This window comes from Stegodyphus dumicola, chromosome 6 (assembly GCF_044657685.1).
Source record: "Stegodyphus dumicola isolate Sdum_Otavi_A_Nest chromosome 6, ASM4465768v1".
Lineage (NCBI taxonomy): Eukaryota > Metazoa > Arthropoda > Arachnida > Araneae > Eresidae > Stegodyphus > Stegodyphus dumicola.
In genome coordinates this window covers 211,024,395-211,096,483 of record NC_140773.1, presented here as the reverse complement: position 1 = coordinate 211,096,483, position 72,089 = coordinate 211,024,395, and the positions used below count along the sequence as shown (strand labels likewise).

The 72,089-nt window shown below is 32.4% G+C and overlaps 1 protein-coding gene across 1 annotated transcript; it reads right to left on the bottom strand.

Annotated features, from left to right (window-relative positions):
* Positions 1 to 22,153: 22,153 nt before the first annotated feature.
* LOC118194569 (uncharacterized) lies at positions 22,154 to 65,316 on the bottom strand. Its single transcript, XM_035365727.2, has 7 exons — positions 65,077 to 65,316; positions 41,228 to 41,315; positions 38,284 to 38,364; positions 38,137 to 38,178; positions 33,058 to 33,078; positions 29,809 to 29,868; positions 22,154 to 22,734 (listed from the first exon to the last, which is right to left on the bottom strand). The coding sequence occupies exons 1-7, from the start codon at positions 65,115 to 65,117 to the stop codon at positions 22,279 to 22,281; spliced, it is 789 nt and encodes a 262-aa protein (XP_035221618.1). The 5' UTR covers positions 65,118 to 65,316; the 3' UTR covers positions 22,154 to 22,278.
* Between the last annotated feature and the right edge of the window lie 6,773 nt (positions 65,317 to 72,089).

Sequence of the window (72,089 nt, the reverse complement as noted above, 5' to 3'; positions counted from 1 at the left end):
ATAGAAGAACATTAACTTATAATGTTCTGTAGAGTCATTACATTCAGTCAGGAGACGTGAAAAATGAACAATGTGCTCGCCGGAACTCGAACCTGGCCCTATCGAATACGCGCCGAGTGTGATAACCGTTACACCACGAACGCATGCTGGATGGAGGGTGAAAACACTCCCCCCTTTTGAAGGGCGACTGTGGGTTAGGGGATCCAATCGCCAAATCCTGGTGTTGAAAAATCATCATTCACCACTTTTTTTTAGTTCGGACTAAAGTGTAGTCCCTGTAGAGTGATTAGGGTTGACATCTAGTTTTTGAGTTATAATAACGCCAAATGTGGTTTATGCACTTTGTTAAAATCACTGCAAGTATGAACGATGATATTTTTTCCGCTCGTCTGGGATGAAAAAAAGAAAAAGAAAATAGGTTGCTATAAATTAAGAAGTTCGCCAAGTAATTTTTTTCTTGGCGAAAACTGAAAAAAATACGCCAAGATAAATTTTTGAATTTCTCCCAAAATTTCTCACAAAATTTCATGAAATTCAACATTTAGGTATAATTTGAGTCGTAGAATCGAAATAGGAAAAAAAAAAAAAAAAAAAAAAAAAAAGGTATGTTATTTTAGAAAAAGTATGATTTTGTGTTAAAATGCCTATGTTAGAATGGTGCTATATATAAATCGAATACATAATCTAAGTCGCGTTTTCAAGACACGGAAAACGTAATTTGAATTTCATCAATTGGCCCAGTAAAACGGGAGATATAGAACTGTTCCTTTTTTTTTTTTTTTTTTTTTTTTCGTAGTGTACCATTTATCATCTGCATTTTAATTTTCTGCACCGAAGTTACATTTATATAATGCAGTTTGGAAATTTGATCTACTTACTTCATTGAGCATTTGATGATGAAACAGCATTTGATGATGCATTAATGACGAAAGGTATTTGCACCACAGCATTTGATGATGAAAGGTGTCTTGAATAACAAAACTGATAAACTGTGAATTAAAAACTTTAAATAAAACTGAATTTATTGTCAATCCATTAACCAAACGGAATTTATTGTCAACCCAGCTTGTTGTCACTGAATTTGTTGGCAATCTAAGCTGAATTTTTTGCCATCCATTCGAATTAAGGCGGTTATCAACTGGCTCAAGGGCTCATTGGCTATCGTTCAGAGAAGACAGACGTTATATTTTCCTTCAATGAGAAATAGTTTAAAGACCATCCTTATAAAAATGATAGATAGCTTAAATAACTAATGGTTATTTAAGCTGTACTGCAGATATCTGTTGATTCATCATATTGTAAACTTAGAAAAAAAGGCATTTTTGTAAATCACCTTTTACGTTGTAAGAACCTCTTGTCTATCTTCTAAGGTGACAGCTGCAGTATGTGTAGAAACCAAATAGGAGAAGGTTTAAAAGTAGCCTTTATTAAACTCTTTAAGATTCACAATGCGTCGACTTCACAATGCGTCACTCGGGCGATAATTCAAATAATAAGAACTAAAGTAAAAATTCGAAGATATTATTAAGTAATAGCAATTACTCTACAAAGCTCAGATAAATTCTGTTACCTAAAACCGCGTCGAGATCTAATGGCAGCAAAGTAATAGCTGTTACACCACGTGAACCAGCAATAAATACAGAAATAGAAGCTCATGCTACAGAGGTAACGGCGCATGCCTAAAACTCTCTTAACTTTCCTAGTTCCAGTTGCCGCTGTCACCGCGTCTAGCTTGTAGTAAGTATGCGAGCTGTATACCGGCTATCGTAACATAGATGCTTCAAGGAGTGATGCAAATACAAAAATGCTTGAGTGGGTCTAGAGAACAGGATGAAAGTTGGTGAAAGTTTGTCATGTGAAGGATGTGAAAAACACATTTTACAGAATTAGACATCTTTTTCTTCTAGAACTCAGTCTTGAATAGCGTTTACTCCTCAAGGTAGAATTTGCATTACTTCACGCGTGTTACCAAATTTAAATATTCTGGCATTGACAATTAGGGAAATAAAGGCTTAATAGGAAAGAACGTAAAATTAATCTAAATTGGTTATTTAAAATAAATATAAATTCCTACAATGTGTCCTTTGACATTTTCAGATAGAGCTTCTATTCTACAAATAACGGAATTTCTGGATAATTGAACATCTTCAATAGCTAACATAATTTTATTCTTATTTTTGACTCTTGGAAATAAAATGCCCAACGCAGCAAGCATTGCTTCTTTAATTATATGATGATGGCAAACATCATTTAATTATGTTGCCATCATCCAATTGCACAGCCATCAAACGAATTCGACTTTTCCTTTTAGCACTCTACAAGACTGAGAAGAGAAAGGCGAGCAATACGAGGCACATCAAAAGTCGAGCGACACACGTGTGGTTCGCAATCTACGGATTGATCATCTTTGAAATATATTATTTCTTAATGATTATCAAAATGACAAGTGAGAACAAATGAAGCAAATGAGACTGACATATTGATAAGTGAGGCTGATGATAAATAATCTCTCAGACGACTTTCTCAAGGGCTTGCTTGTTTTGAATAAACAAAATTAATTCTGAATTTCTGATCTTCCATTCTGAGTTAGGCCAGTATTTAGACAAATTATGCATCTTGCTAGCTTATTCTTTACAGCTGATAAATAAAAATATATTTAATATAATATATGCAAGTATCTCAATATTTTCGAACTAAAGGCCTATGGGTTAATTAGTTGTAGTTAATAATTATATCAGATATTATTAACGTGAGGTTACTTTTATGTTAATGCTACAGCGTTTTGTATTTTATGTTTAGAATACAGTTTATTTTTATACATTTGTAATAATGCCCGAAAAAATTTTTAAAAAATCGTCTATTTTTCAAATTATTTACTTAAGCATTATCAAACTTTTGTAAAACCAGAAAAAGGATTGAAAACTTACTGATAAAACGAATTTAATTGCCTTTTTACTAAACTACAGGCAATTGGAAAAAAAAAAAAAAAAAAAAAAAAAAAAAAAAAATAGCTGACCATGGCTCGGTTATTACTGTGATATATGTAATAAATTCGTGCTTTCAGCAAGATGTTGCTCTTGCGCGATGTCAAATAATCAAACGTGGAACATCAAACATAAGGTGAAGAAAACTTGAGGAGGAATCCTGAAGTACGAAGATTAAATTAAGTATGTATCTTGAAAGTCTCGGGTCGGGGGAAGACACATAGGATCTTGAAAACAATAAGATGCAATAAAAAAACAATAAGAAATGAAATCAATAAGAGAGCAAACTGAAGATTAGAAAAACAGTATTTGCAAATAATAAAAGTACAAAGTGACTGACCACAAAACGTACAAAATGGGAATTAAGAGAATTATTTAGATGCTTAGGAATTACATAGGGGCGGTACAGAAGCAACAACGGATAGGGCGGAGTCCCAAGATTTCTTTGCCGAGAGACGATTGTTACAAATTCGTTCTCTCACCCGAAAATTTTCTTACATGATATCACGTTGTATAAGATAAAATATTACGTTTAAGACTGAGAACTAATAAAAACTTCAAGAGGACTCCCGAATTACGAAGATGAAACACAGAACTATACAGCTTAAACATATAAGTGGGTGGAGCAAAGAGGGATTGTAACCAGGATATTGACAATATTAAGGTACAATCAGAGAGGGAAAAATGAAAGATGAAAAATGTGTATTAAGCGACGGAAATTGTAAAAAAAAAAAGAGAACATTTCAAAACAGGCGATGAAAAACTTGCAACCTGACGTTCTAGTTACTTAGCATAAGTAGCTGAAGGGCGGAGTCTCGATATTCATTCAGGATCTTAAATTTGAAATGATTATAGAGTCAACACGTTGGTCCTGTAAGAAAAACATATTGGTGCATTTAATAAATATCTATAGATGGGTCATTTCAATGGATTTATAAAAGTCATTTGAAAGGATGAAGTTTTTAAATTCATCTGCTGGAGGGGGATATATTGATGCTTTATGTATGTGCTTATTTGCCCCTGTGGACAGTAATAAACTAATAAGTGGTCAGTCTTAATAGTGAATCAGCAGAGGTGAAAATAATAGCAAGATATAATAATAGTTCACTGAATAGTGAGACAGTAAAGGTGAAAATTTCCGGAGGGAAAAAAACTGAAAATAGATCTGTTTGTATATATTGCACATAGACAATAATTTTCCTTTATTTTCACATCTTAGTGTTTATCAATTTTCAAGCGTTTGTTTACAGCAATATTCAACTTTAAAACTTGTAATTTTCATGTTCATTTTTTCAACGTTATAAATTTAATGCTTCTTTAGATCAATTTTGTATCATCCTCCCTCTTAAAATTTATTAATCTTCAAATACTCATAGTGAATAATATTCAAGTGGCAATAAAATGTAATTTTCATGTTTGAACATTTAAATTTGTTAATGTCTACTAATTGTTCTGACATCTGAAAATAGTAGTTGGGGGCGGAGCGAATAACAGATAACTGAATATAAAAATCAATTTCAATATACGGGCAAAGATGAAGCGATTGAAGTGCCATCTTTCGCTTACCAACGAAAATGTAATCAAAATAAAAATGCTAACTTATTAGTATTTGAAAACGTTGGGACTGAACATTGAACACAAAATTTAGTAATTCAGTGGGTATTTAATTATCAAAATGATCTAACTACATTTTATATAATGTGCTCTAACGCGTTGGCAGTAGTTTGTCGAGCTAAGTAGAACACAAGGTGCGCCACTAAGACAGAAACCAGGTTATTTGGCTCCATCTGTTGTCGAGTAGAAGAGTGATTTGTCAAGTAAATTGACCGTTTGAGCAGCTAGATTAGAATTAATATCATTAACTAAAATAATTTAATTTGTAAATAAATTTAACAAATATTATTTTGGAGATCAGTATAAAAATTCCATGTTTTGGGGGACCGAAGAAGAGGGGAAAAAAAGTATTTGCTGTGATGAAAAATAAGGTTGTGAAATGTAAAAGTTGGCGAAAGTAACAATTTTTAGAATACATTTACCGAATAAGCAGAACAAAGTTTATTAAATAAATGAAACAGATGAAGAGAGTGAATTGATAGATTACTGAAATTGTGATGGATATTAATGAGAAAACCTAAGTTGCAGAAATGAATACAGAGTCAACGGCTTAGTTCCCCCCCCAAAAAAAGACATATGAGATGAAAAACAAAATTCAAATGTTGATTACATTCTAACTAATTCTAAGCACTGTGTTTATAAGGGGTAATATAGGTCAAATAATTTCCGAAAACGCAACAGGTACCGATATTTGCAGACGATAGACATTTTGAACGATAGACTCTAACAACTGCTTTATGCCGAGATTATCGAATGATCTACTCGATGTGAAGGTCATAAATAATATCTCGGATGCGTAGCAACTAATTTTTACCTGCCAGCATACACATTAGGTAAAAGGCATTGCAAGCTGTAAAAAATGGAATTGAAAGACTTCACTGGCCTAACAGAAATCCAAAATTATAGGGACACATCGTGGGTTAGTGGCGCCATCTACTGTAGGCTGATGTTACTATTGAAACTCACATTGCTACGAGAAAGCAGATTATTATGGCTTTTGCTCAACGAGAATTGCCAGTCATTATTTTTCAACTGTTTACTCAATCTTCTTGGATTGGTGAATTTTCATTAATATATGATATATACCAGCGGTCGTCAACAGGGCTTAATTTCTAAAATTAGAGTGCCGGAGCCCTATGGAAGATTGCCAGCAAAGAGGAACAAGAGTAAATAAATAAATAAAATGACTTATTAAACAATATTTTTAAAATTAAATAGTTAATTATTATCAAATTAATTAATAGCTATTTAATTCATGTTTGTTAATTGTTATTTAATCAATAACTATTATATAATTAATTATAATTTTATCGGTTATTATTAAATATAATTTAATTGATAATTATTAGATAGTTAATTAATTATTTTTATTGAAATAATTATATAATTAAAATTAAATTAAATGTAAAGGGATAAATTAAAATTTAATAAGCGATTTTTAATATAATTGTATTGCTAAAAATAAAATTTTCGAAATAAAATTTCTACTGAAATTGTTATTCAGTACAGAAAAGAAGTGCTGCAGCCTTCTTATTTAGGGCTCCGGTGCGCTCCGCCTAGAATTATGATTTATTTCTAAAACTAAGAAGCACCGGCCCAATAAACTCTGATTGTAGGAAGGGGATTTCTTTTATCATCACAAAAATTAAATGTACTTAAAGTATAGTTGATGAAAATTCACATAATGCTAAAAAACAGGGCGAAAGAGAATGAGGGCGTGAGAGTATGAGTGGGTGGAAACAAAATTGAGGGGAATCTTGATGAGAGAGAACGTTCAATTTAAGACCGCGGATTTCTGTTGATATAGCCATCAAGCGGATTTGTGTCAGAGGTAAAATGAGTCCTGAATTGGAATCCTAAGGATGAATGTTAAAGTTGCTTTTTACTTTATAGTGGCCATAGAGTCCTCTCTTTGAAAAGACGGGGTTGTCCACTTTAGTGGCCATGTCTTTTTCCCCCATTTTCAAGGCTGAAAAGTGGGGTGAATTGTCAAATTTGACGTCCCTAGAGTTTTAACCACTTATCTCTTTCAAAGATCTCCTTTTGCGACATAGATGCACCCCTCTGAAAATCCATTAAACTACACACAAGAATCTTTGTTGCAAATAGGAGGTGATTTCTTAAAGGGGGAAAGCATTCGGTTCAAGATTCCCCGACCTTTTACTGCTACCAAAGCCCCGGCCTCAAAAGGTTAACGCACATTTAAGAAAACAAATTTTTCTTCCAGCGAGGATAACTAGCTGTAACTGTCGATAACAATACACCAGATAGGATGGCACGCCAAGAAATTTACGCGTTCCTAAACAACTCCCCAAATTTATTGCCTTTCTTAAAGGGAAAGGCATATACGTGAGAAGACTTTAATTGAACGTCTCATGTTCATGTGGCCCACCAGCGGCCGAGCGGTAAAGTCGCTGAACACTGGTAGTTCGGTCCGAGGTTCGAATCCCGCGAACGGGCTGGCTGCATGGGCGTTTTTGTGGTTTTCCCCATGTGTAACGTGTATACGAGCCAGTTTTCCTTAGAAAGTCCTCCACGAAGGCATCTCTCCCTTTAGGCAGATAGCCCTCGTGTGCTTTGCCATAATTAAATACACCACACCACCATGTTCATGAGTTTGTATTTCTAGGGAAATAGAGTATAGCAAGATCTGCTTATTGCTAAACTAAAACGTTAGGAATTCTAATTTTTTTCCCCTTGAAATTGTGGATCAGTTTTATAAATAGACGTACCGGAGCTCATTTTATTCAGGGCTCCGGTGCCCTCCGGCTGGAATTGTAATTTATCTTAAAAATTGAGAAGTACCGGAGCCGGGCTCCGGTGGGCTCCGGCGCAATTTAAGCACAGGTCGTCAACCGTTAGAACTTCAAGGACCACTACATATATAATTTTATAGTTGGCGGATGACTAATAAGAATTTAAAAAAAGGTAAATACATTTATACAATAATAATCAGAAACTACACATACTTCGTTCACATTGTAAAATTACATAAAAAGTACAAAAATCTTACCTTCTTGTACAGAAAGCTTCACATTTCCATATCACTGAAAAGGAACCTTACGAAAAGCAAGAACAAACCGGCAAATGCAAAGCAATATCGATAAATTGATAGTGTTATGCCGATCAACAGTTAGACAAAACAAAAACGGAAACTTCTAGTGATGCAATTATAAACAAGAATGCAGGTGATTCTGATAAAAATCCATCAAGTTACCTATTGATAGGGAGAAAAATTGTGTCATTAACGACTACAATAGCATATGGTTTGTAATTCAAAAGGAGGACTCCAGTTCGCGCTATTATTGATAAAAGCAGCATATCCATGGATGCAAACTCTCACTTTCAAATGCCACTAGATACACTTGCAAAAGTAGTTAAAAAGTCCCTAAATTTCAAAAGGAATTTCGATAAAAGTAGTAGCGGATTAAAAAAAAAAAAATATTGTATAATCCATATTAAATAATAGGTGTTGTCACTCGTCATTTTTTAAACTGAACCTTCATAAAAATAAATTATGTCCTAATTTTTTCTGCGGACCATCAAAAAATCTTCACGGACCACTGGTTGGCGACCACTGTTTTAAACTGAATCTTCATAAAAATATAAATATTGTCCCAAATTTTCTGCAGACCAGGAAAAAGTTACCGCTGATTAAAATAATATTAATGACTTTAATTTCATTAAACGGTTTTGAAGCAGTTTTCTGTATTTAATTAAAATGTTTCTTTCATATGGAGTCAAAGGCAAAACATTTTGCATAAAAATAATTCCTGTTTTAAGTGAATTTAAAGAAAAATATCCACAAAACCTTTTTGGAATTCTGCAGTTTAATCTACGTAAATTTGCGTTTCATTTTTATAACTCCAAAGTTTGTTTTTGAAGAATGAATTTCATAGGAAAATGAAAAAGAAAATGAACACATCAGAATTCTTTTTAAGCCTGTATAGAGTAATTTTTGTTGATTTGCACAAAGCTGTTTCGAAGATTACATTGCTTGTGATAAAAAATGAAAATTCCCAAAGAATGCTTTGAAGATTTTCAGAATAAAATATCTGTCCGAATAAATACTTTTATTTCTAGAGATTCACAACTTATCTCTTTAAATAATATGGACGAATAAAGTAAATTTAAAACATATCCCTTTTCAAATACGATAAGAGAATGTAAGGATCCTTTTGCGATGTTTGCGAGCTCTAATTTAAAAATTTTAAGAGCAGTTATTTAATATAAATAGGTTTTAAAAAGCTATGCATTTATTATTGATTACAAAGCTTGTTAGAGAGCGGTACTGAATTTAATAAAAGAATTCTGCTTTTATTATGAAAACTTTGTTTTAAAATTTGACCAACAGTTAAAATTAATTTTATGCATATTTGTGGGAAGTTAAATGAGAATTTTTGATAGCAGTTTTAAGATATCCTATAGATAAAATTTATAAAGGTATTTCAGCTTAATGTTAACGACTAAATAGAAACTTTGAAAAGGAGAAGGACACACTCTATTCATGATTTATTAACTATAAGCTTCTTTTTAGTCTGTGATGGTTACAAAATAAGCACAAAAAATTAACCCAGGCATACAAAAGAGAATATTACCCTCCATATTTAAATGACGCTGAGAATAAATTTATTAAAATTTCAATAGAAAGTTTTTATTTTATAATTTTTAGCATTAATATTTTTTTCTTTACGAAAGCCGTATTAATCATTGTAATGGAAACGGTCATATTGTAGCTGACATATTCTTTGAAAATTTCAAAATAAATGTGATAGAAAAACTTTTTGCTAATTGGTTTTAAGAGGAAAGCGTGGGAGATCCATTACATAATCGAAATAGAAATTTCACATTTTTTTGGTTAACTTTTGGAGAACCAGTATCATACATACTGATTTGCCAAATCGATAATCTATTTACGACTGAAATGGTTCATGTAAAGGAAAATTTGAAAAAGGATTTGCGGCAGTTTTACAGCTTGTAAACAAAAATATAACTTCTGTTCTAAAAATGTTTGCCGATTTACCTATAAAACTTAATGCAATTATTTAATTATGATTATATATCTCCTGAAAAATGGAAATTCATTTGTATAATAAGTACATGAAAAGCAGAAAAATTTTGAATAAAATATGTAATTAAATAGATAAGTGTTTTGTATTTGGTCAGCATTTTGAAACATTACAAAAAATTAGGTAATCTTTGGGTTTTTATTCGTCTATAATTGTCTCCAAGGTTTTCATTTCTTCTGCCCTTTGTTTAAGTAGTGTAAAGTTAATAGCGCAAAACTTTTTGTGACTCACACAAAATAGTTCATGGTTGCTTTAAAACAGTTAATTAATATAAAATTTAAAACTTTTGTACTTGCGAGCACACACACACACATAAGAAATAAAATAAAATAAATATATATATAAAAGGTAAAAATCTGAAAGGTTTCAGATTTTAAATTACGTCTAAAGGGGCGGTTTTTTTTAACATTTTGTCTATTACCTTTAGTTATTAAATATCACTTTCTTCGCACTTAACCATAAAATTCAGTTCAAGAGAAGTATAGCAAAATAATTTTAAATTGAGCGTATCCTTTAGAATTTACGATACGCAGTTTCATGCGCTTGAGATGCAAGTTTTTTTTTCTGTGCAACGTTGCCATTGCTCGCTTTGAAATCCTTACAAAATATGAAGAATAAAACAAATTCCAAATTTCGAATTTGGGCTTCCACATTCGCTGTAGGATTACGTCATTCAAAATTTGATGGCTTTATGTACCGTTGTTTTATCACAATGCGAGAAATATGCATACATTTATGTAGATTTTTCATTATTTAATTTCTTCAAATACAATGCAGGGCTCTAACATTTGGTGGCAACAGTTTGAAAAGTGAAACGGACATTTATAGTAATTCAACGTAAAATCGCAAAACGAAAACAATAGTCCTTCAGGGACAAAGCTCCTTTAGAATAATAAAATAAAATAAAGTAAAATAAACATAAAAAATAAAACATAAATAAAGAATAAATAAAAATTAAAAAAAGTGAAAAAAAATCCAAAAGCTTTTCTATGTTATATCACGCTCAAAGAGGCATTCTTTGAAGTGCAGTAAAATATGCGTATAATTTAATAGGCCGTAAAAGGAAGTCATGTTGGTGTCCATCAGATTTGTTATTAAATAAGTACACAAGTTTTCATATAGCGTTCATTTCTGACGAAGCAGTATCGTGTAAATTATTTTCCATGCCTTTACCGTTTTGAACAGATTTGACACTTTAAACGACTTTGCGATTTTGAACAGCTCAGAGATGTTTTACATTCTATATAACATTAACACCCGAGAGGGGAGAATTAATGGGTAAACTAATAAATTTACCTTAACAATTTATTAGTTAAGGTAAACTAATAAATTTACCTTAACAATTTAGCTTAAAACCAAATTCTTATACGAGTATTAGTTGGAAAATTCATTAAAATTTTTTGATTTATATACGCTTAATTCTTTTAATGTTTTTATTTTGACATTTTAAAACTTTGATGATAAACTCTTCGAGGTTTTAGACAGCGAATAATCTGAAACTGTCAGTTGGCGCATATTCGTTTTTTTATTATTATGCAGTATAGATTAAAGACGATTTAATGCCATTTGATTAATTTAACTGATATAATAAACCAAGATATTCGTTAAACAGCTTCAGTTATGCTTAAACCGCGTATGTTGTTTGTTTACTTGGTTATGCTCCGCTTTTCGGAAGATCGCATTGCATTGGTTACATTTTAAGATATACCCTTTTTTTTTGACACGTCAAAGAAATTCGAACATAATTTTGCGTTTACGAAATAAAATAAAAAATATTGTTTAGCTTTTGTTTCACGCCATGAAGAAATATATGATTTAGTTTTTCAAAGAAGGTATATGTGAATGTCTTGATTGCGAATTGAAGAATTCTTGACAGGTTATAAAGGACAGAATCAGTCAGTTTAAAAACAGCTAAACACATTGTCTTAATTCTTGTCAATCAGAACATAGGGTGAATCTTGTGATCTGAGACCGAAAAACAGAGAGATTATAAATTTAGTTATTGGACGACTACAAACAATGATGTGGTAATAGATTGCCTTCGTCCGTTCTCTTTGTATCCCTCATCTCCAATTATCAAATATATGAGGACTCATTTTACTTAATTACGTATTTAGAAGATTTAGAACTCTCTTCATGGAGGCATTTCTAACAGAAGCTGGCTCATATTCAAATTACACATGAGGAAAGGTCACATGATTAGAGAATGTGTCTTTCTTCAACATGATGTAACAAGCCATGCCGTAGTCTGTTGTTCTATCTAGTCCCCTTATTATCGCTACGCGTTATTTCTGAAGGTAAATTTAATAATTTTATTTTTAGTGTTGCCAGTTTGCAAATAGCAAGTATCTGTTTTCTTTAATTTAATTTGTCAATGTAAGTGGGTAAATAAAATTTGATCGCTTGATTTTAAGAATTATATACTTATAAATTCTGATTAGAACTTGTAAAAATATATACTTATAAAAAATTCTTATATATATTTATAAAAAATTCAGATTTTGAATTGGGCTTAAATTGTGCTGAAAGTCTCAATTCGAATAAGATCTAGAAGCCGGATAAGAACTTTTAATTCAACATAATTGAAAACATCATAAATTTTAGTTACAGATTCATTCAAGTAATGAACGCAGGCCGGCTGTTGCTAACTGGAAAAAAAAATAATAATAACTCAACAGATTGCTTAGAAATGATTTTATTCTATTGAACGACTGAATATTTTCTATCTTTTAAATAAGGTGATGGTTTGCCGTCCAACCGGGATAGTGGTTAACGACTCTGATTGCCGTAGCTAACGGCCAGGTCCGAATCCGGAGAAGGTATGGATGTTTGTAAATGTATAGTGTCTGTGCAGCATGGGGTCACTGTAAATTTGAGGCGAGCCTAAAGTCTTCCTGAGGGGGTGTTGGTACGGGAAGAAGGGGAAACCATGGAACCAAAACCCTGGGCTGCTGTACCTCAAAACTGGGGCGGAACTTATCTAAAGTCAAGTTGTCACCCATAGGGTGCTCAAAGTTCATGCCAACGACAGGCGTATTGAATTCCTGTCCTACACTGAAAAAAACAGAATTTTTCATTATTAAATATTTATTACAAATATTGAAATAATTATAATGTCGCTGTTCAGTTATCTAGTTCAGTATCTTAAAGTCTTGATAAGCAGATAGACACTAGGGGAGTACATTTTATTTGATGGGTGCATAACCACTCATGTACTGCAGCTCACATATTGACCTGGAACTACATTTTACACAGATATGTACCAGTTCTCATTTCCAGTTATTTATTGCAGAAATACTTGATTGTTACCTTCGCATGGATGGAGAAGATCTTCATAAGCGTAGACACATCTCTCTTCTCTCTTTCATTTCAGTTGTCAAGCTCTTGCATACCTAACTGGCGCTCAGTTTTCTGAATTTCAGGTTGTTATGAAGGGTGCATTTTTTCTTTAATATCTACATTAATATCTATTAATAATAACACCTTTTTAACTTAGATATGTCGGTTTGCCATTATAAAATTCTCTGCAGCTGGTCTGTTATCTTCATCGATGCGGGCTTTAAGAGAATCATTTTCATCAACGATATCGATGGCTATTCGTCCTTAATCTACTCAGGCTATTCGTCCATTTATGTACCCACATATCTGTCACCGAACAGAATTCTGATCCGATTTTGATCGATAAACTTGTTTAGGTTTCGCTGTTCCATTCAAATAAAGTCACACGCTAACTAAGTACTGCGTTGTTCTTGCTTGGTCCATTGTCTCATGAACAACGCCATCTTGTGGAACACCTGTAACACGCATTGGTGGATATGCCTTATTATAACAATGATGTCATTAGTATACGCAATTTTAATACAACGTTTTCCGTTTCTTACTGAACAGCCTAATATTAGGTACCTTTTTTTTAATAAATACTGTTGCATTCAGTAATATTAAGTTTTAAAATGCTTTTATGCATAGGTGGCGCTGTCCCCGCACCATATTTCTTTCGTGTATGAATTTTTAATTTTGTTTTCGTTTTTGTGGCAACGAGTGTAAAAAACCAAACGACACAGGGATTCAGTATTCCATGAAAATGTCAACACGTAAAAAATTCTACTAGTGGGATATGAAAGTCTAAATCTTATTTATTTTGTGTCCTTACTTGTTTGTGTCAAAGTCAAGTGTTTCCAGGTCGCTATTAATCGATAATTCAGTCTGTATTCAAGGTAAGTCCTTTATTAATTACTTCCTTGTACAAAGTAAAGGAAGTACTGTAATCAACGAAAATATAAATTTTTATCGATATCGAATGCAAGTTAACGATGTTTTTGCTTGACATCTGTATGTAAGGATAGAATAAAAGACTCTTTTTCCCCAAATGAATTATAAAAATGTTTTAAAATGTATTCAGAAGAGACTTTTTCGTGGCGTCTATACGTACATACGTACGTGCGTATGTATCTATGTATCTAGCATATCTCATAAATGAATAGCCTCAGAAATTTCAAAGTTAGTACGTGGGACTGCTGTAAAATGTAGGCGTGCACATCTCTTTTTGTTTGCAATCGGCCGCACCAAAAGTATATAAATATATGTGTATACTATTTATATATCCACTCTGTTACTCGACTCAGTAAGCTCACTTTCTTTATTCTTATATGTTTGCAGATTGTGCATTTTTGCTCTAAAAATTATTGAATTATGTTGTTCTTATATTCCGGTTATGCCTTTAGTTAATCTGCATGCAATAGTTGCAGAATTATTAACAATTTAAAGGTTGCTGAAATGCGGCTAAGCATAATTTAACCAGAGAAGCCATATTTGTTTACATTTAAAATTTAGCAGGATAGTGGATTTGTTGCCAATCTAGGGAAACTAAGCTTCGCAAAAACAAAGTAACGTCTTCTTTTATTATTGCGAATTAAATTACGCTTAATCCATTCTGGAATTATAATTTAAGTTATTAAATTATTCCATATATTGACTTAGCATAGCGTCCACAACAAAATAAATCGGTTTCTACTTCTTCAGTGCCTTTTTGTCGATTGAGACCGAAAGTAAACTTTCAGTTTTGTGCACCGAAAAATATGTCTTCTTGCCCGTTGGACGAATTGCTTGTTTTTGCTTGGAAACTGTAATTTTAATTGTAAAAATTGTTTTTAAAAATTCTACTTAGTGTTTCATGTTTTTCTATATCTTTAAATTTTTAATGAAGATATTTTGTGTTTTTATTATTTTTGGCCTTGCCGCGAAGTGAGAATTGAATTAATTGAATGAGAAAAACATCTCTAATGATATTCGCGGAAATAAATGTTTCAAATTATTTAAGTGTTAATAAATGAATAGGAAAGAATAATAAAATAAGTGTTTCATATTATTACATTTAATTTCATTTAATCATTGAACTTACCATCAAACAAGTGGTACAAAAATGAAATAAAAAAATTTGGTGTGTACACGACATGACTTCCTTGCACGGAATATTAAATTATACGCATTTTTTTCTGCATTTCATTTAAACTTATTTTCTCTCGATTTTCATTAGAGATATAGTTCTTATTCAATCAATTCATTTCTAATTTCGTGGCAAGGCAAAAATGCATAAAGCCTCAAAATATTTTTACCAAAAATTGAAAAATATAGAAAAATATAAAGCAAGGAATGCGGGCAGCGGGCAAGAAGGCAGATTTTCCAGTGCACAAAACTGAAAGTTTACTTTTGGTCCGACTCAACAAAAAGACGCTGAAGTTTCAGAAGCTGACTGAATTCACTACTTGGCTACAAGTAAGTCAAGTTTCAAATGTAAACAAATATGGCAGCTGTGGTAAAAACAATTAGGATTAGCCGCACTTAAGCAACTTTTAAATTGTTGATAGTTTTACAACTATTGCATGTATATTAACTATAAGCACAAAAACTTTAGCCAGAAGATAAGACCAACATAAGTCAATCATTTTTAAAGCAAAAAATGCACAATTTACCAATACAGAAGAATAAAAATAAGGATCTCTGGAGCCGAGTAGAGTGGGTATATACCCGGAGTAAAAACTGAATGGAATTCGACGTTAATGAAGAGTTAACAGCCTCTTAAAACTTCGATTTGAAAAACTGAGTAAACGTTAAGCCAAGCAGTATAGTTTTAGAAATTCGAATTCGAGTAATTGTAATAATATCATTCATAAAATAGATATTTAATTTGTTTTCGAGCTGCATGCTTTGTAGTTAGTTGTCTGATTTAATCTGTCAGATATAATGTACGAGAAAATTTTCCTAATTTCATAAATGTGAAAATCAAATAAAAAATAAGATAAATACTTATTCGACTAATTTAGAAAACAAAATTTTAAATCTGCTTTCACCCTTAATTGCATGACCTGCGTAACAGAACTGCTTATATCCACAGAGGATATAAAAAATGCAAAAACTCCCAAATCGTACTTTGTTAAGTTAACTATATTAGTAAAATGTTTTGGTATATTAAAGAAAGTAACACTCAGGTTTTATTTATTAAGGAACTTTGCCCTTGGAATAGTATTTGCTTGCAAGGTTAATTATATTTTCACTCCTGGGAAATTAAAATACTGTGCGAGTAGCTTGAAGTAGAGAAAAATGAAGTACTTGAGACTCTTTTAATTTAGAAGCGTATTGTACAAATGTAATTTCAAACCTCCATAAAAAAATGTTGAACATCCAATGACAGAGTTTTCAAAAGGTTTATAATGTCCTTTTGCGATCAATATGTTTTTTCATACCAAGAGAACTAATTTTAAATTATTTTATTTAAGAAATTGCAAGCATATACTTCTTTAGAGTGACAGTACTTTTTACTGTACTACGACTTCAAATATGCTGCCGGAAAAAATAAACATTTCGAAACAGATTTCCTTTGAGATGTTTAAAAATGCATATTAGTAAATTAATAAATACAGTCAAATCTTGTTATTGAGGTCCCATATTATTTCGAAATCAAATTCGTAAGTCATCGAATCTTGTTAGCTAGTTCTTGTTTCAGTTATTCGCACCGCTTACAGGCGAATATATCGCGGCAAAAACATTGTAGACAAAAACATCGCCGAGAAAACAACGTAAGACGAAAATATCGTCGTAAAAAATATCGTGGAAGAAAAGAAAACATCACAAATCTAAAATATCGTCGTCGAAAATAAAGCGGTTGAAAAACATCGCAGTTTTAAAGCCTCAATTTAGAAAATATCGTGGGAAAAAATAAAGCACCCACAAATCATCGCTGGACGATAACATCGCAGCCATGTGAGTTTTAGGCTTGAAAAGTTGTAAATGTATTTTTGCATAATCATATATGCGAGTTGGAAGGAATGAGGAATATTTTTATCTCTATATTTCATATTTTTATATTTTTGAATTACCTGTAGAGATATTAGGTTAATTGGAAAACTCAGAGACATGAAAAATGAGCAAACGTCTTCGCCGGGAATCGAACCACGGACCTCTGGAATACTAGCCCAGCGTGCAGAACCACTACACCAAGAAGGCAGGCTAGGAAGGTGGGAGAAATACCTTATATACCTAATAAATATTTGCTAGAAAAACAAGAAAGGAACTTAAGCATTCAAAAATTGAAAATGAATAGAAAATTAATCCTACGCACTACAGTTAATAAAAAGAATTTCAGACTTCGGTAGTCAACTCTTAAAGGCCATTATTTAATTAATCTCTTTTATAAAGTTGCATTGGAGTATTTTATGGAAAATTTAGTCTAAAAAAGAATATCAGTGAAAGAAAATTATTTTACATTTCCATAAATAATTAAACAATTCTAATATAGGTAACTTCAGGTAGTTACTCATCGTCCCTTTTCTAATCCTTTTTTTAGACTACATTTTTTATGAAAAACTATCAGTACAGTTTTAAAAAGCGATTAATTGTATATGAGTTTTAATATTTAACTACATACGTGTAAAAATCCTTTAACTGTTAAGCGTAGCATTAATTTTCTGTTCATTTTCAGTTTTTGAATCCTTAAGCTGCCTTCTTCCATTTTTATCAAAAATTTGTTTTTCAAAAAATATAAAACGTATAGGCAAAGATTTTTTTCACTCCTTCCAACTTTCACAAATCATTATGCGAATATACATTTACAACTTTTGAAACTGTTTACGATGTTATCATCATGCGATGATTTGCAGATACTGTATTTTTACCACGATATTTTTTACGGGGATTTTTGAAACTGCGATATTTTTGAAGATATTTTATATCAAGCTGTTTTAGAGCTGCAATGTTTTTTCTTTGCTTTCTTTTCTCCCACATTTTTTTCCTACGACGTTTTCGCCTTGCGTTGTTTTCTAACGATGTTTTCGTTTGTGATATTTTTGCCTGTTTAAACCTGAAGACACATGTCTGCAACGCGATGATTTGCAGATGTTTTATTTTTTTACCACGATATTTTCAGCAACGATGTTTTGAAATTGGGATATTTTTGAAGGTATTTTATACCACCATATTTTAGAGCTGCCATGTTTTTTCTTTGCTTTCTTTTTATCGACGATGTTTTTGTATGTCAATGATTTCGCCTTGCGTTGTTTTCTCTGCGATGTTTTTGCCGCAATGCTTCCGACGGACACCATTCGCATCTGCTGAGCTGGCGGGTTGCATGGAACTTGCTTAGCTCTCTTTATATGTAACTTCACTGCCAGCTAGTTTTCTTCGTGAATTCCTCTTGAAAGCATGCTCATGAATTCAGATAGCGCTTGAACACTTTGCTGTTATAAATTTTAATAATCTAGCTTTGGTTTCTTCTTACTTCCTGAATTTCTTCATTTTCCTGCAGTATGAAGTACCATAAAAATAGAAATTGATTTTTTTATTTTTCTGGCAAAGTACCTGAGTATTATTCTTCTAGGAGGGACTGGGCTTTCGCAGAAAACATTTTAAAGGAGCTGATTTGTATTCACGCTGCATATAAAAAACTACGAAAACAATCATGGAGCATTCAACTACCAGTGTCTAGTGCTCTTATTCACTTAAATAAACCGTTTTTTGTAAGGAAAAATAATTACTTGCGCATACACATGATACTCAAACTTGCTAATAGGAGTTGTAAGGATTACTAATTTTATGAGCTAATTGCTGAAACTGTAATTGACATGAAATCACTCTTAACAAAAGAGTTCGCTTATGACTTGAAACATTTCGAAATATTGCCTGCTTTTGAAAATTTTAAATGACAATAAAATCCGCTTTTCGCAGTTAAAAAGAAACCCTTATGGCCATTTTAAGGCATATTCATGTCTCATGTATATTTGTTGAACTTACCCTGTTAAAACTGCCTCCATCAATCTTCTTAAGAGAATGAAATTCTTTTTCTTGCATTCTTTATAACGTTGAATGTCATAAAATATAAAATTTAGAATCGCTTTGATGTATAAAAAATTATAAATATGTGATCAACTGTAGTACGTGTCTTATGTTTTAAACAACACTAGCCCCAGAATGTGTTACAAATTCAGTATTCTAAAAACTAGGGTAAACTATTCGTCAAAATCGTGCACAGATTTAAATATTAAAGGAAAGCGAAGAATAGAAATAGGAGTATCCATCAAATGTTATACGAAATATAGGATTTATATTCAAGTGGACAGATTTATATTACACAACCTGTCCGAATAAGTATCTGTCAGAAATTTAATAAATTTAGCTGCAGAACCAGGAGCAAAGTTTTTTGTTTTGAAAAGGAAATCCTTCAAGTTTTGACAGTTTGCAAAATTACTAGAGCACTTCTCATTTATCTAAAATTCAGGATATTTGCACTTCGAACGTTAGAAATTTCTTGAATAACCAGTTTTCACGAAATCAGGCAGGAAGAGAAAGTATTTAGCAACTCCCGAAGTCACATGGTTTGACCTCCCTTATAATATTTTTCTATGGAAGTACAGCTTTAACACACACACACACAAAAGTAGATAGTTCTATATCTTCCGTTCTGCTGGGCTGATTTACGAAATGTAACTTGGAGTTTTCATGTCTCGAAAGCGCGACTTAGGATATATATTAGATTTGTAGTATATAGCATTGTTCTAACAGATATTTTGACATAAAATCGAATTTTTTCTGAAATGACATACCAATGCTTTCCATATTTCATACATATAAACTTAAGCAGTTGTTTTAAACATACAGACTTAAGCAGTTGTTAACTGAATGCGATGCGATCATTAGACCACAAGGACAGATGCAAAAATGGCTTCTAATGCTTCACACAATGAATACTTCATTTTAAAAAAACTACGATAAAGTGATTTTAAAAAATCCAGTCAAGTAAGTTTATACACGGCAATGGAAGCGGAAAATTTAAACGATTGCTTGATTTTGCTGTAAACGCTTTTGAAATAAAACAACTTCAGTTTGAATGGGATTCATAAATTAGTATTAATTGGCTTGATAAGCCCTTCCCAGAAGAAGTTAAGGAACGAAGTTGGAACATTACGCCTTTGTGAAATAGCCTCCATCAACATTCATAACTCCAGAGCAAGAACAATATCTTTCAAGTTTCGTCAAACTGGTTATTTAAATCTACTTACTTATTTACTTATGATGCTCGGATTTTAGCACTAATTAGCCGACTTGCTTCTGGTGACAGAATTAAAAATATTGATTCCAGAGTGCAGTGAGCGTGTTTAAATGTTCTTTGTCCGTAGGTTGACCAGAACCACCAAGGGAACATACTTTTACATTGCTAATGGAGCAGCTATCCACTATCTAGAATTAGCATCTTGGCCATGAAGCACCATTATCAGAACTATTTTATAAAATTGAGCTTCATTATTTGCTCCCTTGGTCTGGCGCCTGTCCTTTCATGGTAATACAAAGATGATATATCTACTGAATAACGAGTCATATAACCGGTAAAGGAATGATGGTTATGAACTGAGATAAGGAACATGCCTTATTAGTGTTATGAAATGTTTTATTAAATACAATTGTAACTTACGTTTGCTATTTGCGGAAATGAAGGAGTATGTATTTTCAGGAGTCGTGAAAGACCAGTCCTGGTGCTGAATGCATTTACCTTGCCAATAGAAGAGACGTAGGAGTAAGGGAATGAGATATAAAGCAGAGCGACTGGGTGGGGACTATTTGTGGGGAATATGCTAGTTTATTTATGCAGCGAAGTATGGTAGCTGAAAATCCTATTAGTAAAAAAAAAAGTATATGAGGGGAGGAAAACGGAGGAAAATACGATGCCATGCAATTAATAAACCACTAATGGAGTTTTGAGTACACAGAAAAGTATAATAATTAAATTGGAAAGACTATGTTACCAAGGTTTAGAACTACAGTCGACTCATTAAAATATACATAAAAATAATTACATCGTTGCTGGATTGAAATAAACGAAAACTAAAGAGAAAAGTAAGGGCATATGTAAGACTTGTTAAGAAGAAAACGCAGGATGATTCTTAGACATACTTAACTATAACAAATTAATAAATACTAATTCGCAAAATATTAAGATATAGCAAAATAATAACAATCTAATTGAGATAGCGTGGTTTAGTAAGTGCACCATAAATACGTGACACTACACACCACAGACTACTTAAGCTGGCACAAGATAATTAGCGATAATTAGTAACAGTAAGAAGAGGACGCCAGATAAACATTCAAACACTTTAATAAATTCACAATAACTAATTTGCATGCTGGTGAGAACTACGGAAAGAAGAAGTTATAGTAAAGATTCAGTTTATAATAACTGATTAATTAACACAGAACTTTACATGCTTTTCAGAAAGATGTTTTCAGTTTCATTTAATATTTGCCGTCAATTAAATTACTGGTATTGGTAGATTTACTTTGTTTGATATATTATTTCTTGAATTAGAATCTATTATAGATTTCTATTGTTTCGTCTACTCTACCAGAATATGTAATTGAGAAGAGTTTTAAATAAAAGCAAGACATCTAAGTTTAGGAGACAGATTTGGCAACATCAGCAGGCCACAATGAAATTCTTCTGCTTATTGTTTGCCTTGAAGTTTATGCTAATAGCTGACGAGTTTCTCATTTGATTAAAACTTTAGGCATGCAAATAACAAAGCCAAGTGGCTAGCCTCTAAATGTAATCTTTTTGTCATGTAAATAATGTAATTTCAGTTGTCTATCAATCCTGCAGAAAGTTTAACTTGTTTGTTTCATTTTTTTCTACATTTTAAGCTGAATAAAAAATAAATCTTCAGTTGTTTTATGCAGTTGTATTTACTCAATGTTCTAGCGTTGATAAATAAAAATGGAACGAGAACTCATACGGCAGTCTAGAAGGTTAGACCAGTATTTAATCACAAATCGAATTGGATTTAACCTTATAATAGAAATCAAGCCTGTCTTACATAAAACAAAATTATGTAGTCACTGTGTAGTCCAAATAGGAGTAAAACCATAAGTAGTTTATAGACATTTTGTTAGATATTCAGTTAATATTAAGAATTCCTGAAAAGTTGCCAAAGAAGAAACATAATATTGAACACGCAACATTTATTTCTGTTCCGTGAAACTTCGATTATTAAAGATACAAAATGTAAAATAATCATTTAACTGAATTATACATATTCATGGAAGTTTCGGCTGATGATAAAAATCTGTTTTCAGAAATCATCAAAAGCTTCTGCTACAGCAAATACAACTTCATGACGAGTTATTCTGTACTCTCTACCATTGATGAGCACAGTTTCCTCCACTACAGATTCAGAAGGGTCTTCATCCACGCTCGCAATTTCTTCACCAGTGTCGTCATCTCCAAGGCCTTGCAAAACTGGTGTCTCGTCTAGCGTTTCAGCATGGCTTGAAGTTTCACCCACTGGTAGGTCTCTTGTGTCTTTGTTCTCAGTAGTTTCCTCATGATGTTGAAGGAATGAAGTTGTAGAAACAGGAGAATGAGTTACACCAGATACAGAGCCATTACCGCCAGTTTGTAGTAAGTTTTGTGAAGGTCTGGTTGTTGAAGGAACAGTTTCAGAGCCTAAGGAGCTATTTCTTGTAAATTCTGGAGCCTGCCTTTTTACTCGAAAATCAGTGCTTCGTGTTCCTTGGGGATAATTTATCTACGAGGAAAAAATAATACAATAAACAATAATTTCTTTGCTCAGTGTATAAATACGCTTCTTAGTTTCATTATGTAAATATAAAATAAATGTAATTTAACAATATTTTTGCTTGCAAACAAAACATAAAGAAGATCTTTGAATTCAAAGATGATATCTGAATGTTCAAGATGTGAAAAAAACATGAATTATTTTTTTTTGTTTTGCTAAGAGAAACATAATGACAAAGAAATTAGCCGTAGAATTGCTATAGATAGGAAGTTTTAAAGTAAAAAAATAGTGCATTTGGCAATATAGTGCATTTATCTATTTTCCAACATTTCAACTATGTTTGTAAGTCTGTTGCAGATAATTAATCCTTGAAACAAAGAAAATGGGAAAGAATGGCCAATTATAAAATGATGCATATATTCTTTTTATCAGTGCAAATTAGTTTGATAGGTATCCTGCACGATTTAATAGACATGAAAGACACAAAATCGTTAAGAAATGCTGTCAGAATCAGGGCCGGTGTTCTCTGCATAAGGGCTCAGGTATAAGGCATATCTCGGAGCTTCAGGTATAAGGCATATCTTGGAGTGCTAAAGACTTTATGGTGGTAAAAAAGCATAACTTTTCAACAACAACAAATACAAAATCTGATTAAACAACACATGACTCCCTTGTACGGAATATTAAATTATACACATTTTTTGTTGCCTTTCATTTAAACTTATTTCCTCGAGTTTCATTAGAGATAGATTTCTCATTCAATTACCGCGTTTGACGGCGTATAAGACGCGCGTTTTTCTTTGAAAGTAGGGGTGCGTCTTATACGTCAACACTGAGTCTTATATGACTATAATCCATTTTTGATTATATTCATTTCTGAAAATTTCCTCTTTTCGGAGTTTTATGATATTTTCCTTGTTTCCTTGCCGAGTGTGGGAATATTAGTTACGTAGAATTCAATGAGTGCGCATGCGCTGTCATAACAGTTGGGTTCGTTTATTAAACTTTCCAATTTTTGTGAACGACTTTCAAGTGTATGAAATTTATACTGTTCAGTTTTCTTAAATTTGTTTGCAAGTTATGGCTCAAAAAACTTCGGCATTGATTTAACATAGCGTACAAGCTACGTGTGATTGCGTATGCTAAAGAACATGGAAACAGAGCTGGAGAGAGGCATTTCGGAGCCAACTTATTTCGGGTAGAGAGACCAACTGAGAAAATGATAGGAACTTGGTTGAATCAGGAAGAGGATTTAAATTATCATTTTATATTTAAAATACTGTAAATTCATTATAATGATCAGTAGTAAAAAATTTATCATTCAAAAGTGAGTATGAAAAAAGGAGCATCTTATAGGCTGGAGTGTTTTATACATCAGCAAATACGGTAATTCAGTTCTCACTTTGCTGCGAGGCAAAAATGCATAAAAACTTAAAATAGCATTATTAAAAATTGAAAAATATAGAAAAACATGAAACAACACATACAGTTAAAACAATTAAAAAACAATTTTTACAATTAAAATTCGAGTTTCTAAGCAAAAAAATGTCATTATGCCAGCGGGCAAGAAGGCAGATTTTTTGGTGCACAATTCTGAAGGTTTATTTTTGGCCTCGTTCGGCAAAAAGACACCGAAGGTGCAAAAACTGATTTAATTCACTATTCTGCTAAGTTTCAAATGTAAACAAATATGGCTGCTAAGTTAGGCTCAAACAACATTTAAATTATTAATATTTCTACAACTATTGCATGCAGATTAATTAAAGGCATAAAAACCTTAACCGGAACAATTTGCAGATACTATTTTAAGAAATCCAACTGAGGAATTAATGTTCCACTGAGGTTAGTAGCACGTAATCCAATCCTATCGGATTATAAAGGCAATAACAGCACAATTTCCAACTGAGGAATTAATGTTCCATTGAAGTTAGTAGAACGTAACCCAACCCTGTCGGGCTAAAAATGTAATAATAGCACAATTTTGGAAGCACTGAATGTAGAACACTGCGACGTCAGATGCGTAGAAATGTTAAGTGCGAAGATACTTGATGCTTAGAGCGTCTATCCATTTGGAAGAAGAAGCATTTAAGCCGGATTAAATTCCATATTTATTTAAATTCACATTTTGTGGCCACAATTCGCTTAATTTACTTAGTTTTTCGCTCCAATCGTGCCTATTTCCAGAACAATTTTAATACTATTGAGATAGAAGCGAACATATAAGATTGCTGCAGCGTCTTAACAGGATGAAAGCGTGCGCAAGAAGAGGAAGAGTGACGCAGTACTTCAGAGAAATAAGGGAGGGAGACGAAACGTTTCAGTTCGAGTTAGTTTTGGCTTACAATTATTTTGATTCGGCAAGAGATATCTGCACTAGGGGTTACGTAAGATCGCATGATTAATTTGAATGACGCAGTTTAGACTTATGGCGCTATTTTTAGACAAGGAGAGGAAGTCCCCAAATTAAAGGAAAAATAAAAGAGGTTATAGCCAATTAAATTTAGAAGTTTGCCTTCATATTTTTTATCTTATATATATATATATATATATAATAATTTTTATAGGTTAATAGGTTTTAATAGGTTCTTTTGTCAGTTAAATAGTCAAAAGGTTATTTCGTGTTCAGTCTCAATTCTTCTGTTTTGACGAAACGCGATATGGAATTAGCTGGATTCGAAGATCATTGTGCATTTCCTCTGAAGAGTCCGTAATGAGATTCGAATTAGGCTAATTTACCATTTACCGCCTCTTAGTATTTTTGCTTATGTCTTCAATAACTTTTGTTTTTATGTTAAAATGTTTAAGGATTGTTAAAACTTTAATCAACATTTTTTAACTTCCAATTTGATTTGAGTTTTACATTCACATTTTATTTGTCAGTTTTCTTGTAATAATTTCATTTTTCTTGTACTTTTAATAACTTTTTTAACTTACTTTAACTTTTAATTGCAATTTATTTTAACTTAGTGTTAAAAATTATTCACGGGAACCATAGTATTACATTTTGCTTTAAAAACAATAGCATGTAGAATTTCCTTTTTACCTTGTTTTCTAATTTTGCAGCTCAATGCGCAAAATTCTTGACCGCACATGTCTTTTTTAGTTTCTTCTCCTTTCTTAAATTATATATCTATATATACCCTTTTGGTGTGTCCGATTGCAATCGAAAAGGGAGGTGCACAACTACATATTATGGCAGTCCTATGTACAAGATTTCAACTTTTGAGGCTACTCGTTTTTGAATTATGCGAGATACATACATATGCACGTACAGACGACACGAAATAATCTCTTCTGAATCCATTTTAAATCCAGAAAATTTATTTAAATAGTTTGAAATAATTAAATTAATTTAAGAATAGCGGTCAAAATGGATATTTTTGTAGAAATAAGATACCCGAAAATTTTCGTGATACTTCCTTTACAATACTTCCTTTACTTCGTACAAGGAAGTAAAAAGACAGAGGAACTGTCTGATTTTACAGATTGCTTCAAATTAAGAAAGCGTAGGGAACTTTATGAGAGGCACTGAAAAACTGCGCTGATTACCGCGAAAGTTTTAGAGAGTTGTGTCAGGAATTACCCCATGCAAAAATCAATAGATTATTAAAAAAATAATATTTGTATCCCAAACTTATTAAGCAGTAATAAAGTCCTTTCAATTAACATTCATTTCGTTTTTTAAATTTAATTACAGCGATATTTAAGTTTGTTTACATTATATATACTTTCTTAATCCGAATTATACCTAACACATGTTGTCCATACAAAATAAACTTTGCAGAAAGCTATATTCCCGTACGTATAATGTATCAATGACGTAGTTGCAGCTGTTAGAAAGGGATTTATGTTATTTATATTTTAAAATCTAATGCTATTAATTTTTGCCATATATTTAGGCTGCTAAGAGAAATAATGAATGTTACTATAAACTAAGCAATTTATTTTAAAAGTAACACAACTACACTGACTTTTTGAAACTTCGTTTTAATTTTTAGATGACTACTGGTAAAATAGCTTCCTTTACACACAAGTTCACTCTGACTGTAAAAACGCAAATCTTTCATATCAAAATATTTATTTTGTGCGACCTTTTTATCCCAAGGAATTTATCTGCTTTAGAATAAACGTATCATAGAGAAGATGGAATTCTGTTAATCTGTGCACTATTATTTCAGAAAAAATACATTTCTTGATCATTAGAAATATAAACTTTGAGGAACAGGAAATTACTCTTGAAGAATAATACTCAGCTATATAAATACAGCTTTTTTATTTAAAGAAAACATAATTAGTTTTATACTAATTCAATGAAATTTAATATTTATCTTTAGGGAAAATGTATGATGCAAAGGCATTGTGACGTGCAGCTGGAAAAGAAGAGTAAAGAATTAATCATGAAAATGATTCGAAAATTCATACTTGGATAAAAGATTGCGAGTATTTAATTAAGACTATAAGGATCACGATAGCGAAAAGTGCTTTGAAAATAAATCACATTTTATATGAATAGGAGTTTTTGGGCAAGTTTACGGCATTAAATTGGTAATTAAAGCACGGTAAAGTAAAAACTGGAGAAAAACTTCATTTTTTCAATATCAAAAATTAACATTCTTAGAACATTTATAAAAAACTATATCTAGCCTTTATCTGAGATATAGAAAATAAGAATTGTGGCTTAAAAATGGTATTTTCTGCTGCTTCAACACAAGGCATATATAAGAAATAAAGAAATAATTAGTAGCTTAACAACTAAACGAAAGCGATGAGTAAAAAAAAAAAAAACATTTCATGAATTATTATACTGCTTATAAAGCTTTCGAAAGCTATAGCAATATGAGAGTAAATAAGATTAATTTTCCTCAGGCGTAATAATTAACTTTCCTCCGGCATCGTAAATAACATGTTTAAGGTATTTAGCAAGATAGTTAAGAAAATGTTCAAAAAGTGTTTAAAAATTAACGGACTCAGCTTCGAATTTCTAAACAAAGAAATAAATTAAGCCGCCTGAAGAAAGTTTGTTAAAATTTCTGACGAGAAGAAATTTTAATGCAGTAATTAATGAATGTATAAAATAACTTGTAATTAATTTATAAAAGTAATTCACAGTATACTTTATACTGATGGAAAAGCTATGTAAAATACATTCTTCTGAGCCATATTATACTTAGGCAATAATTATTTAAAAATGTCTTATGTGGTCACCACATGATTTCCTTGCACGTCCTATTATAAATTATACACATTTTTTGCTGTATTCCACTTAAATTTATTACCTCGAATTTCGTTAAAGATATATTTCTCATTCAATCAGTTTAATTCCTTCCTTCGCGGCAAGGCAAATGTACATAAAAACTCAAAACATTACACCTCTCTCAAAACACCAAATACAGTTAAAAAAACAAATTTTTACGATTAAAATTAGACTTTCTACGCAAAACAAGCAATTCGGCCAGCGGATAGGGAAGACAGATTTTTCAGAGCACAAAATTGAAAGTTTACCTTTGGTCCCACTCGACAAAAAGATACTGAAGTTGGGGCAGAAACTGACTTACTCTATACTACTAAGTTTCAAATATAAAAAAATGGCGGCTTCGTTAGGCTCAACTTAAACTCTTAAATTGTTGATAGTTCTACCACTATTGCATGCAGAATAACGAAAGGCCCTAATCGGAACATAAAAGTCCCACAATTTAATCACTTTTAACGCAAAAATTGCACAATTTACTAGTATATAAGAATAAAAATACTAAGCTCACCGAGGCAGGTAACAGAGGGTGAATATGTATATATTTATATACAATTTGGTATAGCCGATTGCAACGAAAAAGGGAGGTACACAACTGCATGTTATAGCAGTCCCATATACGAATTTCAATGTTCTGCGGTTATTCGTTCTTGAGTTATAGGGGTACATACACACGTACGTACGTACGTGTCGTGAAGGCGTGAAGGGAAAAAAAATCTCTTCTGAACCCATTTTAAATCTATTTGGAATTCTTTTTGGCGAAAACAGTCCTTTATTCTGTTCATTCGCACAGATATCACGTAAAAATATCGTTCAAAGGGTTTCGAGAACGGTTGAAATGGATATTTTCGTTGAAATATGATACGCGGAATTTTTCATGATTACAATACTTCCTTTTCTTCGGGCAGGCAAAAAAGTAGTCGTTTAATATATAATTTTCAGGGAACAAAAGCACGGAACAAAAGAAACAAGGAAAAAACAAAACTTATATGATTTAGGTTAAAATAACACGCCGAATAACGATTATTTTAGAAGTTAAACAACAGGAATTAGCGTAACGTTTGTAAATTTTGCAGGATTAGTTTTGATGGTTTAAATAGAGAATCATCTTCTTCATCTGCCTAAGTGCGAAAGATTAGTGTCAACTGCTTAAGTGCATGCTGCCTAAGATTTTCACTTAGGCAGCTGAAGAAGCTAGTTCTGTATTTAAGCCATTGAAACAAGTGCTGCAAAATTTACAAAAATTACTCTGATTCTTGTTGTTTAACTTCTCCAAAATTTAAATTGTTAAGGTGTAAAGTTTAGATATTTTCTGTGAAACCGTAAACCGCAGGTAAACGTTAGAAAGACTGGCAGTGAATTATCGATAAGTCTGAATTAACAACTGAAGTTTGAATGCAGTAATGTAGAGAGAGATAACTTAAATACAATAACTCAAATGTAAAATTTAAATTCAAATAAGCTAGTAGCCAAAGGCTACACAAATCAATTTAACGCGAATTTGGCTCAAAACGTAACCGGCGTAGAATTCAACTATCGACGATTATAATGCAAGGCCGAAGATTACAAATCTTATCTTATCTAATAATTCCAGTAACGTGGCCTCGAGATTAAAAACACGCTCTGTTTTACAATATGAAAACCTCACTATAAATACACATGAAATAATTTGCATTTTGGATCTAAAACGGAAGGGAGAAGTGACAATAAAGATCGAAAACATAAAATAATTGATTAATTAACATGAAGTAACCTTAGAAAGGAAAAGATTAAAAGGAAATTAAAGTTATTGAGATTGTTGTTATTCGCAAATAGTAAATGTTAGTTATACTTACCGCACAATTTTCCTCCAAGCAAGATGCTTGAGTATAACTCACGTTAAATGGTATGCTAGTCTGTAATACATTAAAAGCTTATTAATAAAGTTAGCTACAGTTAACCAAAATATTTTCAAATCATTAACAGAAATGCAAATACAAATGACACCCATTTTAAGAACAGAAATATTTTTAATGCATTTGAAGTATCACTTCTTACTTGATTCTCAAAAGGCTTTAATCATATTCGAGGAAACACATCTGATAAATCACGATTTATATTTATTAATTAGATAGTTCATTGTTAACAGCAAAACCAAATGAAAATTTAATGGTAACTGAGCATTTTAAAGAAATTTTTAAGCATTACTCATATTGTTTATATGCAGTTTTGTCAAGTGTGGTATTCATATGTTAATTTCATATTATATGATGTGTGCATGACGTAGATGAGGGATGGGCAAATATTTTCGGTCGCGGGCCAAAAATCAAAAAAAAGAAAGTTTGGCGGGCCAAGATAAATTTTTCTGAAATTTTAAAACCAATATACAAGTAATAAAATTTGACTGTGTTAATGAGATGAATGAAATCGAGGTTTCATTTTAAAAACTTCCTTATATTGAGGTTCGAAGTGAGATGGACTGAATCTAAGGAACGAGGCTTAATGCTCCTGTGTCAGTCTACTTCTGAAATAATTCTTTCTAAGGTTCATAGCTGAAAACATTTGTCCACGTATATAAAATAAAGCAAACATAGCACTGATTTTCTGGGCGTGAGATATTAAATTTGGGAAACTTACTTTCGATAAAGATTTGTAAACCTCTAACTTTGATACATTTAGAAACAGCTGCTTGAGATGATTGTTAGATTGCAACTCAATCAATTCAAGCTGCAAATCTGACCTCACAGCTTCACAATTTACGTTCACAATTTGCGCACGGTAAAAATATCCAATTCTGTTTAAATGGCACTGAAATCTTGAAATCTGCGTTTCGAACTCAAAATGCAGTTTCTTCATTTACTGAGGGTATTGAATTTAACCTCGGGAAATGAGACAAGTCGTTCTTAGTTAGCTGCCCAGCAAACAGATAAAAGTTTTAGTTTAAAAGCTTTGAGATGAGCCCATATATCGCCGATAAATTGATTTTTCCCTTGCATATAGAGAAAGTAAAAAGATCATCAGTTCTTTGAAAAAAGGGAAGAGGAAAAAAGAAATATTTAAACAAATTAGAAAAGAAGATGGATATATAATATATAAATATATATTTTTTTAATTTGCCTCGGACCGGGAAATTAAAATTCTATCCGCGGGCCGGAGTTGCACTGGGGGCCGTAGTTTGCCCCTCCCTGATATAGATCTATTGATTTATACTTTTTAAGGACACCAAAATTATATAAATTTGACGTACGATAATAAACTGGAAGATTCTGAAATTGGGAAAACAAGTATGTTTAATTTAGTGACAAAAGATCGTTCATTAACACATGACGGGCAACATTTCTAAGTAACTGCATGCTTAATAGGCATAACTCAAACACGTGAAAAGTAATTACTTTGCATTTTCAGTACTGTATATTCTAAAATCAGCGATGGCTAAATAATGGCATACGAGGCTATTTCGAGTTTTCAGCAGTTCTTATTATTATCCCAAAGGAGTGTTAACCCAGAAGGGCTATTATTTTCGAAACGGTATTTTGCGTTGAATCACTAAAAGCGTTATAATACTTTTCAAATTGTTGCATAGGTCTTTAGGGGTGAAAAATATCTGAAATATCACGCACCAATAATGAGTACTGATGCACATACAGTATAAAAATATATGTGTTTGTGTTCCATATTTTTAATTGGGATTTGTTAATAGATTTTAAAAATTGCTAGAAAATGAGTAATTTTTCATGAGGGAGTAGCATCTGGTTATTCTGCTTATCTTATATATTTACGCTGCGGAAAGTGCACCTTAAATGAATGATTTTTATGTAAGGCACATTTTTATGGTATACTATTTTAAATATTTGATCTTATTAATTAGCATAATACATAGTTGAATGTTTGAAAAAAATTAAAATTTAGTCAGCAAGAAATATGGAACGTCATCACATGCGAAGCTAAAAATGTGTTTATTGAAAAGGCAGAATTAAATATATTTTGAGACTCATATATGTTTTGAATTTAAATATTTTTCTTACTAATTTTATTTGCTCATTCGTTGATTTCATCGATTTGAAAGATCGATGAAGTATCTTTCAGCTAAATCAGAAGGAAAGATGATATATAACTTTAATGGTATATAAAAGTTATGTTTTAAAATATCTCATGTTAAGATAAAATTATATTAATATTTTAATAAGAGATTGTAAAATTTAAATTAATATGCTGCTGTTTGCTCGCAAATCGGGTTTATTGTTTCCATAAAATGAACAAAAAAGCAGGGTTCCCAGATTTGGCGCGAAATCGCCTATTTGGCGACATGTCGTTCACGCAACGAGAACATTCTAAAGCGAATTCTTAGTGGTTAGAATATTCTGAAAGGTAAGTCAAAAGCTATATATGCCCTTCCTGTACGCTTAATAGAGTTGTATGTTGAGTTCAGTAGTTTGTCTTGAGCTCAGTGATTAGCTTGAGAGCGACCGACCCGCGTTGGGAGCTGTACCTTAGTGCTTTGCTGTGAAGCTGTCTTCACCATTGTACGCCAAAGGCTGTATTGCTGATTGTTTCAGAGTGTTTAATCGTAGTTTTTTGACGACTATAGTACCCTTCTGTGTAATAATGGCGAATAAATTGTGTTTTGATTCTTCATCAAGTGTTATCGTCAATTACTCCAAATCCACGAAACTGCAGAACGCAACAATATCCCTTTTACAAGAGAAATTATAAATCTTTATTATTTAATTAAAAAATTATCTACTTTTAAAGCATATTTAAAATAAAACGGATCAATAAAATCTAATTGACTGTCAAATTACGTAATGCAGCTCGAAGAAAATTTGAACTCATTGTTTTCTTATTTTGCATCATTAGGATTTCATTTTATATTTATCTATTTTGCATTTTGTAAATTACCTGACAAATACCAAACATATGCATTAAATGTGACTTGTTTAATTTAAAAAGTAAGAATTTTGAGAATTTTTTTCATTACATTCAAGAACATACAATAAATATTACAATTTTTTTAATATAAAAGAAACTCTATAACTACATTCAATAACTTGAAATACAATCATAACGAAGAATAAAAAAAGGAAAATAATAATTAGTATTCTTACCGAATCCACGCAGGCTCTTAACTGAAAAGAGAAAACAGATTAAATTTAAATTTTAAATTTTATAGAAATAAAATTCTAAAAGTTTTCTCATTATATAAATACTTATTATTTGAAGCAACAGAATATTTTGTTTCTTTATTAAAAACTAAATTATGTCTATACAGAAAAGAAACAAGTAACCTATTTTCTTACTAACTAACGTTTTTATTTTCGCCTACTGATATTTATGAATATTATTGTTTAAATAAATAGGAATAAATTAAGGAAATAATACGCATTTCTAGCAAAAGAATTATTTACATACTTGTAAACAGTGAAAAATTTCATATCGAAGAATTTCAGAAACTCAATTTTGTTTTTCCATTGACTTGAAAAAAACCTCTTTGATGTAGAGACAAACGAACAAAGTGTCTATTCTTAAGCAGCAAGTCAGTATACTCTACACATTAATTTACTTGTTTAAGTACGTAAGACAAATTATATTTAGCTGAAAAAAAAAAAAAAAAAAAAAAAACGAAAAAGCTATTTGGCAATATGAGAAAAGGGGCAATCTTTCTGCTGGGTGAAACACTTTCTGAGATTTGTCTTAGGTAATGAAGATGGTACAGCAAGTATAATTGAATAAAGTAGGCCGATTTTGATAAGTATAAAAGGGTTTGGGAGAACAACAAGGTACAAATTGGTTAATTAAAATTAAAACAATAACAATAATTAATATATTCTGGTTAAAGTTCGCTATATATTGAACGTATAATATCCTTGCAGTGATATGCTAAATGTCCGCTGTGTCATTTAATTTGAAATCGCTTTTAAAGACAGCTTCAACTTTGTCTATTGAATTTTACTTTGGATTAAATCATTTGCATAAAACTGCATATATATTGCTAAGTCAATTTTGCATTCAGACAGAATGTTTTATACATAAATTAAAATATTTTTGTAATAATTTAATAAATTAATTATTTAATATTGTAAGAGTTTATTTATTTTTATCTAACCAGTTATTTTATGTTCACTACCTTTACTGTCATACTCCCTTTCTATTTTCCTGTCAGAATGCTAATTTTTAGTTTGCGCGTATTCAAATGAGATAGAAAGATATAATATTTAAAGGAAGGTTTTAGTTTATTCAGTCAGAGCGTGAAGGCTACGTTGCTAGTTCAAATTCTAAGATAACAATCTGTCTGCTGCGTTGTTTTATTCTTGCCAATGGTGCTTGTCACGCCGGTATTGGTTTGAGCCAGCTTGTGTGTTATTCATTTCTGTGTAGCTTTTGGCTAACTTACTATTTAATGTAGTTTTAATTTGAATTCATTACATTTGAGTTATGCCATAAATGCTGGCTGGTTTTATGAGCCCAAAACGTTATTTCTATTAAATTAATTGAGTTCTTACTAAAAAGATCTTTTACGCTCTTCTTACATTCTCTGTCTTCTTACTGCATATAGTGATAAGTCTCTTACATTGAGCTAAGTTCTTGTCTTAGTGTATGCTTACAAAGGAGGTGAGACTCTGCAGTCTTTCTTAAACGTTTGAGTAAAATCGTATAAAAGAAAAATAGTTAATATAGATCTAGCTACATTTTTGCATTTTCAAGAATCATTTTGAAAAAATTATTGTAGCCCTTAGCTAAATAATTACGCAGTCTGCATTCTTAAATACAAATTAGAGATGTAGAATGCAATTTAAGAAAGGATAAGAGAGGAAACAGATTTCAGTATGCCTTTTAGAATCCTTTTTCAAGTTTCTAACCATAGACGTTTACAACAAGAAAAAAAAAAAAAAAAAAAAAAAAAAAAACTCTAAAGCTTAAATTAAATATGATATTTAAAAGGAAATAAAGATTAAAAACAGCAATAATCTCAAAGCTTTAGAATAATAATTTTTAAATTTCGCAATAGATGGCGTTAAGAGCCAGCTTATCACGTGCGTTAACAGCGGAATACAGTAACTGAAGCAGCTCACGGATATATTAATTTCATAAAATTAAAAAAAAAAAAAAAAAAAAATGGTCTTGTTAATTCTTTTAAAAACTATGCTTTTCCGAGAATTATATTTGATATGAATTAGTATATACGAAGTAATAAAATGTCAGCTAATGCATTATGAAATACAATTATCTAATTCTAATGTATTAAAATGCAACAAAATCCATCCGAAATTATTTATTTTAAAAGTTTTTAAGTCACGAAAAGTTCTAAGCCTTTAGAGATAATATATTTATGACGGCAGTGTTATTTATAGTGAGATATGTTACTTAGTTTGACTGGATATAAAGTTGTATGCGTTTGCATTAAGCTAAAAGATAGTACCTTTGTTGTTTACTTACAATATTGCAGTCACAATCACATGTTTTCAAAAAAAGAATGTTGCAAAAATTTTAAGCAGGATGACGTAATATAATTATTATCAATGTTTAATTTATGCTACTCTTCCTAGCTGTTTTCTTCGAATATTTTATTAGAATATAATTTTAAAATATAAAACCCAACTTTGCAATTGAAATTCACTTTGATTAGCCATCCTGTTGACATGATAGGGAAATCGGATAGCCACGGGTTCGGCTTCGAATTCCGAATAAGGTACACTGCGAAAAAAAAAAGGGGGGGGAGCGACATTTCTATATCTCTCGTCCTACTGGGCCGATTGACGAAATTCAAATTGCGTTTTTCATGTCTCAAAAGTGCGACTTAGGATATGTATTTGATTTACATATAGCACTGTTCTAACATGGGTATTTTGACACAAAATCGGACTTTTTCTGAAATAACATACCGATTTTTTTTTTCCATATTTCTATTCTACGACGCAAATTATGCCTAAAATTAAAATTTTGTAAAATTTGGTGCGAAATGTATGGAGAAATTCAAAAATTAATTTGGCGTATTTTTTCAGTTTGCGACAAGAATAACTTAAGTGGCGAACTTCTTAATATATGGAAACCTATTTTCCTTTCGCTCCCATTGTGCATGAGAGAACAAAAGTCACATCGTTCCTAACATTTTATATTGCGCATCAACGGTAAAAAATGTCAATTTGTTCTTACTTTCAAATAATTTTAACAAAGTGCCTAAACCACATTTGATTTTGTTATCGCTTTCAACAAATATGCCAAATTGCAAAACGCGCCAATATCTAAATTCGCGTATATCTTTGGAAATTTTGAATAAAAAACTCAAGTTTTTTGCGGGTATGCTTAGAAATACGTCTACTTTAAAATGATGGTAAACATTTTGTAGATTATAATTCAAAATTTTTTCTGAAAATATATAAAAACTATTTAAAAATACAAATTAAAAAACATCATAAAAAATGAACGAATTTCATTTGGAATGAACCTAAATTTCGAAATGTGAAAGGAAAAATCAAATAAGTTTAATAAAAAGAAATATTAATAAATACATACCAAATTTAATTGACACTTAGGTGCTAAAATTTTGAGAACTAATTTTCTAAAAACTGCTCGAGCGATTTTTACAAAACTTGGCAGTTTGACGTAATTTGAGTCGTAAAATCGAAATATGAAAAAACTTTGCATGTCATTTCAGAAAAAGTCCGATTTCGTGCCAAAATGCCTAAATTAGAACAATGCTATATATAAACCTAATACATATCCTAAGTCGCGCTTTCGAGACATGAAAAAAGCAAGTTGAATTTCGTGAATCGGTCCAGTAGAATGGGTGCTATAGAACTGTCCCTTTTTTTTTTGTGCAGTGTGCATGTGTTTGCAAGTGTATAATGGTTTTCAGCATGGGGCTCCTTAAAACATCGTCAGGCTTAACATTCTCTCTAAAGGTTGTTGGAAGAGAAAGTAGGATGGGAAATCCTTAGTTGTGCTCTACGGTCTGTTCTTGTTCAGAACTGGGACGGTGTTGGTGTATTTAATTATGGCAAAGCACACTAGGGCTATCTGCCTAAGAGGAGGGAGGCCTTCGTGGTGGACTTTCTAAGGGAAACTGGCTCGTATACACGTTACACATGGGGAAAAACACGAAAACACCCATGCAGCCAGGCCGTCCGCGGGATTCGAACCTCGGACCGAACTACCAGTGTTCAGCGACTTTACCGCTCGGCCGCTGGCGCGGTCAGAACTGGGACGGAGCTTTTCCTTTATCACGGGTTAAATTTTGAAATGATGCTTGACCGACAAATGTTCGGTCATGTACGAAAAATAAGGGGTGGGACAAGGTGGGAAAAAAATCTTTTTTGATTTTATAATACTAAAAGGAAGGCAAAAAGTGTTTGCATAGAACAAGGATAGACAAACTATGGTCCGCTGGCTGGCTTCCTCCCGAGCATTATATTTATATAATATATTTACGATACTACTGTACAATATTTAATATTATGTATTAAATATGACTCTTTACAGTACATAAATTATATTGAATTGATCTCGTGTCGTAAAAGAAAGAGATGTCACATGATCGGCACGGAAGCTAGCATTTTTAATATTCTTTCATTTTTTATGTGACTTAAATGATAAGTAGATCTCAGAACGCTGTTGTTCGATATGACAAAATGTTTCATTTATTTTTTAAATTATAACTGTAATTATGTTAGTTTTTAATAAGTTATACATCTTTATTTTTAATGATACAGCTACTTGATTTATTTTACGAAGAATTTAATTTGTGTTATTTATAATATGACCAATTAGTAATTTTTTGGAATATCTGTAGCATTATTTCAGAAATATAAATGTCTCTAACATCACTCATTACGTGTTTCGATGCAGAATAGCCTTTATTATCATTTCATTACTTTTATTTTCAAAGTATCTTAACATCATGCTTCATTTGAGAAAAATGATTCCCCAATCAATTCAACTTCATTGTTGAAAACATAACGTGGCACATAGCGAAAACATTCTGATAATCATTACCTTCATATTTCTAACAGATTTAAGACTGGAAGTCTATTAAAACATCGAAATTTGTTTGCACTTTGCTTTGAAGCTCGCATTAAGGTACAGCAATATTTACAGAGGTACCTTTTGGGAGATAATTAAATGAAATGCATTTTATAGTCAAATTAAATTTAATAAACGTGGTGTATAGTTATTTGAAGTTTACTTACAATATTTGGGTAAGCACTATTTGGACAGAGGAAGCACTTCGGCTGCAAAGAAAAAGAGATTGCTGTTATTCGTACAAACATTTCCCCGGGTGTGTTTGCGTAAATATGTACACAACATTGAGAAATTTTCAGAACTTGTTACATTACCTTATATCTTGCTGGATCGCTTGAATAGACGCAAATATTTGATAAGGTTTCTTTCTGTCTTCCAAATGATGGCAACCTAAACTACAATTACATTTTTGAATTATTAATATTGCTCTGTAAATAAATACTGTCCTACCACTGAAAGAGAGACTCTCATTGGATCGCTAACAAAATATTTAGACCCGTTCAGAAAGAGACAAATGAATGTCATATGGTACTTTGGGCTTTTACCAGTTGACTTAGATTGGTTGTAAAATTTCTTTACTTTCCTAACTTAGTTCACTTTTTTGTTTACTTCTTTTGACGCAAGGGATAAAAAAAAGCTAGAAAACATAATTTGCTATTTGCTCTTGTGACTCGTTAATATCGACAAAACGTCATTAGGTGAATTACATGTGTTTTGAAATTCCAAAAATAAAACGCTTCTTTAAAAATCATTCTCCTCTACGGCTTGATATAGTGCCCGTCAAGTCTAGATGAAAGGCAAATAGCGTTATTATATGTTGCATCACTTTAGATTAAATTCTCATTATAGCATTTTCTATATTTTTCCTCATAAATATATTAGGAGTTTCAAGTAAATTACCACTTCCGGGCCGCCCAACCGGGATAGAACTTAGTGACGCTGAGTGTCGTACCGAAAAGCCCGAGTTCGAATACCGGAGAAGGCATGGATGTTTGTAAATGTATAGTGTCTGTGCATCATGGGGGCATTCTAAATACGGGGAGCCGGAAGTTCTCTCGAAAGGTTGGCGTTAGGAGAATAGGGGTAAGTGACCTTCGGACCAGTAACCCGGGGTGCTCTTTATCAAAATTAGGCGTGGAAATGAGCAAAGTCATACTGTCAATCTGTATAGTGCTCAAGGCTCTTGCCAACGGCAGGGGCATTCTTTTATTCCATGCCACGATGAATTTCGTTGTCTTGTTCTGATGTTACTATCAGACAAATGAGATAGTTAATAGTATAAATTCCAAATATGACAATTTTTTGATTATATCATTAGGTATTTTTATCACGAAAACCTGTTTAGAGCTTCAAGATAAGTACCACTTCCATTTCATCAATTTTAGCCCAAATCTAATATGTCATTGGCATTGATATAAAAGTGTTAAAGACTAAAAAGAAAAGTTTTGGAGTACATTTTAATATAAGTTTTCATTAAAAACGGTCACGAGCTTCAAGTCAAATACCGTTTCCGGTTGTCCAGTTGTACCCCAAATGTGATCTACTCCCTATATGTATGGGAATGCAGACACAGTGTGAATGTTTTATGTGAATGCAGAAAGTTTAAATACGCAAGGCAGAAATTTTTGGAAATTTGATATAAGAATTATCGTGGTCGAAAATATCATTACACACATACCCACAGACAAACGTACATTATTGTAAAAATAATAGAAACGTGTTGCGGGGACCCTAATTTGTGCTTGTTCACTATTGAATTTTTTGACGGAACAATATAATAATCCTATATAAAATGTACTATTGTGTGCAGATGAGTAATAGATTGAATGCACATAGAACCGATGATAGCCTGATAAAATTTATTTTTACCAAAATAAACACCTTACAGTTTTGGAACTTTCCACAAAAAATACTAGTGCAGCTCTTCTCAGTATCAACAGGGTACAATCAGTCTTTACGCTTCAAACTACTAAGAGCGTTAAACACAACGCAATGCAAAGTGCCTCCAAAGAGGAAACCTCGCACGATATCTCAAAACTCAAAGTCAGCTATGAACGGAACAATTGAGAAACTGATGCTCTCTGCGGTCTTATATAGTTTCCCCAGTCCGCCGAGATATCTTTAGCATCTTTCACATCTCGAAATTGTATATGAGATCCGGATGCGGTTTCAGTTACATATAAGGATCAATTAAAGTTATTTAATTACAGTACCAATTACAATTATACAGGAACCGAATCAAAATGCTACCAAATGGTCGCTAAGTTTGGTGACGTATGGCGGTTTTTCGGCAAATTTGGCGAGAAAAATGAGTCGCCAAAGCCATCGCCAGTAGCCATTTGCCTCAATGCCCCTGTAATTTTGCTTCTCCGGCACAGCTTCGTCTGTTTCAGGCATTTCATATTACATTACACAAGAAACTGTATAATTTCACAGACAATTTCAATTAAATTATTTATGTAAGTGTAATTTTACAACAGTATGCATGTATTTCCTATGTGTGGTGTGAAGGAGGTAAAAAAGGATATTTTGAAAGGGAATGATCCTTAGCATCTTGTATCTTTTTGGTAAATATACTGGCTTGAATTACGTCTTGGTGTTTGTGCTCATCGTCAAGATTTCCGTGGTAGGACAGAAAATTAATTTTATGAAATAAAAATGATTGCACTAATAAAACAAGTCAGCTATTTATTAATATATATGATTAACAATGACAGTTTCTAAATTATTTATGTTTGCTTTATATACAGCTTTTTGGTAAGAGGATAATAAAATATTCTCAATTTATTTTTATTTGTTGCAGGTACATATTTTAAGAAACAATAATTAAGAAATAAATAATCTTCATCACGGATGCTTATTTGAGTAGAAATAAATGAAAATGAATTAAAAAAATTGAAGTTTAGTGCATGTGAAAATGCTTAGTGAAAATCTTTACAAGTGATGTTGAATTTACCACCACAGAAAATTGAAGTCATTACCCAAGGTGCAAGTAGAAGTTTCTTTAATCCGAGTAAGGTGTCAAGGTGCAAAGAAGGAGTAGGAGTATCTATAAGCTGAAAATTATATATCATTAAAAGTATCATAAAAAGAATATAAACGAAATTATTTTTATCCGTAAGTGAAGGAATACGTGCATATATGTAACATGCAAAAAACCTTTAAACAAGAATGTTTACTAATCACATTTTCTATGAAACTGAATGTAATTCTTCAAATGGTAAGATGCATGGATAATGGCATTGCAAAAATACTCACTGGTGGCAGAAGAAAAGCAGCCGAGGCAGCAAAAACACAGTAGAAGATGAGAAGGAGCTTCATCATAAAGGAAATACTGAGTGCAAATCTGAAATAAGAATCACATTTGATGCAGTTGTCGTTAAGAATTGCCATGTTAAACCTTTCATTGAATACCCATTATACACTAAATAAAATCAATTCTATCTACTACTGATAATTCTATTTACTACTCACAATGAAATGCCTCTTAAAATTATGAAATGCCCACAAATGTTCTTTCCAATATAAATATTTTATATACCCCTAGGCAGTCAAAGTAACTACTTCGATATATAGATTAGAAGAAAATAAAAATACTTAAAAGCTCTATAATATGGTTGCTGATGTTTTTTTTTGGAATCTGAATAATGTGCCGACGAAGCAGTGAAAATCTGTCTGTAAAATGAATTATCTGGAATATCAACTGTGATGGAAAATCCATTCTTATCCAGGAAATTTATCTCCAAAGCTTTCAGCTTTGAGATTCCAAAAATCATCAAATCTTCGATAGTTAACTATAGTTGGAAATTTAATCACAGTTTTGAATTTAGATCTGAAAAAAATTATCCATAAAGCTTCGTCAGTTAGTTATTTGGCTTTACTTGAAGTTCTTCGCATTCATAAAGATTTACCTTGTCTAGTTAATGACTTTAATTCAATCTAATCCTTTCTAACGCTTTTAAAACTCTACTAACTTAATTTTTCATTTTTCTTTACTTTTTATATCGACAGATGGCACTACCGTGTTGTTTGTTTTACGACCGTTGGCTCTTTCCTTCTTTGAAAAATTTCTTTGCTCCTTATGAAGAGATAGCTGTACCTGTTCGCCCTCGAAATCGATAGAATCTTAATTGAAATCAACGCCAAACACAAAGTTGCTGCTTTACCTAATTCTTTGTTTTACTTTGGCGTATTTCACTCCTCTGTGGATAGTTACGAGTACAACTGGTAATATATTTCGATCTTCTGGTCTGCGCTGGATGTACATATGTAAATAATTTATTGTACTAATAAATCAAAATTAAAGAAATTATAGTATATAGTCAATTTGTATAAACAGCCTAACAGAATTTCAGTATCCCAGTATAATTGCGAAGCATTCACGGGCATTTACTATACTGTTATGTTTAATGTATTAAGACAAATATATGAAGACTGTTTAGTGTCAGACCGATATGTCTTCGTGAAGAACATTTTAATGGATGGGTTCATATTAACACTACACTTTGCAAACAATATACCCTCTTATAGTCGTATCTTTCACCGACAGTCAGATTCAAGTCGAATTATTTAACGGTCTTATCTGCTCGGCTACTGGCGGCACTTTGAGTTCTGATTAGTATCACCTAGACGCTATTATTAAGTTGAAAGTGCAACTTCTGGCTGTTTACCCAAACTTTCGCTAAACTCATTACTTTCATAGTAAATATTCTATAGTAAAAATCAAAACATTTCGCAGTAATAATAAAAACTTTCGCAGTAACTATTGATATTAAAAAATCTAAAAGTTATATGGGTATAAACTTATAAGGTACTTTCTCCCTCCTTTCCGCATATCTTCGTGGTGTAATTGGAAGCATATTCGAGAGATCCAGGGTTCGAATCCCTGCCGAAGGCATTGCACATTTTTCATGTCTCTTTAATCACTTTATTTAAGTGGCACCCGAAGTAAAAAATGGTGGTGAACGATAATTTGTACCCATCAGGATTTGGCGATTATGTCCTCTAATCAATTAGTTCAGTTGATGCCCGATATAAAATAAGCATATTATCCTCAGTCTCCTTTTAAAAAGAGGAATATGTGAGGTAGTTTCTTCTTTTTTCCGCTTGCCTTCGTGGTTTAATTGGAGGCATATTCGACACGTATTCGGTAGTTCCAGGGCTCGGGTCCCGGGAAAGGCACTGTGCATTTTCCCGCCTCCTTCTTCAAAATAAACCTAATGACTCTACAATCGATGTCCGACTGTATTTCCAGCAAGGAGCATTAATACCGTTTTAGACCAAGTTCGGTGAGTTCAAATATCATATACAGTACAAAGTCCGTAATCCGGACTCGTCGGGACCTAGGCGATTCCGGATTAGGGGTTTTTTCGGATTATAGATCATCACATTAAATCTGCAAAGATGGCATGCAGAAATTATACAATTAAAAATATGAAACCGTGATTTATGAAATAAAGAGCAATTATGATCTAAAGAGTATCAAAATTTACAAAAAGAAAAAGCTTAATATTTATTTGTTTACTTTATTAAACATTTCTTTCAATGTAAGTTGTTTAAGTTGCTTCGTTTTTTGTGCTAATTCGTTCTCTTTAATTCTCTCTTCTATAAGCAGACATAATTTCTTGTTCAGTTACAAAGTTCCACTGTTCAAATCCTATAATTGCTGTGTCGAGAATACCGACTAACTTGTCAATCGAAATTTTTTCGTTTTCAATAACCTCTCTGTAACTTTCTTCATTATCGGAAGCGCGCATGTGTGACGCTATACTGGCTATACGCGCATGCGTAGCGGAAGCGCATCAAACGCGCATGCGCAAGTTTGTGGCTTTGAGGTCCGGATTATAGATCATTCCGGATAATGGACGTCCGGATTGTACTGTATAAGTTTTTCATTTTATTTTTTAAAATTATTACTTTGATTTATCTTGAAGATAGTTTTTAAAAGTAAATTAAAAGCTTCAGTTCTCATCACCAAACTACACATTTTGTCTCCTTCTGTAACCTTCTACTAGATATTTCCAAATTATTCCCTAACTTATAATTGTCTCGACTTTACTTCAGTCATTGTTAGTTTCCTGTTTTTTATTTATTTATTTATTATTATTTTTTTTATTGTGCGTACGTAACTTCTAGATATGAAAATTAGCTATCGGAAATTCAGGAAATAAATAGAAAAAGTGCTCCATACGTTGCTCTCATCAAGATAAATTCTCCTTATGAGTTTAGGAAAATAATTTCCTGGGATTTTCTTAGTTATTCGCACTTGACATGACCTTGACGTCATCTACAAATTTACTTAACATGCAGCACATGGTCGTCATCATTGCTGTTGGCACAGATAAGAAATCAAAGTGGTCCCAAGATAATTTCCCTCGTACCCAACTAATAACTTCGACTCGGCGAGAACTCCATTTACTGATTGCTAGACTCTAATTTCCACCTTTAATCCAATATTGGATGTATTTGTAAATAATTGTGCCTGTTAAGGCTTAAAATATGGAATAAGCTCAAAATTATGCTTTAATAATTCTAAGAAGTAAATAATTGTAACCTTTTTTGAAAACCGAAATATATATGCATTTTATCTAAATTATGGAATAAAGCGACAGAGAAATACAAGTGACTAATTTAAAAAATGACTTCATTGAAAGTTATGAGGTATCGAAGTGTTTGCAGTCAAGCAGTTATGGTATTTGATATTTTATATACATATATATATTTCTAAATCGTTGATATTTTTTGCAAAAGAACATGAAATGCTTAATATTTTTAGGTGGCACGTTTTTATTTTTTTTTTTTACGGATTTTGATCATTTTCCATCACTCGGGAAAGAAATGATTTTCTTTAAGCAAAGCACTACTCAAATAAAATCGGGCAACAGGAATGATATTCTAAATTTGGGTTTCAGAACGTTTTATGAATATTTTAGAAATGTTTCCAACTATAGAGAAATTTACATTAACAATGGAGAAATATGATCCCACGTGCGTTCGATTTTATAAAATTTGAAGTCTATTTAGGAAGGTCTTCACCCTCCTTGGGATGGAGAGAAAACAGAAATAGAAAACAAGAAGGATAATTTTATTTGCTTGTATCCAGGATCGTTTCTTCGTTTTAAGTATTTGGTGCATTCTAGAGTTTTAAATACGATAGCTGAAAGAATTATTATTATCTGTAGTTATTCCGTTCATCTTTTCATATAATGCTTACAAAAATGATCAGAAAAGTCGCGAAAATGCCCTACTTTTTGAAAGTATACATTTAAGAAGGCAATTTAGAGATATTTATCATCCATGTATTAGTAGTAAGAAACGCACAGATCATTTTATTTGCAAGCTTACAACAGAACATATCAAACTAATCAACAGAAACAAAATGAAAAATAGCGGTCTAAGAGACTGGCAAATAAATATATTCACCATACAATCTCAGCTGTCATAACCTTAAAAATCAGTTTAGTATAAAATAGAATAAAATCATAAAAAATATTTCACTTTTTACATTTTTCTTTATATTTAACTATTGTTATTATTATTTAGCCTTTTATTGAATTAGTTTGCATTGGCATTAATTCAAATAATAATTTTCTCTATTTCATTTTGAAACTTTTAAATTTTTTATCACTCCTTTTATTTATTATACAAAGAGGCTATAAGAGGTGGATGCTTTCGTGGAGGTCTTTCCAAAGAAGACTGATCGTCTTTCATGATAGTGTCATGGCATCCTGAAGAACCACGGAAACATGTATGCAGTCACGCCGAGATTTGATTCCAAGTATGAGAAAAGTGTTTATTAATGGATCTCTTAAGACATATTCACTTAAGTTTTTTTCATTTGTTTGCTGAAAATAATATGTTTTAAATAAAATTAAAATTAAATGGAAGAGGAATCATATTTATTAAGAAGATGTATACTTTAGAAAAAAGTAATCTCACCTATATCCTGTAATTATTTAAATCAATTTCCTAGAATATATGTTAGTATCTTGTCTCTAATGTCGAGAGAGTATTTTTTAATTCTGGGTTAGGCTATATTCAAAAGCTTTTCTGTAGTCGACAGAAGAAAAAAATGGTGTTTCTACAATTAAGTTCTTGTTTTCAGAAGAAATATGTAGTACAAATTTAAATTTTACACGATCTGTATTGCATTACATGTTTTAGAAATCATGTAGTACAGATTTACTTTAATGAATTACATCTGAAAGTTTATCACGAGTCTTTAGTAATTTGTTCATGTTTTATGTTTTGGCTACCTTATTACGACAGAGAACTGTGTTGGCTTAGAAGGCAAGTCTTCACAGAAGAATATTCAAGATAAGCCTATTAGTTGCAGAGTGAATAAGAGCTCCGGCCATTTATTAGTTCGTTTTCGTGAAATTGATGTATTACTGTATAAGGTATTTCTCCCGCCTTCTTAGCGTGCTTTCGTGGTATAGTGGTCAACACACTGAGCCGCTATTTCAGAGGTCCGTGGTTCGATTTCCGGCCAAGGCGAATGCTAATGTTTCATCTCTCCGGCCTCAAAAAAATTCCTAATGTCTCTAAAATTGAATAAATTAAAAATTTTAATATACTGCCTTAAATAAGCAGGTAATTGAAATTATATTAATGAATAAATTATGATAAAATAATTTTTTTATTGTTTTGCGAAGCAATATGACATTTACGTATAATATATGCTATTAAAATCTATGCGCGTCCGTTTGTTCGTTTGTTTGTTTGTTACATCATCTCCTCAGGAACTGTAGAAAGTTGAGTTTCGGGAGAAGTACCCCCCCCCCCCCGGATTCCAAAATTTCATGGGAAGCCATTTCAACCATTCTCATCTTCGTACGACTTTAATCAGCCGAGATATTTATTAAAACCCCTGAAAACGCTAATTTTCGCACCCAGTTTTCCGAGCGGCAACAGTCTCGCGCTCTGGGTATAAAAATCTGCTTTATTTCGAAAAGTGTTGCCACTGTTCTCTTTCAAATCGTAGAGTAAAAAATATATAGGTTTTTATAAAGTATGAAATGAAAACAGCATTGCCAAACTTTAAATGTATTATTATATAAGGTTGTATTCTGACACTGAAGAAAGTACGCGATTGCATGTGACGTCATTGTACGTTTCGTTAATGTTAGCATTTTAAATAAATAGTTGTCATTGACAGCTATTTATTTAAAGACAACTATTTATTTAAAATGCTGTAACATGCTATGTCATTGACTCGTTAAATGTTTTATTCATATTGAGAGAAAGGTGTTACATTACATTAAACTTAAGTAATGACGTCATACGCCTATATATTAACCTGAAGTATCGAAAGTTCTTGTTTCCTGGTTTGACAACAAAAAATATTCTTTTCTAATTGGTTTTTGCATGGAAAGAATGAACTGAATTTATTCATACTAAAAATTTTTTATACATTTTCTTTTCAGGTGTACATAGAATTTATAAATTTTGCTTTGGTCGCAACATCCCGATTGTTAATTTTATTATTTGCCAAAATTTATAAGAGAAACTAAAATTTCATAGAATGCATTTCAGAAGCAAATTCGATATATATTTCAAACTCTTTCTCCGCCTATTTTTGATTGCAGTTGTGAAATCGAGATTTTATTCTTCGGCCACCGCATAATGCCCAAAATAGCTTTAGAAGGAAAAAAAAAAAGTAAATCGAAAGAAACAAAGGAAATCAGGAAATCTTGGGACGAAAGAGAAGCAAACAAACAGCATGCAGTGAAAGAATAAGTAACCCAAAAGAAACAAATAAGAACTCTAACCAGGCTGAAATAAATTGTGGGAAGTTTGTCTCTAAAACTTGAGATATAAGAGTTTTATAACATTCTTGTATGTAATAAAACTTCTGATTTGTTCCGTATCTTGGTGAAAAGTATTTCAATGCGCAGAATAGGTTGAATTTTATTTGTTTCTCTAACACGCTATCTTCGAGACTAGATTCTAAATCTCCTCCGACGAGTATTTACTGACGGGTTTGATTTAGAGTTCTATTTACTTTTCGTTAAAGTGTTCTGTTATAGTATTCGTCAGCAGCTATTCGTGGGTTTGCATCATAAGCAATTTTAGTTTAAGTTCAATAAAGACGATACTTAAAGAAGGAAGATTTTCATTTAACTAATCTATTCATTTAGAATCTTTTGCTTTCCTTTCGTCTAATACTTGTTTCAGATTAATCAGAAGTTTTAAAATAGTTAAGAAGTTAACTCCTTGCACCCGGGGCCTTCTTCGCGCGGCGCAACAGCAACTCGAGACGTTTCGCAGCATTTTGAGGCATTTCTTACCATTAACTCGACATCCTTACATACATTTTATATATCTTTACACCTTTATATACATAATTTTTTAAATATTAGTCTGTAAGTTTTCTATGTATGATATTTCATGCAACAATTCCCAAGATACATGCCTGGCTTGTCGGGGCAAGTATGACAATAAAATGTCGTTTTCCAGGTCCAGTATAACAATAAATGCCTTTTTCCAGGTCCATTTCTCTGAGCACAGACTTTATAATAGATAAGAAAAGGTAAGACCTCAGAGAAGAAAATATTATCTCCTTTCAAAGGTGTATCATTTCACACTTTATATCATTATACAGAAAGAGCGTAGGAACCCCATTAGAAGAAACTAAAAGTAAACAGTTATTGCCGTGCATCGAGTTTCCGCATTAAACCAAGTGGTGAGCAAGAATCGCCTCTTGAGTTGCGGCAACAAATCACATGGTGAGGGAGAGTCACCTCTCGAATTACATCAAATCATATGGTGAGTGAGAGTCACCTCTTGAGTTGCGGCATCAAATCATGTGGTGAGCGAGAGTCACCTCTCGAGATCATATGGTGAGTGGGAGTCACTTCTCGAGTTGCGGCATCAAATTATACGGTGAGCGAGAGTCACCTCTCGAGTTGCGGCGTCAAATCATGTGGCGAACAAGAGTCACCTCTCGAGTTGCGGCATCAAATCACATGGTAAGTGAGATTCGCCTCCCGAATGCAAAGGGTTAATCTCTCTCCTTCACAATACATGAGGCACTTTTCTGTGTCTTTATTTAGACCAAACGGAAAATTGCTGAGAAGGGCTATTAATTTTGTTTTGACATCTTGCTTCGTCCACTGTAAAGCGGTGTTTCACTTTTCAAATTGTTGCCACGAAATGTTACAGCCCTGCCTTATATTTAAGAAAATTAAATAATGCAAAATGTTTGTATGTATCTCGCACTGTGAATGAACAATGGTACCCAGCGACATCAAATTATGAACAACGTAAACTTTTACTCAAATATGGCAACTCGGAACCCCATTTGGAGTTTGGAATTTGTTTTATTATCTATTTCATATTTTGTAAAACTTTAACGAATTTTTTATTAAGAAACTCAGCGATTCCAAAACGAGCCATGACAACACTGTAAAAAAAAAAAAAAGAGTTTTTATCTCTAGCGTGCGAGACTGTGTATTGGAAATTCTAAAGATATGCTGTTTTAAAATATTTTGTGATATTGCTGTTGAACTGAAATTTGTGGTTTAAGTGCGAAGAAGATAATTCATAAATAAAATTAATACAGAAAACAAGTTAAATTTAAACAATTTACCGTTATACATTTTCTACAATAATGAAAGTGCCAAAGGATAGGATAACATTTTGTTAAGTTATTTCTTAGATGTCAATTAAAAAATTGCATTATTTTGCATTAACTAATTTATCTGTAGCAGCACAGTGGATTCATGAATATCACTTTCAGATTCACTTACATACAAGTGTGCATGATTATGGGCAAATAAACGGTAAAAACAAATGTTACAATTAGAAATGATATGGCATTAATATGCAGTGTTTACAATAATAACAATAAATATCATAATTAGAGTTCAATAGTAAATGTTGTAACTAGAAATTAGTAATTTTGGAAACTCAATATTTTAATTTTTAATTTCGTAAATGTAATTGCTTTAAATCTGTAACACGAATAACTTAAAAAAAGTAGTATACTTCTAAAAGTGCTTTTCTCCCATCAGTCTTGTCAAAAAAAAAAAAAAAAAAAAAAAACGGCGCAAAAATTGTATTAAAAAATCAGGTACATGAAATAACTTTGTTTCTGAAACCGACCATGAAGTGTTGATAGTTGTAGGAACATAATTGTCATGTAATATCAGTTATTTTACGGTACTTTAACCAAAATGGTTTCTTGGATGACGTTTCCGACAGTTACATAAATTGCTACCATTTCTGCAAGTAATAATATCTTGAACTTTCAGATCAAATATCTCAAAGCACTTTTTCCTGAGTCTCATTTCTCCCAGTGTATCGAATTCCGTTAATGGGGAAAAGAGGAACCTGTAGTTTTCAAATGGAATATAGAGGACTTGATGTGTGTTATTAATTCATCAAAATATTTGTATTGCACATTTCCTACAAAATTTTCTGGAAGTATGATGTTTAATTAAAAGGATTCACTGGAAATGTAATAATAATTTTAGAATTTAATTTAATTGTAAAAGAAGGCTATAAATTTGTTCCTAGTTGAGGAATAATATGGAACATTTCAAACAAAATTTGGAACGATGTTTTATTGAAATAATTTCTTTTGTAAAATACAGCTTATCAGATTTTTTATTTTTTTGACATAACTCTCCTGTAAGATAGACTGTTTAAAGTTCAAGTTTCTTTTCTGGTATTTACACTTCCGACATGCACGCATATTTTTGAAGTAGTTTTTTGTAACAAATGACACAAACAGCACGCCACTGGTAAAAGCAAGCAAAATTCAACCTTAGATAGAACTGATTTCACCTTTAAAGGTTTTTTACATGCATTTACAGACAAATATGATGCATTTTTTCTTCATCAGCAGCAAGTTAGTTGTAGATATGTAGCGGTTTAGTAGAACAAAATTGTTTGTTTCTTTTTTTTCTTTTAATCTAAATACAACAAAGTATTTATGCAGGGCGGAGGATGGATTTGGGAAACACAGAACAACAGCTTCTAACAGATGTGTAGCTATAGATATCTCATTTACGAAAAATCTTGAAATTTAAATAAATAAATACATAACGAAAAATAAATAGAGAAAATGAGATAAGTTTTTTGGTACATTCTTATATTTTAATGTTCTGAAAAAGATCTGAAATAAATGCCTTAAATGTTCAAATGATTTCGTCAAAGCAATCAGAGTTTTAGCAGTTCATATTTTGATTTAGCATTAAGAGAAAAATTTGAATTATCAACCCGCCGGGCTGTGTTGGACGTCGTAACTTCTAAATCGTATAAATTACCTACATAAGTCTAATTATATATACCTTATAAATCGGATTTTCAAGTGGAATCGGCTGCTATCATATTTGCTCTTAAATGGATTAATGAAAACCAAATAAGGTATTTCTCCCGCCTTCTTAGCATGCCTTCGCAGTGTAGTGGTCAGCATGCTCCACACGTATTCGAGAGTTCCGTGGTTCGAGTCCCGACGAAGACTTTGCTCAATTTTCATCCCTCCTGCTTCCAACAACTGCCTAATGTCTCTATAGTGGCGCCCGAACTAAAAGGGTGGTGGATGATGACTCTCCAGCCCCCAGGATTTGGCGACTGGGTCCCCTAAACACCCCAGTCGCCCTATAAAAGGGGGAGTATATAAGGTATTTCTCCCGCCTTCTTAGCATGCCTTCTTAGAGTAGTGGTCAGAACACTAGGCGCGTATTCGAGAGGCCTGTGGTTAGAGTCCTGGCGAAAGCTTCCAAGATTCCCCTGTCTTACACCCAGGAGATCTACCCATCCTTCCCTGGTGCAAATCGCCACCCTCAGGACAACAAAGAGAGATTTTCTCTGCCGGTTAAAAAATTTCAGGACGAATAGGGGCAGCTTTCACGGTCTTTTCGAACAATGAAGAAATTTATCAAGCACAATTCCGTCTAAGCAACCCCGTTTCAGTCTTCCAAGCCGAGTCCCTCGCACTTAAAGAAGCAGCACTATGGTTAAGTACGCAACCAGCAGCTCACACTTCATTCTTCACAGATAGTATGAGCGTTCTGAATGCGCTGAATTCCTTTCTTCCAAAACATCCGCACACGGCAGCACTTAGAGAGATTCTCTTGACGTTAGGTTCCTCCATCCCTTTAAAGATCAACTGTATAAAAGGACACACCGCTCAGAAAGGCGACGAACGAGAGGATGAACTAGCTAAGACCGCAGCTCTCAAACCAGAAATTGACAAGGAAGTTCCGATTTCCGCATAAATTGCATAAAGGCTCCTCAAGACAACATCCCAAGAGACATGGTCATCACGATGGCAATAAGAAGAGACAGAAAGATTTACTTACAACATCTTCCTAATACCTACTCTCAAGAGGCTGAAATGCAACCGACTCTTCCTCCAGGCTTGTACCAACCACGGGAAACTCCCAGCGTATTATAGACGATTCCCCAGACGGGACGTCAACTGTTCTTATGGTTTTCGCGGAGAAGGCGCGAACGCTCTCCTGCCCTCTGACAGAGCACCTTCGACAGCAGTTCTTCCCTTCCGACTACATCACATATCCTGTGAATAGACTGTTCACGGACTATTGTTGCAACAAGAGCATCTTAGAGACAATGAAGCAAGTGAATGAAAAGAATTATATTCAAGAAACTGAACATTAATGTAAAATGTAGAAAGGCGGCCTAACCGACAGATAGATTGCTAGCATTGACTAGGATGACTTCCTATCCCTGTAGTGCCATTAACTTAGTTTGGCGGAACAGGTTAAGTAAAGTGACCATCTCTCCTGCTTCCAAAAAATACCTAATGTCTCTACAACTTGTCTGTAAAAACATATATTAATACACTCATGTCCATAAATTAAGGATAATGCAAAATCAGGCAAAGGAAGAGTTAGAAGCAAAACAAATTTGATTTATTTGTAAAGCTTATTTGTTAAAGAAAAGGTAAAGAGCAAAAAAAGATGCTATATGTTTGATATTATTAAAAAAATTAGCGATTTTTTCCTCCCTGGAGCAAATTTAAAAAAAAAAAAAAAAAAAAAAAAAAAAACTATTTAAAAAAACCAATATTACATAGTTGGTATGATTCTTAATACATTGTATGTCTCCCAGACAATGCAATACAGTCCGTGCAGCGCCTAGGCATGCTGAGTATCAAATTATCGATCTGATCTTGGGGGATATTACACCACTCAAAAAGCAATGCTCTTCGAAGTTCCGGTAGACATGTAGGAGGAGGTTGACGGTCTGCAACTCGTTGGCCAAGCATGTTCCACACGTGATCTACTGGATTCAAGTCCGGTGAGAATGCCGGCCAGTCCATACGGGTGATATCCTCCGATTGAAGGCATTCGCTTACGATGTTTGCATGGTGAGGACGGGCGTTGTCATCCATAAACACAAATTGTGCGCCCATGGCGCCCCGAAACAAACGTACATGTTGTTCCAGAATGACATCCCGATAGATTTGGCTTGTCATGGTTCCACTTTGAACATGCAGGTCAGTTCTGGAACTCAGAATGATTCCATCCCAAACGAGCACTCCTGCACCACCGTGACGGTGTCGTTCAATGATGTTTTCTTGGTGGTAACGGGTATCTGGAGCTCTCCATATGAAAGACCGGCGAGAATCAGACTGCAAGCTAAACCTGGACTCGTCGGAAAACATCACACAAGCCCACTGTTGCGGTGTCCACAATGCATGCTCTCTACTCCAGGCTAACCGCAGGCGACAGTGAGTGGAACGCATCTGACAGGTCTACGAGCATATAGACCAATCTGCACCAAGCGTCTGTACACGGTCTGCCTTGAAATTGTTGTACCAGTGGCTGAAAAGAGCTGACGAGACAGGTCTGAGGCTGTGCTCCGCCTGTTTCTTTTGGCAGTAACTGCCAAATACCGGTCCTCATTCGGCGTTGTAACTGTGGGGCGACCTGTGCTGTAACGTCTATTCACATTACCATCATCTTGGAATCGTTGCCAAAGCCTGGAGATGACACTATGGGCAATTCCAAGTTCGTCTGATACTTCCAGTTGGGTACGGTACTTTCCAGAATGCCGATAATTCTACCATTCTACCACGTAAAAAATCATCCAAATGCGTCCTTTGTGTCATAACTATTCGATTATTGCACTGAAATGCTTATAAAGCGCCTGCGAACAATTTTACTTCTTTGCCTGTATTCCTTATATACGTATCACTCTCTTACACTCTCGTCATTGTGACGTGCCATTGGTGTCATCTGGTTACTTCCTGAAATTTGCATATGATTCTTGAAGATGTGTGTAGCGATTTTACAGGTGATATATTTATTTTAGAGTTCGATTTCCGCGTGACTCAGAATTATCCTTAATTTATGGACATGAGTGTATATATAAATATAGACACATTATCTGGTTTGGAAGTACTAGCAGATGGTGATAACACTAATATTCATATGTAAAAGACCTCATTGTTAAAGTTAAGAAAATACATGAAGTGAAAATAAACTGCCTGAAAGCCCATATTGGTGTTACAGGCAATGAGAGGGCCGGCATGCTGGTTAGAGGACTGCTATGAATATTCAAGTATCATCAAAAGGAATTGCTATTGGTAAAATCAAGGACTTCTTTTATGATTGCTGAAAAGACAAACATTTCGCGAAAAAGGAAAGATTATTTGTTAAACTTTGAAGTTTCTGAAAATACAAGAATGATATATGATTTTGATTACAATCAAATAATTGCTGGACGCGAGCGCTTCCCGGCGCGCCCGAAAAGATTTAATTTGCAAAATAATAGTCTTTGTAGTGTTTGTAGTGCTGAAAGCAATGCACGACATTTCGCCGAAGACTGCGTATTATTGCGACATCTTAGGAAAAAACATGGTAACTGAAAGGAATTCTACTGCCACAACAAAGAAATAAGATTTGCAAAGGATTTGATGAACATTATAAATGGTAACAAAACATACCTGGGAATTTGGTTTGAGGTTTTTAATTATATTTCTACTTTAAGCTTTTGTTTTAATCTTTTAACTATATTTTTCTCTGTGTTGGGTGTGCTGCGTTAACCATGAGGTTGATTACTGTTGGCCAGGAGGGTTGCAACACACTTGTATATTATATTACATTACATAATAACTTCTTCTTTTTAATATAAAGTCTAAAAGCTTTCGGATTTTTATAATTTTGTTTTTGTTTTTATTACTGTTATTTTCTTTTTTAGATATATATCTGTAATATTGTACTTAAATAAAAGCTTTTTTAGTCCAAAGGGGCTTTGTCCCTGAAGGACTATTGTTTTTGTTTTGCGATTTTGCGTTGAATAACTATAAATGCCTGTTTCACTTTTCAAACTGTTGCCACCATATGTTAGAGTCCTGCATTATATTTGAAGAAATTAAATAATGAAAAATCTGCATAAATGTATATCTGTTATATAGAGAGTTTCGAGACCATGGTTAAATAGCTTTACTTCAGGGTACCATGTTATATCTGAAATTCCTATATGTTAAATGTTAAATATGAAACTACTTGCCGTGAAAGGTAGTGATCGTATAGTGAAACGTGTACAGCATTTTTGCGTTGTGAAAAAAAAATGCATCCCGGGACCGCGCCGTGAGAGGATCGAAACATAAGAAAAATATATACAAGAAATATAGGAAAAAACATATTAAATATATAAAGAAAACATACTATAAGATGTTCCAGATTAAATATCAGTTTATTCAATTACATCACAATAAGAAAAATCTTAACCTCATCTGAGAGTCTTTTCATTTAAATTCATAAAAAAACTTAAGGTTTGTCTGGTAATTTAAAAGAAAGGAAAGGGAAACAATTTAAGGCATGAGAGTTAAATTTTAGATTCGACGTAGTTTTTACTGCTAAGGACGTTTTGAACAGCTTGCCTAAAGTTCAAACACACCAAAAAAAAAAAAAAAAATAAAAAAAAAAAAATAAAAAAATAAAACTTATCTTGAGGGGACATCTTGAAGTGGAGGACTCTTATCTTATCAAGCGTTGATGTCGGCCGGGCTCATCTTGACACTGGTTCTAAAAATGTAGACTCCACTTCACCACTGTAGAACAGAAACAGGAGCACTGCTGCCCAGGACGGCTATCCGCTTGGTCCTGAAAGTCCTATGTCAACACGCAGGTAACTCGTTCAAATTTCGCCTCTTTACCAGCACGCCGCAAGGAAGAGGGTTTTCAGCTTCAGGTCAGAAACGTTTTTTCTAGGCAATTACGGCTCGCCTGTTCTTACTCATCCCAAGAGCAAGCTTCACGAGTAACGTCCCAAGTAAGTTCCACCCGCCAGTCAGTAAGAGAGAGAATCCAACTCGAATTTCCTTCAAGCCAGTTTTCAAGAGCAACGTTCACAAGTCCAGCAAGCCCGAAAGTCAGCGAGTCCAAGCCGTGAGAGAGTCTCGCCTCTTCCAAAATGTTGTATAGTAACCTAAGTAAGCAGCCTTCAGCAACACCTCCACCCAAACAAAAGAAACAAAGTAACTCTTTACCGCGTCCATGTAAGCTGAGAAAAGCGCTGTATTATAAATGACAGACTCAAACTTTACGTATCAAGCAAACCTCCAGACACGTTGAAAGAGAACATAAGATCTCTTATCTCGGAAAGAAAAGTGCGCTGACTGAAACGTTACAATCCTGAACCAACACAATGAAAAAAGATACAACAATAGATTTCTCAGATAACAAGTTCCTGTTTGCCCCGGTGTAAGAGGTCAAGTGAATGAAGCTTTCAGGACATTACATGAAGTGCAAGTATTTACAAGAAAACGAGCTTTCAGGACATTAGAACTTCACGCAAGACCTAACTGCAAGCAACAAATGCAAAGTTCTCAAAAGTGCTAAACTAAAAAAAAAAAAAAAAATTACTCATAACTCAAAAATCTCTAAATATCTCACAAATCAATTCTACAACTCAAATTCTACCATTTTCCTATAACTACAGAAATCTCAATTCTTTCACAAAAACTAAACATCAGAGAACTTACATTTTACGGACCTTGGCAGAAACCACCAGAAACAAAACAAAAACCTGATACAACTATCTTGATACTACCAATTCAAATACAAAACTTAAGCCAAAACAAGAATTAACCCCAAATTCAGCAACAAGTCCAACCAAGAAAGAAAATTCAATAACTCAAATCAAATCTATTACGATTCACTAGCAAATTCAAGACAAACTACTTGTAATCAACAGAAAATTCCCACACATGAGTACAGAGCAAAAGTAACTAATCTTCTCAAACTTATTTCAAACATTTTCGCAAAACAAATTCCCGTTGTCACAAAATTCTCATTAAACTTCACTTTCTACAATTCACAAGACTAAATTTCTACTGTTTAAACAATTCTCACATGACAACTTTTCACAAACTTAAAACTCAGAAGATAACTAATCTCAATTACTCTGACTCATTAAACTAATTAGAACTTCACTCAAGCTGAAGAATTCAATCCAAAAAAAAAAAAAAATTCTCGAACATTCTAAAGGACAAAGCGCGCGAAATCATGACTTGGCAAAAAATTGCCTCCCCTGCTTCTTTCACAATGAATAAAAGTTTGTACAAGATTTGCAAATAAAAGAAAATAAATAATATTCATTTAAACTAAATAATATTTCCAGAAGCATCTGTTTTTCCCCAAAATTAAAGCCTTAAAATAAATAATTCAGAATCAAAATAAAATTTAAATTTCCATAAAACAGAAAATCATTCACCTAATTTTTATAACGCTATCAGATAATTTCTCTACATAACATATCTATTTTTCGCATTGTGATAAAACAACGATATATAGAGCCATCGAATTTTGAATGACGTAATCTTACTGCGAATATGGGCATGTGGAAGCCCAAATTTGAAATTTGGAATTTGTTTTATTATCAATTTCATATTTTGTAAAACTTTAAACGAATTTTTGAGTAACAAACTGAACGATTTGAGAGCGAGCAATGGCAACACTCTACAGGAAAAAAAAACCTTTTTATCTCCAGCGCGCGGAACTGTGTATCGGAAACTCTAAAGATAGGCTCATTTTAAAATTACTTTGCGACATTGCTATTGAACTGGAATTTATGGTTTAAGTGCGGAAAACATGATATTTAATAAATAAAGTAATACACAAAACGTTAAAAAAACGCCCCTTTGGACGTAATTTAAAATCTGAAACGTTTCAGATTTTTTTTCTATTTATTTTCCATATATCTTTTCATCTTTTTTAACTGCGAATTTAAAAAAAATTTTTTATGCTTTTGAATCAACAAACTCAATGAACACAAATAAACAAACAAAATAAATAAACGAGCATTATATTTACTCAATATAGTTAATGCATATGATAACATAAATATGCAAATTAAAATCACATTATTTCATTCTATATATTTCTGCCAGCATCTAGTACTTAAACACTTCTGTAGCTTTTGTGACAATACGTTTTTTAAAAATACTTCCGAACAAATTTTATCCTTTTCCAAAGATAAAATAACATTATAATGCCGGTAATTTTGAAACTCACAAGTACTAAATTTCTTTTTAAATTTTCAGACTTAATAACATCTTTGAAGAAAATATCCAATTCTGGCAAGCAGAAGAAATCAAAGAAAATTCGGAAGCATTCTCTTATTAAAAGTCCTGACTCTCTTCTGTCGCCTCTTACCTCCGAAAACAAGCTGTTGCGAATATTTTTAGAGATTGGGCACAAGAGTCTTGCCAAATATTTTGGCCAGATTAAAAATCTGCTTTAATCGAAACTGTGTTATACGTAGGAGTGGCAATGAAATGGGTGTTTTCCACTTCAAAGACAGCCAGATGTTGTCAAGAAAGATAATAACTGCAAGATTCTCAAAATGGTATGATTCCTCCTTTGCTGACTGGTTTTATCAGTTTTATCTTTTTTATTTTTATCGCCAGTCTCGAAACTCACTGTTTGTTTATATAACTTTTGTGTCCGAATTACTTTTTAAATTGTTGCCATCAAATATTTTGGCAATTTTTTATTAAAAAAATAAATAAAAAGTATAAAAATGACTTAAAAATTCTGAAATGTTTCAGATTTTAAATTACGTCCAAAGGAGCGTTTTGTTAACGTTTTGTGTGTTACCTTTATTTATTAAATATCATATTCTTTGCACTTAAACCATAAAATTCAGTTCAATAGCAATGTCACAAAATAATTTTAAAATGAGCCTATATTTAGAATTTCCGATACACAGTTCCGCGGGCTGGAGATAAAAAGATTTTTTGTTTTCCCCCGTAGAGTGTTGCCAATGCTCGCTTTGAAATCCTAGAGTTTGGTAATCAAAAATTCGTTAAAGTTTTGCAAAATATGAAATCGATAATAAAACAAATTCAAAATTTCAAATTTTGTTTTCCACATGTATTTTACGTTGGGACACTATAAATGTCGGGTTCCCTTTCAAATTGTTGCCACCAAATATTAGAGCCATGTATTATATTTAAAGAAATTAAATAAGGAAGAATCTGAATAAATGTATATATGCTTCTCCCATTGTGATAAAACAACGGTACCTAGAGCCATCCAATTTTGAATAACGTAATCTTCCACCCGAACATGGGCACCCGAAAGCCCACATTTGGAATTTGGAATTTGTTTTATTATATACTTCATATTTTGTAAAACGGGCTGGCTGCATGGGCGTTTTCGTGGTTTTCCCCATGCGTAACGTATAAACGAGCCAGTTTCCCTTAGAGAGTCCTCCACGAAGGTATCCCTCCCCTTAGGCAGATAGCCCTAGTGTGCTTTGCCATAATTAAATACACCAACACCATATTTTGTAAAACTTTAACGAATTTTTGATTGACAAACTCAACGACTTCAAAGCGAACAATGACAGCACTGTACGTAAAAAAATATCTCCAGCGCGCGAGACTGTGTATGGGAATTTCTAAATATATGCTGATTTTAAAATCATTTTGCTATATTGCTGTTGAACTTATTAATTTAATAAATAAAGGTAACACACAAAACGTCAAAAAGTGCCCGTTTGAGCGCTATATAAAATATGAAATTTATGTAAAAACATCAATTATTTTAGCACTATTACTTCGAAGTATCATGAAAACGAAATAAAATACTTCATTTTTAATACTACTTTAAATGTATTATTTTCAAACTTTAACATTCAGTGAAGCTCTTTTCTCAAGCATATTCTTTCTATTTATATGCAGCATTGTTGAAAAACTGCTGTAATTAAACTTAACGGCCTCTAATAGGAAATGTTAGTAAGTAACTACTTGTAATAGCTTTTCATGTTAATTTAGTTTTGACTTAATAAGTAGCTCTTTTTACAAAATTCCGTAAATTAGAACAATTATCTTTCTAAGAAGTGCTTCCAAGAAATCCTGATTGTTTTAAAAAGGGGTAAAGAATACTTTCAGAAACAATATAAACTTAAAATATTTCTAATGTTAAGTGGGTAGAATTAAAACACAAGGGTCGCCTTTAATCGTCTGCTTTTTCTTTAATGGCTTCTTCCTTTTCTTTCTTCCGAAGTTAAGATCATTCTCGTGTAGTACTTGCTCTAACTGGCAGGAAATAAGCAAAAAGATCTGTGAAGATCATGTGATCACATTGAAAGTCTCCACTTTCCTTGGCTACTTAATAAATTCTTTACTTAGCTAACGTCCACACGCTGTAAAATAGAGGATCAGATCAATGATTGATCATCTAAATAATCTGCATTATTTTATTACGTTTGCTTTAATAATGAGTGTTAATATTTATTTCCTTTCCTTTAGATTTTAGGAAATTAACAAAATGTTGGATGATTAATTAGAATGTAGTTGTTTTCATACAATAATAAGATTAAAATGTAATATACTACGTATTATGTTTGGTTTTATTATATTTAAATATTATAATACTACGTATTATAATTTTTAAATAATAATTTTCTTTCATTCCTTTAAAACAAAAGTTTCATTAAGCTTTTCTTTCCATCTTCCAATAAAGCAAATTTGTTTACCTTAATAATCTCCTACTCATTTTAAGAAAACTGCAGAGTTGATGATTTTATTCAGATTAAAATTTTTTTATCATAGACAAAATACAAAACGTCAAAAATCTGCACTTCGTATAAATTACTTTTTAAAGCTTTTTTTTTTTTCGAATTGGGAGTAAGCCCTGAAGGGCGATTAATTTCGAAACGTCGTTTTCAGTTCATTTATATTAAAAAGATTAAAAATCTTGCCCACTTAAAGAAAAGAAATACACAATGAAATAGATGTACACTGAAAAAATAAATAAATAAATAAATAAAAGTGGGACAGTTCTATATCTCCCGTACTACTGCGCCGATTGACGAAATTCAAATTGTCTCGAAAGCGCGACTTAGGATATGTATTAGATTTATATATAGCATTGTTCTAATGTAGGAATTTTGGCGCAAAATCGGATTTTCTCTGAAATGACATGCCAGTTTGTTTCCATATTTCGATTCTATACGATTCTATTTTCTACGACTCAGATTATGTCTAAATGTTAAATTTTATAAAATTTGGTGCGAAATTTACGGAGAAATTCAAAAATTTATCTTGACACTTTTTTTTTTTTTTCAGTTTCTGCCGAGAATAATTCACTTAGCGAACTTCTTAATATATGGCAACCTACTTTCCTTTCCCTTTTTACGTTGTGCATGAGCGGGGAAAAAGGTACTTTGTTCCTACTTTCAAATAGTTTTAACAAAATACCTAAAACACGACTGATGTGATTACCTCTTTCAATAAATATGCAAAATTTCAAAACGCGCGAATATATAAATTCACGTATATCTTCGGAAATTTTGAATGAAAAACTCTAATTTTTTGCAGGTATGCTTAGAAATACATCTGATTTAAGACGATGGTAAAAATTTTGTAGATTATATTTCAAAATTGTTTTCGAAAAACTTATAAAAATTATTTAAAAATACAAATTTACAAAATAAATCATAAAAAATGGAAGAATTTCATTTGGAATGAACCTAAATTTCGAGATGCGAAAAGAAAAATCAAATAAGTTTAATAAAAAAGAGAGATTAATAAATATATATATAAATCAATTAACATGGAGGAGATAAAATTTTGAGAGCTAATTTTTAAAAAACTACTCGTGCGAATTTTACAAAACGTGGCAGTTTGGCATAGTTTGAGTTGTACAATCGAAAATATGGTAAATATTTGGCATGCCATTTCAGAAAAAGTACTATTTTGTGTCAAAGTACCTGTAATGCTATGTATAAATTTAATTACTTATCCTAAGTCAAGCTTTCGATACATGAAAAACGCAAGTTAAATTTCGTCGATCGGCCCAGTAGAACGGGAGACATAGAACTGTCCCCCATTTCTTTGCGCAATGTACTAGCATTAATTTCAATCACTATTCGCAAAATGCCTCACTATTAATTAGAGCTTCGAAATATAACTGTTGTTAATGGAGGGCATATAGAAAGCTTGCAATGCATTTAATATCTCTATTATGGGAATTGTTAACGGTAACGAAATTATTTTGCGGCTCATTACATAGTGGTTATTATTGTAAAAAATATCTGATGTGTACACTCCTGTGCACATCAGATATGAGGTGAGGCATATTAAATTATACATATTTTTTATGTTTATTTAAACGTATTTCCTCGAATTTAATTAGAGATGTAATTCTCATTTAAACAATTCAATTCTCACGTCGTGCCAATGCAAAAATAATTAAAATTTTCAAAGTATGTGCATTAAAAACTGTGAAATACAAAACAGAAACCTAGAAAACCAAATACAGTTATAAACAGTTAAAGAAAACGAACTTTTACAATTAAAATTAGAGTTTCTACGTAAAACAAGCAATCACGTCAACGGGCTTAAAGACAAAGTACGTTTGGGTGCACCAAATTGAAATTTAACTTGCAGCTTGCTAACACTACGCAAAAAAACTTTGAAGTTGGTGCACCAAATGACTTAATTGACTATTCTACTACAATTTGAAAATGTAAACAAATGGCGGCCTCGTGAGGCTTAGCACTACTTATACGTGAAATCGATAATTCTACAACTATTGCATGCAGATTAACTAAAGGCTTAAAAACCTTAACCGAAACATAAGAACAACATAATTCAACCACTTTTAAAGGGAAAAATGCACAATTTACCAAAATAAAATAATAAAAAATAAGAGCTCACCGATACGTTTTGTGCTGCGTATTGTAGCCAAAAAAGGAGGCCAACAATTAATTGTTATAGCAAACTTATATACAAACTTTCAATGTTCTACAACTAATTGCGTTTGAGTTATGTGAAATACATATATACGTACGTGGGTACAGATGTCATGAAAAAAATTCCTTTTGATTCCATTTTAAATCCATTTTACAATCCGTTTTGGAAAAAAAAAATGTCGTTTACTTTGTCCGTACGTACAGATATGCCATAAGAACACCGTTTAAATGGATTTGAGAGTGCCGAAAATGGATATTTTCAATGAAATATGATACTCGAAATTTTTTGCGATTACCATATTTCTTTACTTCTCACAAGGAAGTAAAATACGCTATGAAACGTCATATGATTGTTTTGACACGGTACAATCGCATGGAAAGGATTTAGATGTCTAATTGGATATTGAATAGAGATATGTTAGTAAAAAGTATTTAACGATGAGACAAAAAGTCATTATTTTGCTTTTTGCATACTTTAATAGTGCACAATTAAGTAGTTAGTTAAGCAAATCAAAAACGCTGAGAAAGAAGCCGTTAATTATGCTGCTTCATTAAAATAATTCATGCTATGATTTAAATACTAAGAAGAATATGAATATTAATTAAGATTATTTTTATTTATGCACAGAAAAATCTCTCACGGATAAAACAAAAAGCTCTTGTTAGCGATAACCTCTGAAGTGACTATTATTTCTTAAAATATAAACAAGCATCAATACTAAACATCACTTCTTTAAGGTTATAGAGTCTCTCTCTCTTTGGTATGATAAATTCATGAACTCGAGAAAGACTATAGAGGAATAATCCTCTCGCCTTAAACAGTAGACACACAAAAGTCAAAAGAAGGGTGCACAAGACACTTTTATTCACAGGCAATCTCCACTCGGGCGTGCATAAGCCAACGCTTCTGGCTTAACTTGAATAAGTAATGCTGAACTAAATATTTAATGTAGTTAGATTTAGCCTAACCGCTCACAAAATAAAGTAACTCGTAGGAAGGCTCTGGTGCTAAAAGCACTCAATGCCACAGAATCAAATCGCTATTTGGTCACTGTAACAGAACACACTCTAAAGTCAACTTGCGAAATCTTCGTTTAAATAGCACTTTTTTCTCTCTCAAGCTGAATAAACGTTCGCTATTTCATTAACATTTTGGCATGAAAAGCGTGGGCGAAAAGGAGAGAGAGAGAGAGAGAATATTACTTTAACACAAAATTAACTATTTATCAAACATAATTTTAAATTAATAATAATAAATAAATCCTCACAAGGTGACTACTTCTAAAGAAGACCTAAATGATCCAGAACTCACTGTGCCGTTCAGAGTTATGTCAAAGCACATAAAAACCGCAGCTGTGCTCAAGATGAATTTTCAAAATAGATATTTGAAATATGAATTTTTATTTTGATCGCTTATAATATATATGGATTCAGTTTCACTAAATATAATATAATGGATTCAGTTTGACGAATGATTTTAAAACTAATCCAACAGGCAAATTTTAAACCATTTGATGTGCTGCATTTATTTTACATTGCTCCTGAATTAAAAAATAAAGCTTTTTTATCCTTTTTTATGCTCCGCAAAGAAAGCTTTGCTAAGAAGGTCGAAGGAACTATATTTATTGGACATCAAGACAAGTTTTAGAATATACAGCTTAAGAAAATTTTAGAAAATTTGAAAAATTTATCCAGTCCTAAGAAGAATTTAAAAACTTTGGCGGCAAAAAGGCCAGAAAAAATTCTCAATTACCTCTTACCAACCAGAAACCTCGAGAAATATAATTTTATATTCAATTCAGTTCAAAATATCTTGACCGCAGATATCTACGAGTCTATGACTATCTTTTATTCCTACAAATATAACAGTATATTTAACAGTGAAAAAAATTAGATTTTTACATAAATATTTTTTCACTCACCTGTAGTATGGAAAGTTCAGTGTATAGTAAGGTTCTGACATCTTCCCAGTGGCAGGTTCAACTTTTATTGCTTTGGAGTACTAACCTTGCTCTTTATGCTCGCTTTAAAATCAGATTACGATATAAACCGCCTACACTTCGACTATGGGACAATTCATGAACACTATCGCAACAAATGAAAGTTGTCAACGGATGAGTTTCCCTTGTCACTTTCAAATGTCAAGACACACCAACAAAATAGAGCAAAACATTTAATCGTGTCAAAAACCATCACGCTACTATTTTCGAGTTCAGTGTTTTTATTAAATGGGGGATGAGCATTTCCGACAGCACGCATTGAACTAAATATGTCAGCTTATCACACTGTCCCTCGCAATCCCTTCTCACGAAACGTTTAATGTCGATAGCGAAATGATTACAGAATTTAGAGTTGAAACTAATCTGAAATTGTTTTATTAACAGGAAAACTGTTTTTTACAGTCTTAGTACTAAGAATCATAAATTTTTACTTTCTATATATTAATGCTTGTTGTGAAAGGATAGAGGATGACTTGTAACTCTGATTTCACACATATAGCTTAATATCTGAAGCAATTTCTCCACTGGTATGCCTTTATGAATTCTGTGAATTTTCGAACTTTGACTGCCGTTTTGATTTTCGAAGGATGTTTATGAAAAGCCTTGCTTTCATGATGATAGATTTAAGTTTCTTAAATTAGGATACACAGTTTTGAGGAAATCATTCTCCAACAGGAGGAATCTGAAGCGATGTACTTATCATACAGCATTGGAAATATCTTTTATTCTTTACAAAAATGCTCAAAATGTTCATTGCTATCAGTTGCCCATATTAAAATTATATCTGTGTCTTAAATTAGATAAATTACATATATAATTAAAAATTAAATAAACAAAAATGTGAAAGGTTTCAGATTTTATATCCCACCCAAACGAGCGCACTTTTTCCACTTACACACGCCTTTCGAGAGTGTTTGGGTAATGCCATATTGTGCTAAAAATATTTAAAAACAGCATATCTTTAGAATTTCCGATGGGCAGTATCGCCCGCTGGAGATAAAAATGTTTTATTCCCTACACTGTTGCCACTGGTTGCTTCTAAATTGTTAAGATTTTTAATCAAAAATTCGTTAAAGTTTTACAAAATACGAAACAGATATAAAATAAATACGAAATTCAAAATTCGGGCTTCCAGATGCCCCAAGCTCTGGTGAAGGATTATGTTGTTCAAAATTTGATGACTCTAAGTACCGTTGTTTGTTCACAAGGCGAGAAACGTAGGTACATTCATGTAGATTCTTCATTACTTAGTTTCTTTAAGTACAATACGGTCCGATAATATTTGGTGGCAACAATCTGAAAAGCGATTCAGACATTTAAAGGGATTTAACACAAAATTCGTATTTTCAGACTTTGGGGCTAATGAAGATTTATGTTGTTGAGATGTGTTATTATTACTGTCAATCCTCTCAGTTCATTAAGAAATTATGATTTAAAACAATTATAAAAATTATATATATTACTTAATTAAAGATATATGTTACTTTGTATTTTAAATAAATTACAAATTTTTTGTTTCGAGAGGAGACAAAAAATGCTAAGTTGCTCGGATGATAAATAAAATAGCAACGTAGCGTTGTGTAGGGTAGCAATGCTCGAAATTTGAAATGTTTCTGCTAAAATGAAGGTAGAGACGCCTATAATTTAGTATTTCCAGTTTTGGGGCTGTTACGATACACTGCTTACGTTATTGCACTGCTAATCTCCACAATGATTAAAGTGGCGTGGAAAATGTCAGTTAAGGGGACCAATGAAATACATCTTAGACTTTACCATCATGAAATTGATGATGGAAGATATACAGGAATTGCATTAAATGCTATGTATTGCATATTCCTGAAATTCTCTGGAGTGGTGCTTTTCTACTAATGGATGGTACAGAAAATAAGATCTAAACTAAACAGCATCCTCTACTATTTGTGGGCAAATAGAAATGTCTTGTACATATGAAAAATTTTTCTCCTGCCCATTGTTTGTTAGAGATGTGGCAGAGGGAGAATTCCTATTGAATGGCTGTTAATTCAATGATTTCTTTGAGTATCGCGACTTCATATACAGCTGTTGTAATAAAAAAAAAACATAAGTACCGATAAAGCTGTAAATTATTCTTACCTAACATATGTTGTTTTCTTTATATGATGTTTACGTTTCATAGTGATTATAGCTCATACAACACATCTCAAGACTAGTCAAACACAACAAATATAAGCTTAAGGGCTAGATTATACAACGTAATTTAGAGCTAAATACGCAATACCTCTCCAAAGAATTACAACTAATGTTAAACGGAAATTACTTCTTACATGTCAGTTAAGGGGACTTCATGCATTTTCTCCACTGAGTTTCAGGGAACAGTTGACCAAACCTAGGTGATGACGAGTTATCGCCCAAGACATTTTAGTTTAACAAACACTAGAGATTTGTTAGATTTTCTGAGGGGAGAAAACATGGGAATTCGAGTGCGTCTTCTCTCGGATCGGGACCACAGAGTTTTCAAATCCTAGTTAGACGTTCTAACGACATACTTCAGATCGGACAACTACAATGCGAAAATTCTTTATTGGATGTAAATGTCTTTGCAATTAATCATTTGCTTTGATCAAGTGACTATATCTTTTTATGAATTCTAACGTAAAATGCCTTATTCCATGATTTAATCCAAGTAGTAGGCAATAATTTTGATTTTGATTTCAAACAAATTTCAATTGGACGTGAAATCCGATGTTTTACTTATGGTCCTTCAAAAAGAGAAGGCAGTCATATGCTTAGGTTGCAGAATTTTTACCAAGGATACACAAAGTTGGGTTTCAGGAATATCGAATAAAGATCATTTTGGTGATCGGTTTTGATTGGAAAGAGATACCTCACGATGAATATTTTCGTGAGGGAAAGGCAGTGACCTTCATATTTTATAAAAAATATAATAAGCAGACTTCTAAAGAGAATTTAGTTCGTTAGAAATGAAAAATCTCAATCAAATGAATGGATTCTGCTGCTCGACAATGTGAAGTCACATATTTCTATTTTCTTTGGATATTTTATAACAAAATAAAGTATCACAATTATTATTCCCTTTATTCGTAAGATTCTGACGCCTGAAGGCATTTTTACCACTTCGAAGGGGCTTATTTTAATAGCATTGCAAAAAATTAAGAGAACCGGAACCAAATACTTAAATTCTATTCCAAAGGATGAGTTCTACGAAGAAATCAAGCCCAGCTGTGAGAACGTGCCTAACGTTCCTTAGACTTGTAAGGACTGTATTGTAGGGCATTCATTTATTTTTATTAACCAATTATTTTATGTTAACGATCTTTACTATCCTTATCGCCTTCCGTTTTCCTGCCAAAATTTTAATTCGTATTTGGAGAGTATTCAAATAAAGTAGAAGGGGGTAGTATTTAAAGGAAGGTAATAAATCGAATTGTAGAACCAGAGCGTGTTCCGCCTGCTGAAAGCCACGTTATTTGATTATCTTGATAGCAGTTTATCTGCAAGATTGGCGAAATTCTCGCCGTTAGACTTGTTCCATCCATGGCTGGAACCAACTTGCGTGCATTTTTGTCTGTGCAGCTTTTGGTGTAACTTACGTTTTACTTAGATCAATTCTTTATTTTTGATTCACGCCATAAATGTGCTGGTTCCGTAAGTACAAGCTGTTCTTTTTTTAATAAAAGGATCTTTTACATCCTTTTCCAAATCTCTGTTATAATTTCCAAGACATAGCGAAAAGGCGCTTATATCTTCTTGAGTTCTCATCTAGTTTATGTTTCCAAAGAAGGTGAGACTCTATAGTGTATTAAAGGCTTAGAACTAAACATATTTTCTTTAACTTTATATTTTGTAAGAACTTAAAACGCGGTAGACGCACTCTGTATAATGAATTCAGAATTACAGCAATAGGACACAAATGTAGAGAATAATACAGAAGACTGGATTTTTATATTACAGGCAAAAAATATACACGTTTATTTTACTATGAACTTTCTTATTATATGTTTAGATATCAGTAATAAGAACATAAAGATAATTTATCCTCATTGATTAGCTTAGCATCTGAGAAATTAATAAGAAAATTTCAATAAATGTGAGGGATAAAACCAAATACGACACATGCAAGAAAATTAACACGTATTCCCTCTTGGAAGCGAATGAATATTGAAAAACCAAAAATATTAATATCAAATTAGTTTTTGGAAGTCGAACGAAAGAATCAATTACACGAGTGATATGATCGCTTCAGATAATTTCATTGTCAGTTTTCAAACCTAAGACAATAGATATTAAATTGTTCTCAAAAGTTCTTTTTTTACATCCCGTTGTTTTACCCGAACACATAAAACATGTTAAATTCAACATGAAATAGGATATGAAAGTAAAAAATTGATCCTAAGGAAACGGATTGGACTTTTCGTTCTGCGTAATATTTATTTGATACAAAAAGTATGTGAAACATATCTCTATTAGTTAATTAAATTTAGTTAAACGTTGTCATGACTTCATTGCTGGTAAAATATATTTAATTTGAAAACAGGCAGCAGACTCCTAGAGGAATTAACTAAAATCTGGAACAAAAATTCAATATTTTTATGAGGTTGTTTAGCATTAATTCATCGTTTTTGAAATTTTTTCTTTTGATAAACTGTACATATTTTGTTCCACAAATTAAATTCTGTTACCATATCTTTATTATTTTATCTGATATGCTTTTTCATTGTAATTTAGAGTGCATCTTAACAACATTTTATAATTAGAAATAATTATTCGTTATTCATAAGATTTCATGCAAAATTTATTACCTTTAATTGACGAGGTTTAATTCAATCATTACTTTGTCTATATATACTATAAAGCTATTATCAAGCGAAGAAGGCCTCAAATTTGTTAAACCTGCTTTATTGGCGTAAAGCATTTATTTACACAAATGCCAGACACTTTGTCACTAAGCGATTAGTATTGATCTTGCTTCCCAGTACTCATGAACAATAGAATTAAAAGATAATAGTGCGTTCGTCAATATGTTTCTTATCCAAGGACTGTTCAGAGTTACAAAGAGTACAGACTGAAGGGCCCTGAAGTCGAATTTTAAAAAGATGGGGGTTCAGACAATCGTGCCCAGTCAAAAGACGAAATAACGCCACTGCTTAAGGACAAGTAAAATCTGCAATAACTGGGTTTGAACTAGCAAGACACTCCTGGGCCTTTTCCTTAGATTCATCGATAGGTAGGAGGGAAACCTCCTCTTAAATTCTAATTTAATTAGGAGTTTTGCAGAATTAAAAGTCTTATGATTATTAGAGGTTTGTAGAATAGTCATTCCGTTTTTTGCCATGAATACCACAATTCCCTCAATACCACAATGAGCAGGAATCCACTGCAAGTCTATTGAGTCAATCAGAGTGTTGAAAAGCTTCTTAAACTTGTAAATGTGTTCGGAAATGCAAAATTTATTGTTGGACATAACCTGCAAAACGGCTTTGCTATCGGACAAAATAACAATTCGATGGAAATTACTCTTCCGAACGCTTAATTAGAATACAGCAATAATTCATATTGACTCAACTTCGCCAACAAAGTTGGTAGTATCTCTTCCCATTGTCTTATAGCATGCAAAATGGTTACAGTTGATTCCTGCATCAGCTCCAGTACCTCGCTCAATCAAGGATCCATTGGTGTGAACATGGCTACAGAGGTTACTGGGATATCTTCTCGCAATGGTTTCATAAGCAATGGCTCTGATCTGGGTAGTGGGCATTTCACTCTAATCAACTTTCTCATCAAGTTTAAGGTGTACACAGAAGTCACCGCATTAAAAAGGACACAAGGGTTTAGTCATTACATTCATTTCTCGAAGAAGGTCTAGGTCTTCTGCTAATTGATAACCAATTTGATTAAAAACCACTTGTGTCTTTAAATTTCTATCATTGTTAAAATTGTAATTCCTCCAATATTTATTATTTGGGAGCCTGCAAAGTTTCTGAAACAAAATTGCAACACTTTTACGGATGTCATGCATTGAGAGGAGAAATATTGGTTAACGCTTCCACAGCCGCTATGGGTGTGGATTTAGCTGCACCAGCTCAGCTATAGAGCGAAGAGATTGGTTTTGTAATCTTGCCAAAACGTCGACTGCACTGATAGAAGCAGTCATCTGGAGTAAAACATACTTTGAATGAAACAATCTTTATAATCAGTTTATGCTGTATAAATATATATGCATGAAATAGATTCATTTTAAAGCTTAGAGTATAAAATTGGTATTATTAATGTGAAGATTTACATTCAGTCGCCTGTATGAAACTAATGTAGGGTAAACTATTTAGTTTTGCAATATATTTCTTGATAAGAGACATATTATTCATCCCAGAGATTGTCCAATATGTACTGAACATCAGAGTGACCACACAGGCAAAAGTATTTTGTACTAACGTATGCAAGTAAAAACGTTTTAAATCTGAAAAAAGAAGTAAATTAATATTTGCTTTAGTTTCAGCGTTTTACGATACTCTTAATATCCTAAATTAATTCAATGTAAAGCTGCAAAATTAACATATGGCTGTCAGGTATGGAAAAAAAGTGTCTGGAAGTCTAAAACAGTTCGGTTTAAGTGAAATTAAATTCATTATAGTCATATGTCTCTGGATCTTACATATTTTTAGTTATTTAATTTTTTCTGTTTGCGTAAAAACATTTTAGTTATTTCATATGCAATTTGCATACAAATATTTTATCTATTTAATACTCTAATTACATATTTAAACTGTAAAATTAATGTACTCTTAAGAAATAGTATTATTTATCTTATGAATCTTTTGATTTTTCTTTTGTCAAAAGGGGTCATTTTTTAACGAATTTCATAGATGATTTACTGTTTGATTTCTATTCAAAGTTTTCCTATTCAAAATATTATAGCTGGACATATTTATTCTTCTAGT

What these genes read in the sequence shown, in the direction of transcription:
- LOC118194569 (XM_035365727.2), bottom strand. Translation starts at nt 65,117, where the DNA reads ATGTCAGAACCTTACTATACACTGAACTTTCCATACTACAG. An exon ending in CTGAACTTTCCATACTACAG is followed by an intron (nt 41,316 to 65,076) that starts GTGAGTGAAAAA and finishes TTCTTATTTCAG; the next exon opens with ATTTGCACTCAGTATTTCCT. An exon ending in GCTTGGAGGAAAATTGTGCG is followed by an intron (nt 22,735 to 29,808) that starts GTAAGTATAACT and finishes TTTTCCTCGTAG; the next exon opens with ATAAATTATCCCCAAGGAAC.